At 41.7% G+C, this 72089-nt stretch overlaps 2 protein-coding genes, 1 long non-coding RNA gene, 1 other non-coding gene and 1 pseudogene across 11 annotated transcripts; 4 read left to right on the forward strand and 1 right to left on the reverse strand.

The window, feature by feature from the left end:
* Positions 1 to 7560: 7560 nt before the first annotated feature.
* LOC118381009 (nidogen-2-like) lies at positions 7561 to 37649 on the forward strand. Its single transcript, XM_035767976.1, has 7 exons — positions 7561 to 7612; positions 8218 to 8350; positions 8436 to 8509; positions 9059 to 9070; positions 32544 to 32675; positions 32781 to 32868; positions 37355 to 37649. The coding sequence occupies exons 1-7, from the start codon at positions 7561 to 7563 to the stop codon at positions 37647 to 37649; spliced, it is 786 nt and encodes a 261-aa protein (XP_035623869.1).
* On the forward strand, positions 19292 to 19400 carry LOC118382612 (uncharacterized; annotated as a pseudogene).
* LOC118381010 (5S ribosomal RNA) lies at positions 19661 to 19779 on the forward strand. The gene has a single exon (XR_004824984.1). It is a non-coding gene; the product is annotated as a 5S ribosomal RNA (ribosomal RNA).
* Positions 37650 to 52630: 14981 nt separating the features above from the next.
* On the reverse strand, positions 52631 to 72073 carry LOC127919255 (NLR family CARD domain-containing protein 3-like). The gene is given in 10 exon segments (XM_052502734.1): positions 52631 to 54653; positions 55074 to 55120; positions 55575 to 55748; positions 58020 to 58193; positions 58400 to 59666; positions 59669 to 60211; positions 64679 to 64907; positions 65036 to 65120; positions 67272 to 67388; positions 71903 to 72073. Coding segments are annotated over 10 exon segments (3201 nt in total). The 5' UTR covers positions 71941 to 72073; the 3' UTR covers positions 52631 to 54126.
* LOC127919256 (uncharacterized) lies at positions 65130 to 67118 on the forward strand. Of its 8 annotated transcripts, none has more exons than XR_008102366.1 (4): positions 65130 to 65897; positions 66087 to 66410; positions 66474 to 66662; positions 66726 to 67107. It is a non-coding gene; the product is annotated as an uncharacterized LOC127919256 (long non-coding RNA). The 8 variants fall into 8 exon arrangements; XR_008102363.1 differs by having other exon boundaries at positions 65130 to 65960; positions 66726 to 67106; XR_008102369.1 differs by lacking the exon at positions 65130 to 65897 and having other exon boundaries at positions 66048 to 66464; positions 66591 to 66662; positions 66726 to 67118.
* Positions 72074 to 72089: the final 16 nt, after the last annotated feature.

The following is a 72089-nucleotide window of genomic DNA, read 5'->3' on the forward strand; positions in this document are numbered from 1 at the left end:
AACAGTCCATTCCTTTAAGACATGAAGGTCAGTCAATGCGAAACATTTCAAGAACTTTGAAAGTTTTTTCAAGCATATTCTCAAAAACCAAGTGCTATGATAAAACTGGCTCTCATGAGGATCACGACAGGAAAGGAAGACCCATAGTTACCTCTGCTGCAGAGGATAAGTTCATTAGAGTTACCAGCCTCAGAAATTGCAGCTCAAATAAATGCTTCACGGAGTTCAAGTAAACATACCCATCTCAACATCAACTGTTCAATGGAGTCTGCGTGAATCAGGCCTTCATTTTTTTAAATTCTGTAGAGATAACACTAATAAAGGACAATAAGAAGAAGAAGAGACTTGCATGGGCCAAGAAACACGAGAAATGGACATTAGACTATTGGAAATCTGTCCTTTGGTCTGATGTATCCAAATGTGAGGTTTTTGGTTCCAACCGACGAGTCTTTGTGAGACGCAGAGTAGGTGAACGGATGATCTCCGCATGGGGTGTTCCCACCATGAAGCATGGAGGAGGAGGTGATGTGATGGTGCTTTGTTGGTGACATTGTCAGTGATTTATTTAGAATTCAAGGCACACTTAACCAGCATGGCTACCACAGCATTCTGCAGCGATACGCCATCCCCTCTGGTTTGCGCTTAGTGGGACAATCATTTGTTTTTCAAAAGAACAATGACCCAACACACCTCCAGGCTGTGTAAGGGCTATTTGACCAAGAAGGAGAGTGATGCATCAGATTACCTAGCCTCCACAATCACCCAATTTAGATGGTTTGGGATGAGTTGAACCGCAGAGCTAAGAAAAGCAGCCAACAAGTGCCCAGCATATGTGTGCGCTCCTTCCAGGTGAAGCTGGTTGAGAGAATGCCAAGAGTGTGCAAAGCTGTCATCAAGATAATGGGTGGCTTTTTTTAATTATCTCAAATATAAAATATATTTTGAGTTGTTAAACACTGTTTACTACATGATTTCATAGGTGATATTTCATAGTTTTGATGTGTTCTGTTATTCTACAATGTAGGAAATTGTATAAATGCAGAAAAACCCTTGAATGAGTAGCTGTGTCCAAACTTTTGACTGGTACTGTATTTCTCAACTATCCTAATATTAAGCACAATACTTATATTTACAACAGGTTTATAGCCTACCTTGCTGGCATGAAAATGAACCACTTTAAAAGTGTCCTCCATTCTCTATTTAAGTGTAAAGATGAAATGTATTTTTTCCCATGTCCGTTTCGAGTCAGGTGCATAAACACTTTATGACAAATCAAGAATAGTCTGATGGGTGACAATATTAGCCCATCACTTGTGAATTATGCCAAGTGTAATGCATAACTTTTACAAATCATAGTGCTATACTTCATGTAGCCTAGCCCATAGGCCTGTATGTTTTGATAAGGTTTGTGTAGCCTGGCGAAAGTCAACCCAGCACAGGAGAAAAAATGATTTGGGGTTGATTATACATTTAAAATACGATAGTGTAGAAGGGAAATCAACCACAAGAGGAAGTCACCATGAAGTAATATTCGGTCCAAATCACAATCAAGTGAAATAAATCCATTAGTAAAGTGCATAAAAACAATCTGGGCAGTGGCTCATCTTTAAACAAACTGTCCACGTGATACCCTAACCCCACACGGAACAGTAGATTGTCACCCATACAGCAGTTTTAAATAATGAAATGATTAACTCCACAACATGTTTCTGAGAGCAATGGTATTCAGCTAGCAAGAAGCTAACATCCCCATGTCAATCCAAAGTCGCTTTCCAGTGTAATTGCTTGCTCTTACTCTTACACGCTGCGCATGCACAATCCCACAACTGAATCTCTCAATGCCATCCAGTAGATATAAATGAATACAACTGTACCATTTAACCAGCTGGCTACATTTGTATTACAACTAAAGTGGCCAAATACCTCTTTACAATGGGTGTAGAGCCTAACTGGCATGCACATGCAGCACACGAGATTCACATTTGGGGAAGATATGTTTCACAATACATTTACATTTAAGTCATTTAGCAGACGCTCTTATCCAGAGCGACTTACAAATTGGTGCATTCACCTTATGACATCCAGTAGAATAGTCACTTTAAAATAGTGCATCTAAATCTTAAAGGGGGGTGAGAAGGATTACTTATCCTATCCTAGGTATTCCTTAAAGAGGTGGGGTTTCAGGTGTCTCCGGAAGGTGGTGATTGACTCCGCTGTCCTGGCGTCGTGAGGGAGTTTGTTCCACCATTGGGGGGCCAGAGCAGCGAGCAGTTTTGACTGGGCTGAGCGGGAACTGTACTTCCTCAGTGGTAGGGAGGCGAGCAGGCCAGAGGTGGATGAACGCAGTGCCCTTGTTTGGGTGTAGGGCCTGATCAGAGCCTGGAGGTACTGAGGTGCCGTTCCCCTCACAGCTCCGTAGGCAAGCACCATGGTCTTGTAGTGGATGCGAGCTTCAACTGGAAGCCAGTGGAGAGAGCGGAGGAGCGGGGTGACGTGAGAGAACTTGGGAAGGTTGAACACCAGACGGGCTGCGGCGTTCTGGATGAGTTGTAGGGGTTTAATGGCACAGGCAGGGAGCCCAGCCAACAGCGAGTTGCAGTAATCCAGACGGGAGATGACAAGTGCCTGGATTAGGACCTGCGCCGCTTCCTGTGTGAGGCAGGGTCGTACTCTGCGGATGTTGTAGAGCATGAACCTACAGGAACGGGCCACCGCCTTGATGTTAGTTGAGAACGACAGGGTGTTGTCCAGGATCACGCCAAGGTTCTTAGCGCTCTGGGAGGAGGACACAATGGAGTTGTCAACCGTGATGGCGAGATCATGGAACGGGCAGTCCTTCCCCGGGAGGAAGAGCAGCTCCGTCTTGCCGAGGTTCAGCTTGAGGTGGTGATCCGTCATCCACACTGATATGTCTGCCAGACATGCAGAGATGCGATTCGCCACCTGGTCATCAGAAGGGGGAAAGGAGAAGATTAATTGTGTGTCGTCTGCATAGCAATGATAGGAGAGACCATGTGAGGTTATGACAGAGCCAAGTGACTTGGTGTATAGCGAGAATAGGAGAGGGCCTAGAACAGAGCCCTGGGGGACACCAGTGGTGAGAGCGCGTGGTGAGGAGACAGATTCTCGCCACGCCACCTGGTAGGAGCGACCTGTCAGGTAGGACGCAATCCAAGCGTGGGCCGCGCGCCGGAGATGCCCAACTCGGAGAGGGTGGAGAGGAGGATCTGATGGTTCACAGTATCGAAGGCAGCCGATAGGTCTAGAAGGATGAGAGCAGAGGAGAGAGAGTTAGCTTTAGCGGTGCGGAGCGCCTCCGTGATACAGAGAAGAGCAGTCTCAGTTGAATGACTAGTCTTGAAACCTGACTGATTTGGATCAAGAAGGTCATTCAGAGAGAGATAGCGGGAGAGCTGGCCAAGGACGGCACGTTCAAGCGTTTTGGAGAGAAAAGAAAGAAGGGATACTGGTCTGTAGTTGTTGACATCGGAGGGATTGAGTGTAGGTTTTTTTCAGAAGGGGTGCAACTCTCGCTCTCTTGAGGACGGAAGGGACGTAGCCAGCGGTCAGGGATGAGTTGATGAGCGAGGTGAGGTAAGGGAGGAGGTCTCCGGAAATGGTCTGGAGAAGAGAGGAGGGGATAGGGTCAAGCGGGCAGGTTGTTGGGCGGCCGGCCGTCACAAGACGCGAGATTTCATCTGGAGAGAGAGGGGAGAAAGAGGTCAGAGCACAGGGTAGGGCAGTGTGAGCAGAACCAGCGGTGCCGTTTGACTTAGCAAACGAGGATCGGATTTCGTCGACCTTCTTTTCAAAATGGTTGACGAAGTCATCTGCAGAGAGGGAGGAGGGGGAGGGGGAGGAGGATTCAGGAGTGAGGAGAAGGTGGCAAAGAGCTTCCTAGGGTTAGAGGCAGATGCTTGGAATTTAGAGTGGTAGAAAATGGCTTTAGCAGCAGAGACAGAGGAGGAAAATGTAGAGAGGAGGGAGTGAAAGGATGCCAGGTCCGCAGGGAGGCGAGTTTTCCTCCATTTCCGCTCAGCTGCCCGGAGCCCTGTTCTGTGAGCTCGCAATGAGTCGTCGAGCCACGGGGCGGGAGGGGAGGACCGCGCCGGCCTGGAGGATAGGGGACATAGAGAGTCAAAGGATGCAGAAAGGGAGGAGAGGAGGGTTGAGGAGGCAGAATCAGGAGATAGGTTGGAGAAGGTATGAGCAGAGGGAAGAGATGATAGGATGGAAGAGGAGAGAGTAGCGGGGGAGAGGGAGCGAAGGTTGGGACGGCGCGATACCATCCGAGTAGGGGCAGTGTGGGAGGTGTTAGATGAGAGGGAAAAGGATACAAGGTAGTGGTCGGAGACTTGGAGGGGAGTTGCAATGAGGTTAGTGGAAGAACAGCATCTAGTAAAGATGAGGTCGAGCGTATTGCCTGCCTTGTGAGTAGGGGGGGAAGGTGTTAGGGTGAGGTCAAAAGAGGAGAGGAGTGGAAAGAAGGAGGCAGAGAGGAATGAGTCAAAGGTAGACGTGGGGAGGTTAAAGTCGCCCAGCACTGTGAGAGGTGAGCCGTCCTCAGGAAAGGAGCTTATCAAGGTATCAAGCTCATTGATGAACTCTCCGAGGGAACCTGGAGGGCGATAAATGATAAGGATGTTAAGCTTGAAAGGGCTGGTAACTGTGACAGCATGGAATTCAAAGGAGGCGATAGACAGATGGGTGAGGGAGAAAGAGAGAATGACCACTTGGGAGAGATGAGGATCCCGGTGCCACCACCCCGCTGACCAGAAGCTCTCGGGGTGTGCGAGAACACGTGGGCGGACGAAGAGAGAGCAGTAGGAGTAGCAGTGTTGTCTGTGGTAATCCATGTTTCCGTCAGTGCCAAGAAGTCAAGGGACTGGAGGGAGGCATAGGCTGAGATGACCTCTGCCTTGTTGGCCGCAGATCGGCAGTTCCAGAGGCTACCGGAGACCTGGAACTCCACGTGGGTCGTGCGCGCTGGGACCACCAGATTAGGGTGGCCGCGGCCACGCGGTGTGGAGCGTTTGTATGGTCTGTGCAGAGAGGAGAGAACAGGGATAGACAGACACATAGTTGACAGGCTACAGAAGAGGCTACGCTAATGCAAAGGAGATTGGAATGACAAGTGGACTACACGTCTCGAATGTTCAGAAAGTTAAGCTTACGTAGCAAGAATCTTATTGACTAAAATTATACAGTACTGCTGAAGTAGGCTAGCTGGCAGTAGCTGCGTTGTTGACACTACACTAATCAAGTCATTCCGTTGAGTGTAATAGTTTCTGCAGTGCTGCTATTCGGGGGCTAGCTGGCTAGCTAGCAGTGTTGTTTACGTTACGTTGCGTTAAGAGAACGACAATAGCTGGCTAGCTAACCTAGAAAATCGCTCTAGACTACACAATTATCTTTGATACAAGGACGGCTATGTAGCTAGCTACGATCAAACAAATCAAACCGTTGTACTGTAATGAAATGAAATGAAAATGTGATACTACCTGTGAATGCGACCGGGTTGTTGAGTACTATTCAGTAGACGTTGGCTAGCTGTTAGATGTTGGCTAGCTAGCAGAGTCTCCTACGTTAAGGACGACAAATAGCTGGCTAGCTAACCTCAGGAAATTAAGATGATCACTCCAAGACTACACACTCTAAACTACACAATTATCTTGGATACAAAGACACCTATGTAGCTGGCTAACACTAAACTAATCAAGTCGTTCAGTTGAGTGTAATAGTGTAATAGCACTACAGTGGTGCTAATCTGTGGGCCTTTGCTAGCGTTTGCTAGCTGCTGGGCGAATAGCAGTGAAGGCTACGTTAGGGCGACTAAATACGATAATTATGCAATTATCTCTGATACAAGGACGGCTATGTAGCTAGCTAAGAAGAAATTGCTAAGATTAGACAGTTCAACCGTTGTACTATAATGAAATGTAATGAAATGTAATGAAAAAGTTATACTACCTGCGGAGCGAAGTGCGATGCGACCGCTCGCTCCAACCCGGAAGTAGTCACAATAAATATATAACTTTATAACAAAAGCATTACATGCATAATTGTACTATGGGGTTGGCTGAGTTCTACTGCGTGGGCTTTGTCCTACAGCAGGCCGGCAGCCTGGGAGAACGGGACACTTCAGTCAATTCTCATAACCCAAGGAGTTCTCTGCAGCTACAACATCCATTTTCTGTGATTTATGTTCCATTTCTGAAACACATGTTATTCTTTTCACTCTCTATTGGCCTCGTCATACTCACAGGGAGCCTCTCACCTGGACTCATCTTCCTCTACTACTCTCTTCACTGCCTATGAAGATACATTCATAGAAAATGACTCAAGTAAAAGTGAAAGTCGCCCAGTGAAGTATGACTTGAGTAAAGGTCTGAAAGTTTCAACAAATATACCGAAGAATTAAAATTAATACCCGTGATTGATCAAATATACTTAAGTATCAAAAGTAAAATAATATATCATTTCAAATTCCTTATATAAAAAAAAACAGACGGCACCATTTTCGTGTTTTTGTTGTTGTTGTTGATATGATTACGGATAGCCAGTGTCACAGCAACTCTCAGACATAATTTGCAAAGGAAACATTTGTGTTTAGTGAGTCTTCCAGATCAAAGGCAGTAGGGTTGACCAAGGACGTTCTCTTGATAAGTGCGTGAATTGGAACATTTTTCTGTCCTGCGAAACATTCAAAATGTAACGAGTACTTTTGGCTGTCAGGGGAAATGTGTGGAGTAAAAAGTACAATATAATCTTTGGGAATGTAGTTCAGTGAAAGTTGTCAAACATATAAATAGTAAAGTAAAGATACCCCAAAAAACGACTTTAGTAGTACTTTCAAATATTTTTACTTTAGTACTTTACACCACTGGCTAATGGCCGACATCGGCAACTCTCGTTGGGTTAATGAGGCAACTAGTCACACCTGTGAAAGGTCCTTTAAAAGGAGAGGTGGAAGAAGTAGACCATAACTCACAGACACCCAGTGAATCCCTTGGAAGAGTGCAGATGTTGAGATTGTGTCATTATTTAATAGACTATCTGCATCTCAAATGGAAACTTAATTTGATGTGACCCTGGTCAAATGTAGTGCGCTATATAGGGTGCCATTTTGTGGAGTGACCCCCTGAATTTAAGAGCATAGACTAATAGTTAATAGTTACCTTTGCAGTAAAGAGGTAGTCTATGACTCGCTCTAGGATGCTTCCCCTTCCCTATCTAGTGCACTGTGGGCCTTTGTCCAAGCTGGTTCACTACAACAGGAATGAGGAGCCATTTGGGAAGGATAGATTTTCCTGTGTGCCAGGCTCTTCAACCACATACAATAGATTAGATGATACCTGAATTTTGGCGGAAGAATCGTAGCGCCGTGTTGCCAATACTCGGTTCTTGAGGTCCTCAGGACTGGGTTTAGCAATTGTTGCTTAAGTTTTGTACTTAACACAGGGTTTCCTTAACCTCTCCTCTAGTACCCACAGCCATTCCAAATGTTTTAAAATGCTCAACTAATCTCACTCTCGTTCTTTCTCTCAGGAGACTATCACCATGGCAACATTAACCATCATTCTGCTTGTCAGCACAGCTTTTGCTCTGGGAGGTAAGAGTGGTGTACCTCACACTTACTCTCAAAATGTTAATAGAACATTAGTGGGTGTTGATCTGTCCTCTACACACACACGTATGTATTAATGTTTCGTTTCATAACGAGTTGTCCCTTGGCCAGCCATTATCAACTGACACTGGAGAGAGGTTTGTCTTGCTCAAGGGCACGTGGACATATATTTTAACTTGTCATCTCAGGGATTAAAACTAGGAACCTTTTGTGTTACTGGCCAAATTCTCTAATCATCTAGTTCCAGAAATGTATATTGGTGTCTAGATGCTGGACTGCGGTATTCTGATATGAATGGTTTGATCATTCAACTGGCTGTATGATTGGATTGTCTGCCAACTATCAGAAAATAACACTGATACAATTTCCGTCTTGGTTTCATCAGCTGTTTTCAAATGACAGAAAGTGAATTGCACAGGACTTTTAAACAAGTAGCAGAATTTCAATATTTAGCCAGGAAGTACCTCGGTTACATCTGAAATGGAACCCTATTCCGTATAAACTACTTCTGACCAGGGCACATATGGGACGCAACAGAAAATTACGGCATGCATGTGCTGCAATGTTATGTCCATGTTACTTGTGTCCAGATGCTACGATACGACCCATGACCCCCTGTGAGCGTGCTAGATATGCTGCGACACATGGCCCAATTGGAGCCTACATCCCCACGTGCGACGCCGCTGGACGATACACCCCTAAGCAATGTTCGGGCTCTACAGGTTAACAAGGACGCACATACACATTTAATTCTCCAATTCAGTTGAATGTTACACATACAATATTTACACATTTTACTGTAACATGTCTATTTCTGGTGTGTGACCACTACTGGACAGAAGATCCAGGGTACGGACACTCCACCAGGCACTGCTATCAACTGTTCCAAGGTGTGTGTGTGTACATACTCATTCACTAAATGTTATTTCTTTGCAGCTGATTCTGGATTTTAATGTTTTTTGTCTAATTGTAGATGAAGGGTGTTGGAATGGAGAAGTTGAAAAGACGGACAGTTGTCTTTACTGTACTACAGGAACTGATTCACATCCCATTTAAATACATGAAGAAATCCAGAGATTAAACTGTTGATTTACTTACTTTATTGTTGGTGTGATATGCTGAACAATATATCTGAACCAGTCCATTTCTGGGAAATGGAGGAAGGAGTAGGACTGTATTACCGGCAGTTACAAGAATTGAAGGTAGTCAAATTCCACGTGACCATTTAGTAATTAGGCTTCTCCAAGCTCTGATGCTGGTGATGGTCATTAGTAGTCTACCGCACTTGCTAACTGCCTGGTACTCAGCACTCTATTGTCCCTCTAATCACTCTGTCATCAATGTAATTTGAAAATCAAAATCTCTTAATGAGCTCTATAACCTATGCAATTGCGTGAGAACAGCCTTGACTTTAAAAGAGGATCTCTACAGGCTCCAGGCAAAGTTTGAACACACCGACTCATTCCAGGGTGTCAGTAAAAATATGTTCTGCAGTGTATAATAGTGATGACATCGAGTATGAAATAACACGTATGTCTTAAACAAATCAAAATATTTTGAGATTCTTCAAATAAGCCACCCGTTGCACACTCTTGGCGTTCTGTCACGATGATTTTCAATCCCAATGACTAATCAATAGCTTTGACCAAGCCGAGGTTTGAAAGACAATGGGTTTAATAATGCGGCAAAGACTCAGATTATGCAAAAGATTAACACATTTTATTCAGAGAACGTTCTGAAGTCCATTATACAAAGACATCCATTTTATACTGGCTCCTTACTTACAGTTGAATTGTTCTTGGTATTTTCTTAGGCACACATTTTGCTCTCTCCCAGTCCAACCTAGTTGGAGTTGTTTAAGGCTGCTGTCCCCGTACAGGGACCAACATCAGGGGAAATTTCAGAGTTAAAAATAAAAATACAATTTCGTAACATTAAACATTCTTGAAAATGCAATTGTCTTACACCCTTCAAAAGATTAGAATCTTGGTAATCAAACTCAGTTTTCCAATTTAAAATAGCTATTACAGAGAACAAATACCATGCTTTTGTTTGAGAAGAGCAATCAAGAACAGAAACATTTTCCGCCATGACAGTTTTTAGACTTTCACATCTGAAGGTATAAAATTATGACTTACATTTTGATATCTTGCTCTTATTTCTCTTCCTGAGTATCCCATTAAATGAAGTGCTGTTTTCTTTGATAAAATCAATTTTTATAGCCTAAGTCTAAACATTTGGTAAACTATTTGTGCCGGGAATTCCATCTCTATCATTTTTTTACGGAGCAATTTTAGCGAAGCTTGACTATGTTTCTGCCCAATGATCTTCTTGAAATCTAGCTGGGTAGATAGCCAATGAGCTGAGGTAAACGCCAGTATGTAATGGTTTGGGGTTGGACCACCATTCCTTGGTTGTAATCGCACGCTCAGGGAACTCCATTTTCGCCTTGACGATCAGAGGGGTTGCTGTAAGGCTTTTTACGAGCAGCTGTATTTCGGAAATGTGTAGTTTCAACAATTTCATTGAAGATATCCTGGCGAATACTTCATGTAACGCAAAGTCAAACTCTAAAGTTGAAGTGAGATTTTTTTTGTTTGAGGAATCTTGGAGTGTTATGATTGAAACGAACTGAGGAGCTCTTTCTGCAAGAACAGGATGTACTTCTGGACGGGTAAGTGCTAATGCCGTTATGATATATATATATATATATTTTTTTTTTGCAATGAAATGTGTAGTGTTTATATATCACACACACTACAATGGCCGGAGTTGAATGGAACACCTTAGTGACTGTTCCCTCTGCTCTATACAATCAATACATATCTGTTTATTTTATGTGATAAAAGGCTCATAACAATACAATTTTCTTTAATGCTTTCTTTCACAGTGATAGCGACTCTGACTGGGAGGCCCCGGTGCCAAGCTGCCCGCTCTACCTGTGCCCCCAGTGGTGTTCATATGCCACAGTTCATTACTGCAGGCATGACTGTGCCTCAGGGCCAAAAGGGCACAGCATGGAGGCTTCGTTGTGTTCTGTGTCGCATGAAATGCACCACTTGTTCAGTTTGCCTCTGCTTTACATCAGAAAGAGACTGCTATGGGACATGGCACAGGCAGCAAAATATTATGACGAGGACTTCCAAGGGGTGTGTACTGTTTTTTTTATATATATTTTTTTTTAAACATTTTTTTGTGTGTTAGATTTGCTTTTTGATATGTTGTATTCAGTTATTTGCACTGCTGTATATAGTTATAGGTCATTTCACCAATTCGGCCACTTGGGTACATTTGGGCAACTTGTGTGGGACACCTGGGTGACTTCATGCTAAATGTCATGTAGCTCACCCATTCCTGAAGTTATCAGTCTCAAACTGTGCACACCTACAGATGCCCTCTTGTGTTATCCATCAAAACTATCTCCAGCATCCTATCTGACTGTGTGGCTATTCTAGTACATGTGAAAGATGATATTACAACAATAAAAAACATTAAACGTATCCTCTTTCTTTCTCTTTTCTTACATTTACATTTACATTTAAGTCATTTAGCAGACGCTCTTATCCAGAGCGACTTACAAATTGATGCAAACACCTATGACAACCAGTGGAACAGCCACTTGCATCTAACTCTTGTTGGGGGAGTGAGAAGGATTACTTACCCTTACTTACCCTATCCTAGGTATTCCTTGAAGAGGTGGGGTTTCAGGTGTCTCCGGAAGGTGGTGATTGACTCCGCTGTCCTGGCGTCGTGAGGGAGTTTGTTCCACCAGATCTACTGTGTTATATTGAATGAACATTTCCATAAACTTCAGCATGTTTCCATTCAAATTATACCAAGAATATGCATATCCTTGTCTCTGGGGCTGAGCTACAGGCAGTTAGATTTGGGTATGTCTTCAGGTGGAAATTGAGAACAAAGGGTTGCAGCCATAACATTAACAGCTGTTGCATTTTCACCATTTAGATAAGCATCTTTGTGCACTTAAAAAGTGGAAGAAATTGCATATACTGTAGCCATAATTTGTAGCACAGATTGTTGGATGAAATACAAACTTACCTTGCTTACTTATTTCAAAGCGAGGGCACATATTTCAGCCTTGTGGGAAAAAACGGACAAAGAGTTGAAATTCCACAAGGCAGTGACAAAAAGCTTACAGCACCTGGTATTCCCAGGCGGTCTCCCATCCAAGTACTAACCAGGCCCGACCACACCGGCCTGAGTACGCACCTGTTGATAGGTAATTGACGCAGGTGTGAGTAATTGCGCTGAGACTGAATGTTTGCTCTAGAGAGTTTGTGTTGGAGTTTGGAGCTATTTGAAGTACAATTTCTTTTTGTAAATTGATTAAGTTAGATTGATAGTTTGGGGTTGTTCCCCAGCAGCATATTGCTGTTTGGGGGACTTTCCTCCTGGCGTTATTCAGATGGATACAATGGCTTTGACCAACGCTGGAAAAAAGACTACGAACAAAGGAAACATGGATAATGGCGCTGCAGCAAGACAGGCGCAAAAATATGAAAAGATATTAACAGTGGCTGTTGAAATTATGGGAGAGGAGAAGATTACAATGATGGAGGTATTGAGAGGGATTAAAGAAGTTTGTGGACTGGTCTGCGGCTGTCGGGTCAAAGATGAAAAGCGATTTGAAGTGACGCTGTCAAGTGCGAGAGGGAAAGAAAAACTGATGGATGGATTTAAATCCGGAGCTGTCGAATCATGGCAAAGGATCTATCGCTGGATGAGATGGTGGTATCCTTCTTAAACCTCCCAGTATATATTACAGACGAGGACATCACAGAACGGCTAAGAGCATGGGGTGTGTCTGCTATATCGCCGGTGAAAAGGCGCTACTGGTCGGGGACGGACATTGCTGATGGGACGCGCTTCTGTGAAGTTAGGTTCACAGACACTGTGCGCTCGTTGCCATATTCGGCCAAATTTGAAACGTTGGAAGGGGCTGAGTATTTCAGAGTAATACACGATCGGCAGGTCAAGGTCTGTAGGCTGTGTATCCAGCCAGGGCCCTGATTTCACATGTCATAAGTGTGGTGAGCAGGGGCATTACGCACGAAAGTGCAATGGGAGGAGAGAGCGAGGTTGTGTTGGATGCGGGAGGGGTGCAGCGCAGTGCTCCTGTCCCCACAGTGAAGGTGCTCAGGAATTGGCATCACAGGGTTTCAGCGCAAATAGTGTCGTGGAGGAGAACGAGGTGGAGGAAGCCGGGGAGGAGATCGGCATGAGTGAGCAACCCCAGGGAGAGAAGGAGGGCGAAGAACAGAGGCAGCCGGAGGAGGAAGTGGAGACGGAGCCTTGTACTGAAGGAAGGGAGGCACCCAAGGATGGAGGTATAAGCTCAAGCCTAGACGATGTGGAGTTGGAGGGCGATCCTCGTGGAGAAGGGGGCTCCTCTAGGGAGGTGGATACTGCAAGGGATGACTCTCGCAAACGTAAAGAGTCTGAAGAAGAGCTGACGGAGGAAGAGAGGGAGAGCATACGTACTTGGAGGAGGGAGATTAAAAGGGATATAATAATTAAGAAGAAAAAGAAGATAAAATATCAATCATGATGGACTGGATTCATCCCCTCCTCTTTATAGTCATAATGGTGAGAGTTGTATCTATTAACACCAATGGACTTCGTAGCAAAGAAAAGCTAGAGCTGGTGTTGGAAGCCTTCTCTGCTGATATATTATGTCTTCAGGAGACCCATTGGACTGAGCCGTATATGGATAATGTAAGGCAGAGATGGAATGGACTAATGTACGTGAGTAATGGTACTGTGCGGGCATGTGGGGTAGCTATTTTGGTAAAACATAATGTTGTGTCTAATTTAAATTTGTTATGTGCTGACACTGTGGGTCGAATGGTGGGAGTGGGTTTCACTTATCAAGATATGGAGTACTCGTTGTACAATGTCTATGCTCCTAATAATGAAATTGAGAGGAGGGTTATGTTTATGTCTATGGGGGGATTATGTGCGAATAACTGTTTGCTTGTTGGGGATTTTAATGTATGGATGGATGCCTCAAGTAGCGCACATTTTAGCTCTGACTCATCTCGGGGAGCGCTATTAAGGCTAATGCGGGATGAAGATTGGGTGGATATATGGAGGGAGAGGAATCCAGATAAGCGGGTGTTCTCTCGAAGACAAGTGGTGAGGGGTGAGCTCAAGCAGTCACGTATAGATTTGTGTCTCGCTCATAGAGAGGTTGCGCACTTGGTTGTGGGGGTAAAGTATTCACACACATTTTTTAGTGACCATGATGCTCTGCTTTTCAGGCTGGGTGCATCAGGGGAGGGGAGGGGGGGTGGTTTGTGGTGTCTTAATGCCAGTATGCCGAAGGATGAGGTGTTTAGGGCAGCAGTGAAAGAGTGTGTGAATGACGCCGTGTCAGATCCTCTATTTGAGTCTGATGTGAGTGTGTGGTGGGAAGGATTAAAAGGGGAGTTCAAGCGGCTGGCAATATCTAGTGCAAGACGGGCAAATGTGATAAGGAGGAGGGGATGCTTAAATCTCGCCTGTTATTGGAGTTAGAAAATGTAGAAAACTGCCCAGGCTATGATGTGACAGAGCTCTCCTTAGTGCCTCCACCTGTTCCCATGGGAGGCGATCTCTTCCGGCCAATATCTCCTCCCAAGTGTAACAACCTTTTCCATCCAACACGTCTTCCCATGTCCATTCTCCAAATAATTCATCCTCCCTTTGCTGCTCCAGCTGTCGCTGCCTGTTAAAACCAGCGCCTCTCCGTTTTTTCCGGCGTGTCTTTTTCTTTGACTCGATTCGCCTGTAGCCCTCTTCGCACTGCTGAAGCGAATCCCAGGCGGGCTCCTGCACTCTCTCCGGGTCGGCCTGCGGGTCGGCCTGTCGATTTCTTCCCACAACGTATAATCCATGCTTCTGCTGTCCATAACGTCCTCCTTAGGCTCCTGCCAGTTTACACACTGCTCGGTCTGTGAGTGGTGGGTGTTTCTGTAACGTCGTTTGTCTATTGTAAGAAGAGAGTCAGACCGAAATGCAGCGTGTAGGTTACTCATGACTTTAATGAAAGTATCGCGGTACATGAAATAACTGATATAAGAAAACAACAACGAAACGTAAAACTAATTACAGCCTATCTGGTGACTACAACACAGAGATAGGAACAAACACCCACGAAATACAAAGCGAAACTGAGGCTGTCTAAATACGGTTCCCAATCAGAGACAACGACTCTGATTGGGAATCGCCTCAGGCAGCCAAACCTATACCACACCCCTAATCAGCCGCGATCCCAAATAATACAAACCCCAATACGAAACACAACATATGTCACACCCTGGCCTACCCAAACATATAACAAAAACACAAAATACAATGACCAAGGCGTGACATTAAGTTTCTTGGAAGAGATGGATTTAGAATCAATTTCAGATTCAGATGACATGGAACAGATTGACAGAAAATGGGGAGGCCACAGGAAGAGGAAAGCGGCGGCGAAAAAGGACAGAAAAGGAAGAAAACATGACAACAGATAGAGGTAAATGAGAAAATATTTATTAATTTTACTATTTATTGGAATGGTTAATTTTATGTCAATAAATGCGAATGGTTTAAGAACAATGGAACATTTTCAAAGAAAATGAAGAATTCTGATATTTTATGCCTTCAAGAAACACATTGGGACAATGTATGTATTTTAGAAGTAAAAAAAATATGGAGAGATTTTATTTTTGCTAACAATGGCAGGGGGAATTCATGTGGTGTTGCTATTTTATTGAAGAAGGATGTGGTAGAGAATGTGAAACATATATATAATGATAATAATGGGAGGATTTTAATTTTGGATTTTGAATATATGAGTATGGGTTTTGGAATTATAAATATTTACGCGCCTAATAATGAAATAGAGCGCAAATATTTATTTTTAGAATTATGGAAATGGTGTGAGGGGAATTGTATTGTAGTTGGGGATTTTAATGTTAAAATGGATAGACTGGATATGACAAGAGGAGCTACTTTTAGAAGTGATGTATCTAGGGGGGTTTTAAAGAAGATGATGTTAGAAAAAGGAATAATTGATATGTGGAGAGAGGAAAATCCAGACAAAAGAGAATTTTCTAGAAGCCAGGTGGTTTTAGGGGATTTGAAACAAACAAGGATAGATCTGGTTTTAGTAAAATAAGGTTTAAGGAATTTTATGAAAGATATTAAGTATGTTTTTACAACTTTTAGTGATCATGCAGGTTTAACATTTTCAGTGAGCTTAGATAAGGAAAGAACAGGGGGTGGAATATGGTGTATGAATGCAGGGTATTTAGAAGATGAGGAATATGGGAAACAAATTAAATCTTTGATAGCATGTGAAATGGAGGATAAGCGGAAAGAGAATGATAAGTGTTTATGGTGGGACAAGGTTAAGGAAAAAATAAGTGTTTAGTATAAGATATGCAAGGAAAAAGAGAGGAAAGATGAAAAGAGATGAAAATGAGTTGAGGGCTAGATTGGATGAAGAAATGGGGAAGTGTGACAGTGAACTTAATCATAATATAGAAACATTTTTAGATTTAAAATCAAAACTGAGTAAATATGAAATAGATAAGTGTAAGGGTGCAATTATAAGAAGTAAGGCAAAGCATGTTTTGGAGGGGGAGAAATGTACTTCATTTTTTATTGGTTTAGAGAAGAATAAACAGAGGAGAACATATATTAGAGAGATTGAAAATGTAAAGGGTGAAGTTGTCAATGATTATGTAGAGATATTAGAAACAGTGCAGAATTTTTATAAGGATTTATTTAAGAAAGGGGAGGTGGATGAGGGGTGCGTAAAGGAGATATTGGATAGTGTGGATGTGCAAATTGATGTTGAGGATAAACAAATGTGTGATGGGAAGGTAACAGTGAATGAAGTTAAAGATGCGATAAAGGGGTTACAAATAAAGAGTCCTGGAGTGGATGGAATAATTGCAGAATTTTATAAAATATATGAAAGTTTTTTAGCACCTATTTTATTGGAAGTTTATCAATATATGGAGGATAATAATAGTGTTTCAGAATCTATGATGACAGGGCTGATAACGATTTTATATAAAAATAAGGGGAGCAAATTGAAACTGGAGAATTATAGGCCAATTAGTTTATTAAATTTGGATTCTAAGATACTGGCAAATAGAATGAAGCAAGTTTTAAATGATATTATAGCACCTACACAGAATTATAGTGTGCCTGGTAGAGATATTGCTGATACAATTAATACGATTAGAGATGTGATAAATAAAATGAATCATGATAAGATAGGGGGAATAGTGTTAAGCATAGATTTAAATAAAGCCTTTGATAGGGTAGAACATGATTTTATGTTTAGGGTAATGGATAAATATGGTTTTGGTAATAGAATAATAGGATGGATAAAATTATTATATACGAAGGCAAAAAGTAGGGTGAAGTGTAATGGAGTTTTAGTTTGATTCATCAATACGCAGATGATACCACTATAACAGTTAGAGATGAGGGAAGTGTTAAAAGGGTGATGGAGTGTTTTAAAGTATATGGACAAGCATCAGGTGCAAAGGTTAACATGGAGAAGTCAGTTGTAATGTATATTGGGGAGATTAATGAGGGAAATTTTACTTTTAAGGTGGTAAACGATTATTTTAAGGTGTTAGGAGTGTTTTTAGGGGTGAAGGACAGGAAGCTAGGGATTTGACATGGAGTGGTGTAATAAATAAAGTTAGAAAGGTGGTAAATATGTGGAGGGGGAGGTATTTGAAGTTAAAAGGGAAAGTCATTGTGATAAATTCCTTGTTGATGTCAATTTTTATTTATGTAATGTATGTTTTGGATATGCCAGAATGGGTTTTATCTGAAATGAATAAGATTTTAGTTAATTTTTTATGGGATGGGAAGGGGGTGAAAATAGCTCTTAAAACTTTGATTGCAGGTTATGAGGAGGGGGGTTTGAAGTTGGTAGATTTAAGTGTAAGGAAAACAGCAATTAGAGTAAAAATGGTACGGAAATATTTATTTGGTGAATTGGATTATGGGTGGAAAAGGTTTTTTAAAGATTATTTGCAAGAGGTAGGGATGGTTTATTGATGAGTATGAAGAAGGAAATGTTAGGTAATATACCGTTGTTTTATAGAGAAGTGTTTGAGGCTTGGGGGCAATTTTTACCAAATATTTATTATGAATGTACCATTTTAGAAAATATTTTAAATCAACCAATGTTTTTAAATCCAAAGATAAAGTGTAATAATATGACGTTGTTTTGTAAATATGTTATGAGGGCTGGGATGAGGCAGATAGGTGACATAGCATATGAGGTAATTCCTGGGTTCCTTCCGTTTCAGGCAATATATGATAATGTGGTTGAAATAGATGAAGAGATTAGTAAAACTACTGCGGAGAATATGTATAAGAAAATATTAGGATGTATTCCTGGGGAGTGGGTGATTTTAATAAATAAAGAGGTGGCTAAAAGAGCGAGGGGTTTACCGGTTTTATATTATGAAAGTAATGGGGAGAAACATGATTTATCAGGCTGCCTGGGAATACTGGGTGCTGTAAGCTTTTTGTCAACTCTTTGTCCGTTTTTTCCCACAAGGCTGAAATATGTGCCCTCGCTTTGAAATAAGTAAGCAAGGTTAGTTTGTATTTCATCCAACAATCTGTGCTACAATTTATGGCTACAGTATATGCAATTTCTTCCACCTTGATACGGACACAATTAAAAGGGTTAGATAACAGACTGAAAGATTTTAATTGGCTTGTTTTACACAGACGTCTTCCGGTCCGTTCAACTTTACACGATCATAATTTGACTCTGTCCCAGGGACAATTGTTTCGCAATTGAAACAATTCCCCATGTTTTATGGGAATGTTCTTTTGCTCAATTAGTTTGGGGAAAAAGTAAACAATTTTTTGAGATATTAAAAAACATTGATTATGAAGGGGTTGCCAAACTTGAAATAAAAAATGTGGAAAGGGTACAATTATTAGCATTAGTGACTCTGGTGTCCCTTATCAAGACTAAACTTTGGGAGGCCAGATGTGGTGCAGTTAATGACACCCTCAAGTGGTCACCGACGGGATTGGATCAATTTATAAAACAGGAAGTTTGGAAAAGAATACAATTCGAAATAGATAAGGCGGGCATTGCATCAGTAAAACAGAGATGGAAAGGGATTTACCCGTCATTGTAAATGGTTTTATAACCAATATATAATTGTATTACATAGGTACATTTGGAATGTAAACTAAGCCTTTGTAGATATTTTATATACACCGAGGTCTATCCAGAGTGCATTTTGGCATATGTATATATTTTTATTTATAGAATTGTTTGTATTGTGTTTGGAGATTGTTAGAGGCATGTTAATCGTGAATATAGGCCAATAATACTGGTCAGGTTCTGCAGAACAGCACTTTTTTTTAGGAGTTTTGATATTCTTATATTGTTACGGTATTTTTTGATACTGTTTGTAAGTATCCATGTTATGTACAACGTTATGTACTAAATTTGTAATTGTATTTGAATGTGAAATTAAAATTTTAAAAAAATGTCCCCCCAAAAAAACACAAAAAAAATGTGCAATTTCTTCCACTTTTTGAGTAAATGGTGAAAATGCAACAGCTGTTAATCAGACTCACTTTGACTTTATATAGTGCACCAAGAGCTACTTTCTCTCTTACGACCACACCGGCCTGAGTACGCCTGATCTCGGAAGCTAAGCAGGGTCGGGCCTGGTTAGTACTTTGATGGGACACCGCCTGGGAATACCAGGTGCTGTAAGCTTTTTGTCACTGCCTTGTGGAATTTCAACTCTTTGTCCGTTTTTTCCCACAAGGCTGAAATATGTGCCCTCGCTTTGAAATAAGTAAGCAAGGTTAGTTTGTATTTCATCCAACAATCTGTGCTACAAATTATGGCTACAGTATATGCAATTTCTTCCACTTTTTGAGTGACACAAAGATGCTTATCTAAATGGTGAAAATGCAACAGCTGTTAATCAGACTCACTTTGACTTTATATAGTGCACCAAGAGCTACTTTCGCTCTTACGACCACACCGGCCTGAGTACACCTGATCTCGTCTGATCTCAGAAGCTAAGCAGGGTCGGGCCTGGTTAGTACTTGGATGGGAGACTGCCTGGGAATACCAGGTGATGTAAGTTCTCGGTTCATACTTATGACAACTTCATGGACTAGGGCCTTTTATTTATCACCCTAATAATGTTGTGTCTTTTTATTGGACTAAATGCAGTTTGTTAGTGCTTCCCTGCCCTGCCCAGATCAAATCAAATAATGGACAATGCGTTTACCTCAAAATCTTGGCAGTGCATTCAGCATTTGTTTTTAGGCGAGGAGACTGTCAATGTCTGTAGTCCATTAGGGCCCTGTAAAATCCCTTCATTGTTTTGCCTGATTGCCCCAGGTTTTCGCTCTCAAAAGTACACCTTTTTCATTAAAATATAACACGATTAGATGTTCTATGTCTGAGAGGATGTGATTGGTATAACAAACACGACTAAACTTCCACCTCCGGAGGGGTCAAAAATAAATATTTTTGTTGTCGGCAGGATTTGAACCTGCACAGGAACATCCTAATGGATTTCTAGTCCATCGCCTTAACCACAACAAAATTGGCAGAAGAAAACAGGCTTGTTAGGAGTGAATGGGCCACCAGGCATAGCCTACAGAAAGTGATAATTTTACAACTGAAAGATAATGCAGTAACTCATTATAATGCAATAACATGAAATGGTCCCATCATTCATTTGTTATTAAGTACAGCTGTTTTCTTATTTTCCTTGATCATTGCTCAGCTCCAGAAGGTTTGCATTTGAGAGTGTTTATTATAACAGGTGTGAAGTTGGATAGATGGCCTGCAGTCCTATCCCTATGTACTTGTGGAGATCTGAGAGGATGTGATTGGTATAAGACACAAATAAAGTACAGAAAGTTACATGTTTTCTGACTTCTTTACCTTGGTGAATGCTGCTTTGGACACAGGTCCCTCTACATCTGTGGAATACTTCCATATTCTTAGTGTACTTCTGATAGAGGAATTTTTAAATTCCCTTATGTTTTATTGCCAAAGCCAATCAAATTCGCACTCATTTCTAATTCATGATAAGTTGTAAGTTTATCATTTGCATGAATTAGCAAGAGACCAGTCTTAAAAAACAAGTTCAGCATTTATTCTTGATGAGTACTGACCCAAAATACAAAGAACATTACATTTTAAATCTGAAGAAGACATAAAATGACGTCATCAGTTACACCCCCTCTCCCAGCCGTACAATGGCGCAGTATTCAGTCCTGGAGACAGTTTCACTCCCCTCATAAACTACATTCCAACCTGCCTAAAGGATATACTTCTCTCTGCTAATGGAATCCAACCAAAACATTCGTATCTGTTTGAAGTACTATCTTATCCCTGCTTCAAAACTTTCCCAGGAGACACAGACACAATTCACTTCTGCTTACATTTTCAGTAACAGTACAATTAAGAACCCATACTTTTCAGATCATAACAAATATAGTATTAGCATGAATGGTTCTAATCATTAAAGTATACATTTGATCATCTAAACTATATTTTCCTCTATCAACTTCCTTTCTACTTCCTTTTTCATGGTTAACCAGGTTTCAATGCCATTAGGGGGAGTATTTCTAATCGTCTCTCTCCTTTTGATAAGCTAGTAACTCAGAGCCATTTTATATGGGGGTTCAATTTTATATGGGGGGTGCCACAGGGTTCAATCCTCGGGCCGACTCTTTTTTCTGTGTATATCAATGATGTTGCTCTTGCTGCGGGCGATTCCCTGATCCACCTCTACGCAGACGACACCATTCTATATACTTCCGGCCCGTCCTTGGACACTGTGCTATCTAACCTCCAAACGAGCTTCAATGCCATACAACACTCCTTCCGTGGCCTCCAACTGCTCTTAAACGCTAGTAAAACCAAATTCATGCTTTTCAACCGTTCGCTGCCTGCACCCGCACGCCTGACCAGCATCACCACCCTGGATGGTTCCAACCTTGAATATGTGGACATCTATAAGTACCTAGGTGTCTGGCTAGACTGTAAACTCTCATCAAACATCTCCAATCGAAAATCAAATCTAGAGTCGGCTTTATATTCCGCAACAAAGCCTCCTTCACTCACGCCACCAAACTTACCCTAGTAAAACTGACTATCCTACCGATCCTCGACTTCGGCGATGTCATCTACAAAATTGCTTCCAACACTCTACTCAGCTAACTGGATGCAGTTTATCACAGTGCCATCCGTTTTGTCACTAAAGCACCTTATACCACCCACCACTGCTCTAGTCGGCTGGCCCTCGCTACATATTCGTCGCCAGCCCCACGTCATCTACAAGTCCATGCTAGGTAAAGCTCCGCCTTATCTCAGTTCACTGGTCATGATGGCAACACCCATCCGTAGCACGCGCTCCAGCAGGTATGTATCTCACTGATCATCCCTAAAGCCAACACCTCATTTGGTCGCGTTTCGATCCAGTTCCGTGCTGCCTGTAACTGGAACGAATTGCAAAAATCGCTGAAGTTGGAGACTTTTATCTCCCTCACCAACTTCAAACATCTGCTATCTGAGCAGCTAACCGATCGCTGCAGCTGTACATAGTCTATCGGCAAATAGCCCACCCATTTTTACCTACCTCATCCCAATACTGTTTTTATTTATTTACTTTTCTGCTCTTTTGCACACCAATATCGCTACCTGTACATGACCATCTGATCATTTATCACTCCAGTGTTAATCTGCAAAATTGTAATTATTCGCCTACCTCATGCCTTTTGCACACAATGTATATAGACTCCCCTTCTTTTTTTTCCCCTACTGTGTTATTGACTTGTTAATTGTTTACTCCATGTGTAACTCTGTGTTGTCTGTTCACACTGCTATGCTTTATCTTGGCCAGGTCGCAGTTGCAAATGAGAACTTGTTCTCAACTAGCCTACCTGGTTAAATAAAGGTGAAATAAAAAAAATAAAAAAAATGTGTTGTGTGGTGGTCTCTTCAGGGCGGGCTGATGGCTCTGCTAGATGACATGTTTGACCAGCAGCTGGCCTGGTACTTTAACCCAGAGTCTCTGGTCATTGAGCTCTCCAACCTCCTGGAGTAACACTTGGAGAACATCATGGCCAGCATGTAGTCCTACTGCAGGGACCATACTCCTTTCTCCTTCTCTCCGTCGCCGACTGAGATGGCCGCCTCGCTTCGCGTTCCTATGAAACTATGCAGTTTTTTGTTTTTTTACGTGTTATTTCTTACATTAGTACCCCAGGTCATCTTAGGTTTCATTACATACAGTCGAGAAGAACTACTGAATATAAGATCAGCGTCAACTCACCATCAGTACGACCAAGAATATGTTTTCCGCGACGCGGATCCTGTTTTCTGCCTTACAAACAGGACAACGGAATGGATCGCAGGCAGCGACCCAAGGAAACGACTCCGAAAAAGAGGGAAACGAGGTGGTGTTCTGGTCAGACTCCGAAAAAGGGCACATCGCGCACCCCTCCCCAGCATTCTTCTTGCCAATGTCCAGTCTCTTGACAACAAGGTTGACGAAATCCGAGCAAGGGTGGCATTCCAGAGGGACATCAGAGACTGCAACGTTCTCTGCTTCACGGAAACATGGCTTACTGGGAAGACGCTATCCGATGCGGTGCAGCCAACGGGTTTCTCCACGCATCGCGCCGACAGAAATAGACATCTTTCTGGTAAGAAGAGTGGCGGGGGCGTATGCCTCATGACTAACGAGACATGGTGTGATGAAGGAAACATACAGGAACTCAAATCCTTCTGTTCACCTGATTTAGAATTCCTCACAATCAAATGTAGACCGCATTATCTTCCAAGAGAATTCTCTTCGATTATAATCACAGCCGTATATATCCCCCCCCCAAGCAGACACATCGATGGCTCTGAACAAACTTTATTTAACTCTTTGCAAACTGGAAACCATTTATCCGGAGGCTGCATTCATTGTAGCTGGGGATTTTAACAAAGCTAATCTGAAAACAAGACTCCCTAAATTTTATCAGCATATCGATTGCGCAACCAGGGGTGGTAAAACCTTGGATCATTGTTACTCTAACTTCCGCGACGCATATAAGGCCCTGCCCTGCCCCCCTTTCGGAAAAGCTGACCAGGACTCCATTTTGCTGATCCCTGCCTACAGGCAGAAGCTAAAACAAGAGGCTCCCACGCTGAGGTCTGTCCAACGCTGGTCAGACCAAGCTGACTCCACACTCCAAGACTGCTTCCATCACGTGGACTGGGACATGTTTCGTATTGCGTCATATGGAAATATTGACGAATACGCTGATTCGGTGTGCGAGTTCATTAGAACCTGCGTCGAAGATGTCGTTCCCATAGCAACGATAAAAACATTCCCAAACCAGAAACCGTGGATTGATTGCAGCATTCGCGTGAAACTGAAAGCGCGAACCACTGCTTTTAATCAGGGCAAGGTGTCTGGTAACATGTCCGAATATAAACAATGCAGCTATTCCTCCGCAAGGCTATTAAACAAGCTAAGCGTCAGTATAGAGACAAAGTAGAATCTCAATTCAATGGCTCAGACACAAGAGGCATGTGGCAGGGTCTACAGTCAATCACGGACTACAAGAAGAAACCCAGCCCAGTCACGGACCAGGATGTCTTGCTCCCAGGCAGACTAAATAACTTTTTTGCCCGCTTTGAGGACAATACAGTGCCACTGACACGGCCTGCAACGAAAACATGCATTCACTGCAGCCGAGGTGAGTAAGACATTTAAACGTGTTAACCCTCGCAAGGCTGCAGGCCCAGACGGCATCCCCAGCCGCGCCCTCAGAGCATGCGCAGACCAGCTGGCCGGTGTGTTTACGGACATATTCAATCAATCCATATACCAGTCTGCTGTTCCCACATGCTTCAAGAGGGCCACCATTGTTCCTGTTCCCAAGAAAGCTAAGGTAATTGAGCTAAACAACTACCGCCCCGTAGCACTCACTTCCGTCATCATGAAGTGCTTTGAGAGACTAGTCAAGGACCATATCACCTCCACCCTACCTGTCACCCTAGACCCACTCCAATTTGCTTACCGCCCAAATAGGTCCACAGACGATGCAATCTCAACCACACTGCACACTGCCCTAACCCACCTGGACAAGAGGAATACCTATGTGAGAATGCTGTTCATCGACTACAGCTCGGCATTCAACACCATAGTACCCTCCAAGCTCGTCATCAAGCTCGAGACCCTGGGTCTCAACCCCGCCCTGTGCAACTGGGTACTGGACTTCCTGACGGGCCGCCCCCAGGTGGTGAGGGTAGGCAACAACATCTCCTCCCCGCTGATCCTCAACACGGGGGCCCCACAAGGGTGCGTTCTGAGCCCTCTGCTGTACTCCCTGTTCACCCACTACTGCGTGGCCACGCACGCCTCCAACTCAATCATCAAGTTTGCGGACGACACAACAGTGGTAGGCTTGATTACCAACAACGACGAGACGGCCTACAGGGAGGAGGTGAGGGCCCTCGGAGTGTGGTGTCAGGAAAATAACCTCACACTCAACGTCAACAAAACTAAGGAGATGATTGTGGACTTCAGGAAACAGCAGAGGGAACACCCCTATCCACATCGATGGAACAGTAGTGGAGAGGGTAGCAAGTTTTAAGTTCCTCGGCATACACATCACAGACAAACTGAATTGGTCCACTCACACTGACAGCGTCGTGAAGAAGGCGCAGCAGCGCCTCTTCAACCTCAGGAGGCTGAAGAAATTCGGCTTGTCACCAAAAGCACTCACAAACTTCTACAGATGCACAATCGAGAGCATCCTGGCGGGCTGTATCACCGCCTGGTACGGCAACTGCTCCGCCCTCAACCGTAAGGCTCTCCAGAGGGTAGTGAGGTCTGCAAAACGCATCACCGGGGGCAAACTACCTGCCCTCCAGGACACCTACACCACACGATGTTACAGGAAGGCCATAAAGATCATCAAGGACATCAACCACCCGAACCACTGCCTGTTCACCCCGCTATCATCCAGAAGGCGAGGTCAGTACAGGTGCATCAAAGCTGGGACCGAGAGACTGAAAAACAGCTTCTATCTCAAGGCTATCAGACTGTTAAACAGCCACCACTAACATTGAGTGGCTGCTGCCAACACACTGTCATTGACAATGACCCAACTCCAGCCACTTTAATAATGGGAAATGATGTAAATATATCACTAGCCACTTTAAACAATGCTACCTTATATAATGTTACTTACCCTACATTATTCATCTCATATGCATATGTACATACTGTACTCTACATCATCGACTGCATCCTTATGTTATACATGTATCACTAGCCACTTTAACTATGCCACTTTGTTTACATTGTCTACATACTCATCTCATATGTATATACTGTACTCTATATCATCTACGGCATCCTTATGTAATACATGTATCACTAGCCACTTTAACTATGCCACTTTGTTTACTTTGTCTACATACTCATCTCATATGTATATACTGTACTCGATACCATCTACTGTATGCTGCTCTGTACCATCACTCATTCATATATCCTTATGTACATATTCCTTATCCCCTTACACTGTGTATAAGACAGTAGTTTTGGAATTGTTAGTTAGATTACTTGTTGGTTATCACTGCATTGTCGGAACTAGAAGCACAAGCATTTCGCTACACTCGCATTAACATCTGCTAACCATGTGTATGTGACAAATAAAATTTGATTTGATTTGATTTTTGAAGGAATTGAGGACTCGAAGTGCTTTGTTGAACCCTGATTAGTTAACACCCATTCATTTAATGTATTCTCTTGTTTTCTCTCTCCACAGGATTCTTTTGACACTTTGCCACCCAACAGGGATCTAGACACCAATGCACTACAATACTTTGCACTGAATTTGACATTTTTAAATAAAATAAGTTGTAGTTCAAAAACATTTATTTCCATCATTTCTTCTATTTGATTTTATGACCATTTCCTCTTCCTACAGTTATAATGCTAATATTAGAATATCACATTAACAATGATGCTTTATTATCTGCATATGGAAATAAAAAAAATAGATTTACAGATACTACAGGCCCACACTTTATATTTACATTTACATTTAAGTCATTTGGCAGACGCTCTTATCCAGAGCGACTTACAAATTGGTGCATTCACCTTATGACATCGAGTGGATTTGTACTGTGGTTTGTGATAGTGTACTATTTAAAAACATGTAGGACTACATACACTGAGTGCACAATGCACAATCCCCTCAGAACAGCCTAATTTCGTCTGGGCATGGACTCTACAAGCTGCCCTAAGCATTCCACAAGGATGCCGGCCCGTGTTGTGTCAAGTTGGCTGGACGTCCTTTGGGTGGTGGACCATTGTTGATACACATGGGAAACGGTTGAGCATGAAAAAAAAAACAGCAGTGTTGCAGTTCTTGACACACTGTTCCCGGTGCGCCTGGTGCCTACTATACCCTGTTCAAAGTCTGTTAAATCTTCTCTTGCCGAATCACCCTCTGAATGACACACACAATCAATGTCTCAATTCTCGGAAGGTTTTAAAATCTTTCTTTACTCCCCTTCATCTACACTGAATGAAGTGGATTCAACAAGTGACATCAATAAGGGGTCATAGCTTTCACTTCGTCAGTCTAATGGAAAGAGCAGGTGTCCTCAATGTTTTGTATTATCAGTGTGTGTAGTATCCTGGTACAGTATAAAGTATACCACTAGAGGGGATAATTGCTTCAGTCTTGAATGTTACTTCTCACTATCCCTACTCTACATTAACAGTCACCCAAGTTACCAGAGTCTACAATGGTAATCTTAGTTTTTTTATATTTGCCATTAATGTCTGAACCATTTACCATCTTTCCCACTGAAACCAGTAATGTTAGCGTTCATGTGAGAAGGTGTAGTAGTGCATACTGACCTAGTTGGATCATAGTGTGGGTGGTGGAGTTTATGCTGATTGTTCTAGCAGCAGTTTCTGTAGTGTTTTGGTTAGCACATTCACTTAAAATGCTAAAGGTCCCTGGTTCAAAATAGGGCAGAAACAACAGTAATTGACACATGCAAAAGTTACCATATTTGTAATAGAGAAATATTTCTAATGAATGGCATATTTTGGAAATTTGACTTTATGCAATGAATATCTGTAAAATTTGGTTTACTCCTTGATGACAATTCAAGCAGCAGTTTTGGTAAGGTAGTGGTTATCATGTTCGCTTAACAGGCGAAAGGTCCCCGGTTCGAAACCGGCCGTAAACAGTGATAATTTATTTGTAAAAGATAATTATTTTTCATAAATGCCTAATTTTGGAAATTTGACTTTATGCAATGAATATCTGTAATATTTGGTTTACTCCTTGATGACAATTCAAGCAGCAGTTTCTGTAGTGTTGTGGTTTGCACTGTTAATTTAAATGCTAAAGGTCCCTGGTTTGAAACTGGGCAGAAACAAAGGTAATTGACACATGCCAAAGTTATTGTATTTATAATAGAGAAATATTTTTCATAAATGCCTTACTTGGGAAATTTGACTTTATGCAATGAATATCTGTAATATTTGGTGTACTCCTTGATGACAATTCAAGCAGCAGTTTCTGTAGTGTCTTGGTTTGCACTGTCACTTAAAATGCTAAAGGTCCCAGGTTTGAAACTGGGCAGAAACAGAGGTAAATGACACATGCCAAAGTTATCGTATCTGTAATAGAGAAATATTTTTCATAAATGCCTTATTTTGGAAATTTGACTTCATGCAATGAATATCTGTAAAATTTGGTTTACTCCTTGATGACAATTCAAGCAGCAGTTTTGGTAGGGTAGTGGTTATCATGTTCGCTTAACAGGCGAAAGGTCCCCAGTTTCAAGCTGGGTGGAAACAACGCTCATTGACACAAGCAATATTTATTATATTTTCAACAGAGAAATATTGTTGTCATAAATGCCTGACTTTGAACATTTGAATTTATGCAATGAATATCTGTAAAATTTGGTTTACTCCTTGCTCATTTTTCAAGCGGGAGTTTCTGTAGTGTAGTGGTCATCACATTTGTTTCACACGTGAAAGGTCCCCGGTTTGGAACTGGGCGGAAACAGTGATAATTTATTTATGGAATAATTAATGTATTTTTAAAAGAGAATTATTTTTCATAAATGCCTTACTTTGGAAATTTGACTTTATTCAATGAATATCTGTAATATTTTGTTTACTCCTTGATGACAATTCAAGCAGCAGATTCTGTAGTGTTGTGGTTTGCACGTTCACTTAAAATGCTAAAGGTCCCTGGTTTGAAACTGGGCAGAAACAACGGTAATTGACATATGCAAAACTTATCATATTTGTAATAGAGAAATATTTTTCAGAAATGCCATATTTTGGAAATTTGACTTTATGCAATGAATATCTGTAAAATTAGTTTTACTCATTGATGACAATTCAAGCAGCAGTTTCTGTAGTGTCGTGGTTTACACTGTCACTTAAAATGCTAAATGTCCCTGGTTCGAAACTGGGCAGAAACAGAGGTAAATGACACATGCCAAAGTTATCGTATTTGTAATAGAGAAATATTTTTAATAAATGCCTTATTTTGGAAATTTGACTTTACGCAATTAATATCTATCAAATTTGGTTTACTCCTTGATGACAATTCAAGCAGCAGTTTGGTAGGGTAGTGGTTATCATGTTCGCTTAACAGGCGAAAGGTCGCCGGTTTCAAGCTGGGTGGAAACAGTGCTCATTGACACAAGCAATATTCATTATATTTGCAACAGAGAAATATTTTTGAAATAAATGCCTGACTTTGAATATTTGAATTTATGCAATGAATATCTGTAATATATGGTTTACTCCTTGATGACAATGCAAGCAGCAGTTTCTGTAGTGTCGTGGTTTGCACTGTCACTTAAAATGCTAAATGGCACACATTTTGCTCTCTCCCAGTCCAACCTAGTTGGAGTTGTTGACGCACCCCATCCCGGTAGCGGGATAATTGTCATCAGCAACGCTGAATAGCATAGCGCCACAGTCAAATAATATTAATATTACTACAAAATATTCATGAAATCACAAGTGCAAAACACAGCTCAGCCTTTTGTTAATCCACCTGTCGTCACAGATTTTGAAATTATGCTTTACAGTGAAAGCAATCCAAGCTTTTGTGTATGTTTATCGATCGCATGACAAAGCATTATGAACATAGCATCAAAGTAGCTTGGTCACGAAAAGCAATCAAATGAATCGCTTAACTTTGATCTTCGGATGTATTCACTCACGAGACTCCCAGTTACACAACAAATGTTCCATAAAGATTATTTTTAGATCCAAAATACCTCGTTTGTTGCGTTATGTTCAGAAATCCACAGGAAAGAGCGGTCATGACAAATAGTTTCCAAAATGTCCCCAGAAACATGTCCAACGTTTTTTATAATCAATCATCAGGTTGTTTTTAAAATATATAATCAATAATATCAACCGCAAATGTATTTCACAGTAGGAGAGGGAAAAGCAATACCTATCCGAATTCTGTTGCGTGAGCAAAACTGATGTTATCGTTCTGGCTCATTTTTGAAAATAGAAGCCACTTCCTGTTTTGATTTTCCTCAGGGTTTCGCCTGCAATATCAGTTCTGTAATACTCACAGACAATATTTTGACAGTTTTGGAAACTTTAGTGTTTTCTATCCAATAATATTATGCATATATTAGCAACTGAGACTGGGGAGCTGGCCATTTACAATGGGCACCTTTTCATCCAAGCTACTCAATACTGCCCCTGCAGCCATAAATAAAGTGTTGCAATTCTAACTAAACAGCATTTCTTTATGCTTTCGTTAATCTTCTTGATATTCTTCCTTTTATATTTGAGCAAATTGCTCAAGGGCCACGGTTGATTCATCTGTGAAGACGACGTTATTGAATGTCTCGCCAATTTTGATCCATGCCTGGGCCTGCTGGACGGAAAGTTCTTTGTTTGTCAGACGAATCATTGGGTTGAAACTACAGAACAGTATAAATACAAGTGAACACACATGGTTAATACTTTGGGAATAAATATAACTGATTTACAGAAATATTGGAACAAAGATGTCTAATGAAAGGCAAACTATTTAGAATCCTCCAAGCCAACTCCTGACCGTCACAATGTACAGCGCCATATTCTCCATTCCATCCTAACGGAAGCTCTGAATAGAAACACCATAATAGTCATCAAATTTCTTCAACTCAATCCCATATACTAAGTTGTTTTAAATTCTCTGGTAATGCCAATACGGAATACTATCAAATGCTTCTCAAACTAGCAGTAACAGAAAGAATGGCTGAGAATTAAATGACATGCCCAATTTTTCAGTTTTTGATTTGTTAAAAAAGTTTGAAATATCCAATAAATGTCTTTCCACTTCATGATTGTGTCCCACTTGTTGTTGATTCTTCACAAAAAAATACAGTTTTATATCTTTATGTTTGAAGCCTGAAATATGGCAAAAGGTCGCAAAGTTCAAGAGTGCCGAATACTTTCGCAAGGCACTGTATTTACAACAGGTGTACAGCCTACCTGGCTGTCATGAAAATTAACGAGTAAGTGTGATTCACGATTAATAGCGTCCTCCATTCGCTATTTAAGTGCATAGATTAAATTCATTTTTTACCCCTGCATGTTTCAAGTCAGGTGCATGATAATTGTCCATTCTAAATCAAAACAAATGTCACATATTATTTAGTACATGTTAAGAAAAGATGAAATCAAGAATAGTCTGATGGGTGACAATATCAGCCCATCACTTGTGAATGATGCCCAGTCGAAGGCAAGAAACAATGCAGACCTTTTTTTTGGCAACTTTTTCAAATTATAGTGTGACACCTTATTATGTAGCCTAGCCCATAGGCCTATATGTTTTGATAAGGTTTGTGTAGACTGGCGAAAGTCAACCCAGCACAGGACACAAAAATTATTTGGGGTTGTTCATACTGTCAAAGCTTACAGTTAAAATCGGATAATGTCGGAGGGAAATCACCGCAAGAGGAAGTCACCATGAAGTTAAATTCAGGCCAAATCACATTCAATTGAAATGAATCTGTATTAAAGTGCATAAAATCAATCTGAGTAGTGTCTCTGCTTTAAACACACTGCCCACGTGACACCCTAACCCCACATGGAACAGTAGATCGTCACCCACACAGCAGCTTTAAATAATGTAATGATTAACTCCACAACATGTCTCTGAGAGCACTGGTATTCAGCTAGCAAGAAGCTAACATCCCCATGTCAATCCAAAGGAACATTGGACCCACGATGGATTTCAGTAGCTCTCCAGTGTAATTGCTTACTCTTCCACACAATCCCATAACTGCTTGCACACCTTATTCATGAATCTCTTAAAGGGACAGTGCCATCTAGTGGATATAAATGAATACAACTATGCCATTGAACCACCTGGCTGCATTTGAATTACAACTGAAGTGGCCAAATAACCTTTTTACAATGGGTGTAGAGCCTGGCATGAACATGCAGCGCATGCAGCGCATGAGTTTCAAGTTTGGGGAAGATAATTTTCAAAATAAAAATATAATTTCATAACAAAAGCATTACATGAATAATCTCTCAGTTCTCTCTTAGGAGACGATCACCATGGCGAGATTGACCATCATTCTGCTTTTCAGCATGGCTTTTGCTCTGGGAGGTAAGAGTGATGTACCTCACACTTACTCACCAACCCAGCAAGTACCTAGGTTACATCTGAAATGGAACCCTATTCCGTATAAACTACTTCTGGAGTTGGTTCCCATATGGGACGGCTCTTGGATGTCCAGTCATGTATATTCTGTCCATATATTGTCCTGGGATGTTATGTCCACATTACAATCCATGTTACCTATGTCCAGATGCTACGATACAACCCAAGACCCCCTGTGAGCGTGCTAGTGATGCTGCGATAAATGGCCCAATTGGAGCTTACATCCCAAAGTGTGACGTCGCTGGACAATACACCCCTAAGCAATGTTCGGGCTCTACAGGTTAACATGGTGGCACATACACACACAAAATTCTCCAATTCAGTTGAGTGTGACAATTCGATGTGATAGGGTAATATGTGTATGCAACATGTCTATTTCTGGTAGGTTACTGTTGGTGTGTGACCAGTACTGGACAGAAGATTCCGGGCACTGAGACTCTTCCAGGCACTGCTCCAATCAAATGTCCATGCAGGTACACACTCGTTCACTACATGTTTAATCTTTACAGTTAGTTCTGAATGTTAATATTTGTTTGTCTCATTGTAGTGGTCCTCGCAGATGAAAGATGTTGGAACGAAGACGTTGAGAAGACTTTGCAAATACTTTGACAGTTGTCTTTACTGTACTGAGGGAGATGCCTCTCGCTATACACATAAATGAAGAAATGTATTTACTTTGTTGGTTTTACATGCTGAACAATGTATCTGAACTGTCCATTTCTGGGAACTGGAGGAAGGGATTTTACTGTATTACCTCCACACGGGTGTTCATAAAGGCAGTCAAATGGTAATTAGGCTATCCAAGCTATGATGCTGCTGATGGTCATTAGTAGCCTACTACACTTGCTAACTGCCTGGTACCCAGCTCTTTATTGCCCTGTAATCACTATCAATGTAATTGCAAATAAACTATTGGTCACAAATGTGCTTAGCAGAGGATATTGCGGGTGTAGTGAAATGCTTGTGCTTCTAGCTCCGACAGCGCAGTAATATTGAACAAATCCACAACGTCTGTGTACACACACTCAGTACGCATTAATTAACTATATACATATGGAAGACCGACGTCAGAACAGACTAGGATACAGACTGTGTGTGCAGATGCACTCCCACCTGCCTGCTGCCATTCCTGAGCAAACTTTGTACTGGTGGTGCCCTGATCTCGCAGATGAATCAACTTTAGGAGAAGGTCCTGGTGCTTGCTGGACTTTGCAATTCAACTGATCACTCTCCATAACATTCTGGGAGTATATGCAAATTGCCATCATACAAACTGAGGCATGAGACTTGGTGAAAATTTGTGTCATTCTCAACTTTTGGCGAAAACTGTACATATGAGATGAGTAATGAAAAAAAAGTGACTGGTTTTCAATTCTGGTGGCCAATGATTCCTATTATATGCCTGTAGGCAGCAGCCTCCATGCTCTTGATGGCTGTTCAACAGTCTGATGGCCTTGAGTGAGAGAAGCTGTTTTCAGTCTCTCTGTCCCAGCTTTGATGCGCCTGTACTGACCTTGCCTTTTGGATGATAGCGGGGTGAACAGGCAGTGGCTCGGGTGGTTGTCCTTGATCTTTTTTTGCCTTCCTGTGACATTGGGTGCTGTAGGTGTCCTGGAGGGAGGTAGTTTGCCCTCAGTAATGCGTTGGGCAGACCGCACCACCATCTGGAGAGTGTTGCGGGAGGCGTAGTTGCAGTGCCAGGCGGTGATACAGGATGCTATCAACCCCCACCCGGGGGTGGCCCGCCTGGTGCGGCAACTACGCCGCCCGTGTAAGCACAGTGCTGGGTTCAGAGCCTCGAGCTTAATGATGAGCTTGGAGGGTACTATGGTGTTGAATGTTTAGCTAGAGTCAATAAACAGCATTTTTACATTCAGTTGCAACTCCTTTAATAAACGTTAATAATCGATAAAATTGATCACGGGGCGATCTGTATTCGATAGCAAGTCTTGAAATCATCGTCCATATTCTCCCTTTCATAACTTCCTTCGGTGTACCCCAAGACAGGAAGTGCCTATTCGTCATCCCACCAAGGATAAACCAGAACTGAATTGACAGTACTTGCGACATCGTGTGGAAGCTGTAGGCAATGTAAACTATTTTCCCTGGCCATAGACAATACAGAGACTGGCGGATGGATATTTTTTTGTGGTTTTTGTGAACAGTTTTCCTTGGGATTTTGACTCCTAAACACGTTCTGTTATAGCCACAGACATGAGTTAACTAGTTTTAGAGACTTCAGAGTGTTTTCTATCCACACATACTAATCATATTCATTTACTATATTCCTTGCATGAGTAGCAGGACGTTGAAATTGTGCGCGATTTCTAACAAAAAGCTGCGAAAATTCGCAGCCTCCCTAATTAATGGAGCAATTCGACCATGAAGGCCTGATTCACGCAGTCTCCTATGAACAGTGCATGTTGAGATGTGTGTTTCTTGAACTCTGTGGAGCATTTATTTGGGCTCCAATCTGAGGTGCAGTTCACTCTACTGAACTTATCCTCTGCAGCAGAGGTAACTCTGGGTCTTCCTCATGAGAGCCAGGTGCATCATAGCGCTTCATGGTTTTTGCGACTGCACTAGAAGAAACTTTCAAAGTTCTTGAAATGTTCCGTATTGACTCACCTTCATGTCTTAAGTAACGATGGACTGTTGTTTCTCTTTGCTTATTTGAGATGTTCTTGGCATAAAATGGACTTGGTCTTTTACCAAATAGGGCTATCTTCTGTAAACCATCCCTACCTTGTCACAACACAACCTATTGGCTCAAACGCTTTAAGAAGGAAAGAAATTCCACAAGTTAACTTTTAAGAAGGTACACCTGTTAATTGAAATGCATTCCAGATGTCTACCTCATGAAAAGGTTTGAGAGAATGCCAAGAGTGTGCAAGAGTGTGGTCAAGGAAAAGGATGGCTACTTTTTTGCTTATTCCATGATTACAATTGTGCTATGTCATAGTTTATTAAAAAAATAAGAAAAACCATTAAATGAGTAGGTGTGTCCAGACTTTTCACTGGTACTGTAGATATTATAAATATGGTACAATCCAGGAGTGCAAAGCTCTTGGAGACTTACCCAGAAAGACTCACAGCTTTTAATCGCTACTAAAGGTGATTCTAACATGTATTGTGAATACTTATGTAAATTAGATATCTGTATTTCATTTTCAATACATTTGATGTTAAATGTGAAAAAAATGTTAAACATATTTTCACTTTGTCAATATGGGGTATTGTCTGTTGCTGGGGGAGATGACAAAACTATAATTTAACCCAATTGGAATTCAGGCTGTAAGAAAACAAAATGAGGAATAAGTTAAGGGGTATGAACACTTTCTAAAGGCACTGTATATCTGCTCCTTTAGAGCAGTGATGTTTTGGGGCTGTTGCTGGGCAACACGGACTTTCAACTCCCTCCAAAGATTTTCTATGCAGTTGAGATCTGGAGACTGGCTCGGCCACTCCAGGACCTTGAAATGCTTCTTACGAAGCCACTCCTTCGTTGCCCTGGCGGTGTGTTTGGGATCATTGTCATGCTGAAAGACCCAGCCACGTTTCATCTTCAATGCCCTTGCTGATGGAAGGAGGTTTTCACTCAAAATCTCATGATACATGGCCCCATTCTTTCCTTTACACGGATCAGTCGTCCTGGTTCCTTTGCAGAAAAACAGCCCCAAAGCATGATGTTTCCACCCCCATGCTTCACAGTAGGTATGGTGTTCTTTGGATGCAACTCAGCACTCTTTGTCCTCCAAACACGACAAGTTGAGTTTTTACCAAGAAGTTAGATTTTGGTTTTCTCCCAATCTTATTCTGGATCATCCAAATGCTCTCTAGCAAACTTCAGACGGGCCTGGACATGTCCTGGCTTAAGCAGGGGGACACGTCTGGCACTGCAGGATTTGAGTCCCTGGCGGCATAGTGTGTTACTGATGGTATGGCATTGTTACTTTGGTCCCAGCTCTCTGCAGGTCATTCACTTGGTCCCCCCGTGCGGTTCTGGGATTTTTGCTCACCATTCTTGTGATCATTTTGACCCCACGGGGTGAGATCTTGCGTGGAGCCCCAGATCGAGGGAGATTATCAGTGGTCTTGTATGTCTTCCATTTCCTAATAATTGCTCCCACAGTTGATTTATTCAAACCAAGCTGCTTACCTATTGCATATTCAGTCTTCCCAGCCTGGTGCAGGTTTACAATTTTGTTGCTGGTGTCCTTTGACAGCTCTTTGGTCTTGGCCATAGTGGAGTTTGGAGTGTGACTGTTTGAGGTTGTGGACAGGTGTCTTTTATACTGATAACAAGTTCAAACAGGTGCCATTAATACAGGTAACGAGTGGAGGACAGCTCTAGCGATGAGCAATCCCGTATCCGGGAGAGTAATCATAGCCTCAAGCGCATTACCATAATGCAACGTTTCCTATTCATGAAAATCGCAAATTAAATTAAATAAATATATTGAAACACAAGCTTAGCCTTTTGTTAACAACACTGTCATCTCAGATTTTCAAAATATGCGTTACAGCCAACGCTAGACAAGCATTTGTGTAAGTTGAGCATGGCATAATGCTATGCTAGGCTGTGCTGGCAGCAGGCAACATTTTCACAAAAATAAGAAAAGCAACCAAATTAAATAATTTACCTTTGAAGAACTTCAGATGCTTTCACTCAGGAGACTCCCAGTTAGATAGCAAATGTTCCTTTTTTCCCAAAAAATATTTTTGTAGGCGAAAAACGTCACGTAAACACTTGCCTAAAAATGATGGACATAGAGCACGAGGCTTTCTGCAAGCTCCACCCCACCTCGCCAGCTGACATGAGTTCCATGTACTGCCCTGCATATGACATTATCCATTCATCTACACATCTGGAACTATGCTGAAAAATACTAAGACAGTGTTCTATGTGAGCACATTGCACATCGTTTAGCTTTGTCTTCTCCTTTTTGTTGATTTCAGCGATCCTAAGATCCACAACATCGTGGAGAGAGCTGTGAGGAGCATTCTGGGCGAGCAGTCCAATGAGCCCCGTAGCAACCTGCTCAGCCCATCTCAGGTGGTGGTGGAGGTGGTGCCCAGGCTCCTCCTAGCCCTGTGGCTTCAGCCAGAGGAAAGCAATTCAGAGCACCCAATCCTTATAAGCTGGATGGCCGTGGGCATGGTGGCGGCCATAGTCGAGAAGCTCTCCTGCATGTTAAAGGACCCTTCCCCTCACATCCCTTTCTCCCGGGCTGCTGCTTTTGACTCTGTGTGATCGATCCTCGGGAGAATCAGTCAGTCCTTCTCCACGGATGATCTCCAGAGCCCTTTTCATATGAGCTCTGTCTGTGTCTTTGTGGCGGACGAGGTGCAGTGCTGCTTCCAGCCCCTTGTAGCCACACTACCAGTCCCCCTGTCCTTGCTGTGGCCGTCTCCACCACACTACCAGCTGACATCCAAACAGGTGAGTAGCAATGATAGAGAACACTCTGACAGATGCCTGTTCTGATGACATCTTGGTGCCTTGTAGTAGTAGAGCTCATCAGGATTGTTGTTGTCACCCATAACACAGACCCGGGTTCTTCCCATCTGGAGGTTGTGGACATCCCTTCTAAGACAGAGGCAGATCAGGTTTCTTCCCACCTGGAGGTTGTAGACATCACCACTAACACAGAGGCAGATCCGGCATCTTCCCACCTGGAGGTTCAAGACATCACCACTAACATACCTTAAGGGAAGATTTCGGCAGTACCTGTATGGTTAGTGAGAAAGTCCATATTGCAAATGTACGGTCCCTTACTAGACGTCCGAAATCGTTTGTAAAATTTGCGGACGGCGTCGGGCCGAGCGGCAGGGCCGGACCTACCAGGAAGTCATCAAATGAACTTTGTCGGACATTCGGTTTCCGTTTTACAAAAATAATAAGATTTATGTCATTTTTCCGATGTCCCGGAAATTCCCACAAGAGGGCATAAGCAATCATATTGCTATTGCTACAAAACATCACGATTCACGACGGGGCCTTATCTCGAAAACTGAAAATATTTAGAAGCCGAAACTCGGTGAGCGTAGGGGCGGCATAATGGGCAGTTGGCCCCGAACAAGATGGCGTCTAGGCCTCAACGGTTTTTGAGTTATGGCCATTTATCTGGGATTAAAGGTCCAAAATGAAAATAGAGAAATTATTTTTCCACTTCACGTCAAAGTCAAGGAGCCTCCGGTGTCAATAAAAAAGAACCAGCCATTTATCTATCGTCATTTAAGAGAAATCGTACAACGACACCTTGGTGATGTTCACGGATAGGTGTTTTTTTTTTCAACGGTTACAGATCCAGTTGCAGGTTGTTCTTACGAATCTTTTTAAAGTGTGCTGCGGAGCTCTCTGAGATTTCTGTGATTTTCTATGATTTTCTGAAATAACACACACTCACTAAACCCTCCGTAAATAACTCAGTTCTTAACGTAAAGACTTAAAACTCATGATTCTGTAAAGGCATACCCCAATCATGATATGAGTTTATTTATAGCTTCCTGTGCCAACCGGAAGTGCCTTTAATGGTGTCACAGTGGCAGTTTCCATGGGTTAAAAAGGTCAGATCTTTTCAAAACTTCATATGTGTGACTAGGTAACCCCCATGAACTGTAAATCAGTCATTTCTCCCAACAGATGTCAAAGAAAATCTCTCACACGCACACACAGCAAGGATGGAGTGAAAAGTGCGGTTCTCAAAGACACAGAGAGCAGGCAATGGCATAAACATAATAATCTCTAGGCCGTGCCGAGTTCAACGAGATATCCCGCTTGACCGTAGCTCGCTCGGTCTAAGCGCAGCGACCATTAGAAAATTAGGCCCAAAATGAAGCCTGCCCCACAACGTCATTTGCTTTTGGGTGACAGTGAGAGAACCGTTAGGGTGAGAAGCACAATTCGACCTCAGGTACGTTCCTAAGGTCCCTCCGATCCGTGCAAGCCTAACGTTGACCGTGTGGCATTAACCCTTAATAGTTCAAAGAAGGTGTTTACTTCAAAGAGTTTGCATTGACTTCTCTCCACATAGGAATACATTGCCTTTACCCCTAAATTCAACCTGAAGTCTATATGGGTTATGAATGCCGTATGAACCTGTCTTTGGTAACAGTCCATCAGGCCAGTATGAGGTCTACCTGTGTTGATTCTAAGCTTCCTGGACCAAACGGAAGTGGTTAAAATCACCCTAAAAGTGTTTTTCCATTACCTGCCTGCAGTTTGATAGACATAGTGCATTCAACCCTGTGTAAATCAGTCAATTCTTAACGTAAGGACTTAAAACTCAGGATTCTGTAAAAGCATAGCCCAGTGAGGATATGTTTTGACTTATAGCTTCCTGTGACAACCGGAAGTGCCTTAATTGGTGTCTCAGGGGCTGTTTCGAGGGGTTAAAAAGTCAGATCTGTCCAAAACTTCATATGTGTGATTAGGCAACCCCCATGAACTGTAAATCAGTCATTTTTCCCATAAAATTTCAAAGGAAAACTAAATCACACAGACACACAACTTGGAAGGAGGGACGTATTGGGGTTTGTAGAGACAGACAGTTCCTCCAATAGTTAGCTTTGTTCGAGCTAAAAAAGAACTGTCAGACCTAGAGTTCGAAACTTTAGAAACCTGTTCTAGACCTCGGGTCGATAGTGCGTGGTGAGTTAGGTGGCTCTAGAAGGTTCTCGGACCGAGAAATAGCCTCGTACATTTGCAATGACTTCAATTCATTTTGACCATTACAAAAATGGCGACATTTAGAAAAGTCTCAGAGACACAAGACTAGGTGCATTGAAACCGGCTCGGGCCATAGAGACGGACCCCAACGTTTCGGTCCGATAGCTCATTCAAGGACCCCATAGCAAGGCATGAAAAAATTGGATTTTCAGCACCAATTAGGGTTTTACTCGGGCACCGAAGGACCTATTGAGCCGAAACTCGGGATTCGGGGTCGCCTCACATAGGCCTTCACATAATGTCTGACCTGGACCCGCAGCTAGAACGTAACTATGTGTTTTACGTTTTTATTATGTTTTAAACTAATGGCGCTGTGAATTATGGGCCTGCTCTGACATATGTGATAGTTGGCTTCTAAATGAGTTGGAAAAAGTGGGTTTGGTGTCAATTGGTATCAGTTTGGTGTCAGAATGACATCTAATTGACTGGTGGACACTGACTTGCTAGTTGACTTTTGTACATTAGCAATATGTTTAAACGGAGAGGGACCATCACCAAAATGGCATTCTGAAATCAACACAAAAAATGGCATCACCATAGTCTCCAGGCTGTGCAGAGTTCAACGAGACGCCCCGCTTGACCGTAGCTCGCTCTGAGTGCAGCGACCTTGAAAAAAAAGAAGGCGCAAAAGGAAGGCTGGCCCTCAATGTCATTTGCTTTTGGGTGACAGTGAGAGAACCGTTAGGGTGAGAAGCACAATTCGACCTCAGGTACGTTCCTGAGGTCCTCCCGATCCGTGCAAGCCTAACCTTGACCATGTGGCATTAACCCTTAACAGTTAAAATAAGGTGTTTACTTCAAACAGTTTGCATTGACTTCTCTCCCCATAGGAATACATTGCCTGCACCTCTAAATTCAACCTGAGGCCTATGTGGGTTATGAATGCCTTATGAACCTGTCTTCTATGACAGTCCATCAGCTCACTATGAGGTCTACCTGTGCCGATTCTAAGCTTCCTGAAGCAACCGGAAGTGGTTAAATTGACCCAAAAGGTGTTTTGATGTACATAACCTTCAAAGGTGAAAATGACTACATTCAACCCTGTGTAGATCGTGGATCAGTCAATTCTTAACTTAAAGACTTAAAACTCAGGATTCTGTAAGTTTCTATGTCAATCAAGACATGGGTTTACTTATAGCTTCCTGTGCCAACCGGAAGTGCCTTTAATGATGTCACAGTGGCAGTTTCCAAGGGTTAAAAAGGTCAGATCTTTTCAAAACTTCATATGTGTGACTAGGTAACCCTCATGAACTGTAAATCAGTCATTTCTCCCAACAGATGTCAAAGAAAAGCTCTCACACGCACACACAGCAAGGATGGAGTGAAAAAGTGTGGTTCTCAAAGACACAGAGAGCAGGCAATGGCATAAACATAATCTCTAGGCCGTGCCGAGTTCAACGAGATATCCCGCTTGACCGTAGCTCGCTCGGTCTGAGCGCAGCGACCATTAGAAAAGTAGGCCCAAAATGAAGCCTGCCCCACAACGTCATTTGCTTTTGGGTGACAGTGAGAGAACCGTTAGGGTGAGAAGCACAATTCGACCTCAGGTACGTTCCTAAGGTCCTTCCGATCCGTGCAAGCCTAACGTTGACCGTGTGGCATTAACCCTTAATAGTTAAAAGAAGGTGTTTACTTCAAAGAGTTTGCATTGACTTCTCTCCCCATAGGAATACATTGCCTTTACCCCTAAATTCAACCTGAAGTCTATATGGGTTATGAATGCCGTATGAACCCGTCTTTGGTAACAGTCCATCAGGCCAGTATGAGGTCTACCTGTGTTGATTCTAAGCTTCCTGGACCAACCGGAAGTGGTTAAAATCACCCTAAAAGTGTTTTTCCATTACCTGCCTGCAGTTTGATAGACATAGTGCATTCAACCCTGTGTAAATCAGTCAATTCTTAACGTAAGGACTTAAAACTCAGGATTCTGTAAAAGCATAGCCCAGTGAGGATATGTGTTGACTTATAGCTTCCTGTGACAACCGGAAGTGCCTTAATTGGTGTCTCAGGGGCTGTTTCGAGGGGTTAAAAAAGTCAGATCAGTCTAAAACTTCATATGTGTGATTAGGCAACCCCCATGAACTGTAAATCAGTCATTTTTCCCATAAAATTTCAAAGGAAAACTAAATCACACAGACACACAACTTGGAAGGAGGGACGTATTGGGGTTTGTAGAGACAGACAGTGCCTCCAATAGTTAGCTTTGTTCGAGCTAAAAAGAACCGTCAGACCTAGAGTTCCGAAACTTTAGAAACCTGTTCTAGACCTCGGGTCGATAGTGCGTGGTGAGTTAGGTGGCTCTAGAAGGTTCTCGGACCGAGAAATAGCCTCGTACATTTGCAATGACTTCAATTCATTTTGACCATTACGAAAATGGCGACATTTAGAAAAGTCTCAGAGACACAAGACTAGGTGCATTGAAACCGGCTCGGCCCATAGAGACGGACCCCAACGTTTCGGTCCGATAGCTCATTCAAGGACCCCATAGCAAGGCATGGAAAAAGTGGATTTTCAGCACCAATTAGGGTTTTACTCGGGCACCGAAGGACCTATTGAGCCGAAACTCGGGATTCGGGGTCGCCTCACATAGGCCTTCACATAATGTCTGACCTGGACCCGCAGCTAGAACGTAACTATGTGTTTTACGTTTTTATTATGTTTTAAACTAATAGCGCTGTGAATTATGGGCCTGCTCTGACATATGTGATAGTTGGCTTCTAAATGAGTTGGAAAAAGTGGGTTTGGTGTCAATTGGTATCAGTTTGGTGTCAGAATGACATCTAATTGACTGGTGGACACTGACTTGCTAGTTGACTTTGTACATTAGCAATATGTTTAAACGGAGAGGGACCATCACCAAAATGGCATTCTGAAATCAACACAAAAAATGGCATCACCATAGTCTGCCCAGGCTGTGCAGAGTTCAACGGGACGCCAATTTGACCATTCGCTCTGATTTGCAGCGACCTTGAAAAAAAGAATGGCGCAAAAGGAAGCCTGGCCCTCAATGTCATTTGCTTTTGGGTGACAGTGAGAAACCGTTAGGGTGATGAAATCAATTCGACCTCGAGTGATGGTTCCTATCAGGTCCTCCCGATCCGTGCAAGCCTAATTTTGACCCTGTGGCATTAAATTTAACAGTTAAAAGAAGGTGTTTACATCAAAGAGTTTGCATTGACTTCTCTCCCCATAGGAATACATTGCCTGCACCTCTAAATTCAACCTGAAGCCTATGTGGGTTATGAATGCCTTATGAACCTGTCTTCTATGACAGTCCATCAGCATTTTTGAGGTCTACCTGTGTCGATTCTAAGCTTCCTGGAACAACCGGAAGTGGTTAGATTGACCCAAAAGGATTTTGATGTACATAACCTTCAAAGGTGAAAATGACTGCATTCAACACTGTGTAGATCATAGATCAGTCAATTCTTAACTTAAAGACTTAAAACTCAGGATTCCTAAGTGTTTATGTCAATCAAGACATGTGTTTACTTATAGCTTCCTGTGCCAACCGGAAGTGCCTTTAATTGGGTCACACTGTCTGTTTTGAAGGGTTAGAAAAGTCACATCTCTCCAAAACTTCATATGTGTGACCAGGTAACCCTCCTAAACTGTAAATCAGTCATTTCTCCCAGCAGATGTCAAATAAAAGCTCTCATACGCACACACAGCAAGGATGGAGTGAAAAAGTGTGGTTCTCAAAGACACAGAGAGCAGGCAATGGCATAAACATAATGTCTAGGCCGTGCCGAGTTCAACGAGATATCCCGCTTGACCGTAGCTCGCTCGGTCTGAGCGCAGCGACCATTAGAAAAGTAGGCCCAAAATGAAGCCTTTACAACGTCATTTGCTTTTGGGTGACAGTGAGAGAACCGTTAGGGTGAGAAGCACAATTGACCTCAGGTATGTTCCTAAGGTCCTTCCGATCCGTGCAAGCCTAACGTTGACCGTGTGGCATTAACCCTTAATAGTTAAAAGAAGGTGTTTACTTCAAAGAGTTTGCATTGACTTCTCTCCCCATAGGAATACATTGCCTGCACCCCTAAATTCAACCTGAAGTCTATATGGGTTATGAATGCCGTATGAACCTGTCTTTGGTAACAGTCCATCAGGCCAGTATGAATGTCTCAGAGACACAAGACTAGGTTTGCGACCGTCTCGGCCCATATAGACAGACCCCAACGTTTCTGTCCGATAGCTCATTCAAGGACCCCGTAGCAAGTCATGGAAAAAGTGGATTTTCAGCACCAATTAGGGTTTTGCTGACACCAAATGACATCACCGAAACTTGGACATGATGAGGCCTACACGTAACATAAGAAATGGAAAGCTAGAACGTAACTACATGTTTTATGCCATTTTTTTATGGTTTGAACCAAAGGCGTTGTGAATTTTTGGGCCAGCTCTGAAGTGTGTGATAGTTGGCTACTAAACAGGTTGGAAAAAGTGGGTTTAGTGTCAATTTGTATCAGTTTGGTGTCAGAATGACATCTAATTGACTGGTGGACACTGACTTGCTAGTTGACTTTTGTACATTAGCAATATGTTTAATAGTGAGGTACCATCACCAAAAGTGACATTCTGAAATCAACCCTAACGAGCCATTGAGATGAACCAGAATCACTGCCCAGCCATCCCGAGTTCATCGGGCCAGTCAATTTCACATTCCTGCAGGATTTTTATAGCATGACAAATTCGTGATGGTACCTGCCCATTGAACCATATTGCAAATGCACAGTGACTTTGCAAAAGTGAGAAAACATAAACAAATGGACATGATGAAATCAACACAACGAGTGATGGAAATGTACAACTATCACTGCCCGGCCATCCTGTGTTCCCATAGCGAGCATTAATATCAGAATGACCGGTAAATGCATTCACAACCATATTTTCATTTTTGGGTTACCAGGTGCCTATTTTCAATCACCAGTTGCACAACAATGCGTATCCATCAGAATATTTTAAACAGTCCATAAAGCACTCAGGACTGCCCCCATAGATAGAGGGCCGTAGTAGGGTACTCCCATAGCGGGCATGGACAATAGGCGTCCCGGTAAATGCATTTACAACCATATTTTTATTTTTGGGTTACCAGTTGCACAACAATGCACGTGCATTTGCAATATGATTCTATAGTGAAAAAACATCACCTAATGTTCATGATGAAATCAACACAACGAGTGATGGAAATGTACAACTATCACTGCTCGGCCATCCTGTGTTCATCAGACCAGTCAATTAGCATTTTTGAGCAAGGTCAAATTTCATATGGTAAATGCACATTGAAACATATTGCAAATGCACGTGCACTTACAATATGATTCTATAGTGAAAAAACATCACCTAATGGACATGATGAAATCAACACAACGAGTGATGGAAATGTACAACTATCACTGCTCGACCATCCTGTGTTCATCAGACCAGTCAATTTTGCATTTTTGAGCATGTCAAATTTCATATGGTAAATGCACATTGAAACATATTGCAAATGCACGTGCATTTGCAATATGATTCTATAGTGAAAAAAAATCACCTAACGGAGATAATGAAATCAACACAACGAGTGATGGAAATGTACAACTATCACTGCTCGGCCATCCTGTGTTCATCAGACCAGTCAATTTAGCATTTTTGAGCATGTCAAATTTCATATGGTAAATGCACATGGAAACATATTGCAAATGCGCGTGCACTTGCAATATGATTCTATAGTGTAAAAACATCACCTAATGGACATGATGAAATCAACACAACGAGTGATGGAAATGTACAACTATCACTGCCCGGCCATCCTGTGTTCCCATAGCGAGCATTAATATCAGAATGACCGGTAAATGCATTTACAAGCATATTTTTTGGGGGGTTACCAGGTGCCTATTTTCAATCACCAGTTGCACAACATGCGTATCCATCAGAATATTTTAAACAGTCCATAAAGCACTCAGGACGGACTCCATAGATAGAGGGCCGTAGTAGGGTACTCCCATAGCGGGCATGGACAATAGGCGTCCCGGTAAATGCATTTACAACCATATTTTTATTTTTGGGTTACCAGTTGCACAACAATGCACGTGCATTTGCAATATGATTCTATAGTGAAAAAACATCACCTAATGGACATGATGAAATCAACACAACGAGTGATGGAAAGGAACAACTATCACTGCCAGGCCATCCTGTGTTCATCAGGCCAGTCAATTTCACATTCCTGCAGGATTTTTATAGCATGACAAATTCGTGATGGTACCTGCCCATTGAACCATATTGCAAATGCACAGTGACTTTGCAAAAGTGAGAAAACATAAACAAATGGACATGATGAAATCAACACAACGAGTGATGGAAATGTACAACTATCACTGCTCGGCCATCCTGTGTTCATCAGACCAGTCAATTTTGCATTTTTGAGCATGTCAAATTTCATATGGTAAATGCACATTGAAACATATTGCAAATGCACGTGCACTTACAATATGATTCTATAGTGAAAAAAAATCACCTAACGGAGATAATGAAATCAACACAACGAGTGATGGAAATGTACAACTATCACTGCTCAGCCATCCTGTGTTCATCAGACCAGTCAATTTTGCATTTTTGAGCATGTCAAATTTCATATGGTAAATGCACATTGAAACATATTGCAAATGCACGTGCACTTACAATATGATTCTATAGTGAAAAAAATCACCTAACGGAGATAATGAAATCAACACAACGAGTGATGGAAATGTACAACTATCACTGCTCAGCCATCCTGTGTTCATCAGACCAGTCAATTTTGCATTTTTGAGCATGTCAAATTTCATATGGTAAATGCACATTGAAACATATTGCAAATGCACGTGCACTTACAATATGATTCTATAGTGAAAAAAATCACCTAACGGAGATAATGAAATCAACACAACGAGTGATGGAAATGTACAACTATCACTGCTCAGCCATCCTGTGTTCATCAGACCAGTCAATTTTGCATTTTTGATCATGTCAAATTTCATATGGTAAATGCACATTGAAACATATTGCAAATGCACGTGCACTTACAATATGATTCTATAGTGAAAAACATCACCTAATGTTCACGATGAAATCAACACAACGAGTGATGGAAAGGAACAACTATCACTGCCCGGCCATCCTGTGTTCCCATAGCGGGCATTAATATCAGAATGACCGGTAAATGCATTCACAACCATATTTTCATTTTTGGGTTACCAGGTGCCTATTTTCAATCACCAGTTGCACAACAATGCGTATCCATCAGAATATTTTAAACAGTCCATAAAGCACTCAGGACGGACTCCATAGATAGAGGGCCGTAGTAGGGTACTCCCATAGCGGGCATGGATAATAGGAGTCCCGGTAAATGCATTTACAACCATATTTTTATTTTTGGGTTACCAGTTGCACAACAATGCACGTGCATTTGCAATATGATTCTATAGTGAAAAAAAATCACCTAACGGACATGATGAAATCAACACAACGAGTGATGGAAATGTACAACTATCACTGCTCAGCCATCCTGTGTTCATCAGACCAGTCAATTTAGCATTTTTGAGCATGTCAAATTTCATATGGTAAATGCACATTGAAACATATTGCAAATGCACGTGCACTTACAATATGATTCTATAGTGAAAAACATCACCTAATGGACATGATGAAATCAACACAACGAGTGATGGAAATGTACAACTATCACTGCTCAGCCATCCTGTGTTCATCAGACCAGTCAATTTTGCATTTTTGAGCATGTCAAATTTCATATGGTAAATGCACATTGAAACATATTGTAAATGCACGTGCACTTACAATATGATTCTATAGTGAAAAAACATCACCTAATGGACATGATGAAATCAACACAACGAGTGATGGAAATGTACAACTATCACTGCCCGGCCATCCTGTGTTCCCATAGCGAGCATTAATATCAGAATGACCGGTAAATGCATTTACAAGCATATTTTTTGGGGGTTACCAGGTGCCTATTTTCAATCACCAGTTGCACAACATGCGTATCCATCAGAATATTTTAAACAGTCCATAAAGCACTCAGGACGGACTCCATAGATAGAGGGCCGTAGTAGGGTACTCCCATAGCGGGCATGGACAATAGGCGTCCCGGTAAATGCATTTACAACCATATTTTTATTTTTGGGTTACCAGTTGCACAACAATGCACGTGCATTTGCAATATGATTCTATAGTGAAAAACATCACCTAATGGACATGATGAAATCAACACAACGAGTGATGGAAAGGAACAACTATCACTGCCAGGCCATCCTGTGTTCATCAGGCCAGTCAATTTCACATTCCTGCAGGATTTTTATAGCATGACAAATTCGTGATGGTACCTGCCCATTGAACCATATTGCAAATGCACAGTGACTTTGCAAAAGTGAGAAAACATAAACAAATGGACATGATGAAATCAACACAACGAGTGATGGAAAGGTACAACTCTCACTGCTCGGCCATCCTGTGTTCATCAGACCAGTCAATTTTGCATTTTTGAGCAAGGTCAAATTTCATATGGTAAATGCACATTGAAACATATTGCAAATGCACGTGCACTTGCAATATGATTATATAGTGAAAAACATCACAAAATGGACATGATGAAGTCAACACAACGAGTGATGGAAAGGAACAACTATCACTGCCCGGCCATCCCGAGTTCATCAGGCCAGTCAATTTTGCATTTCTGCAGGATTTTTGAGCATGTCAAATTTCTTACGTCATTTGGCCCACAAAAAATTCCTTTTAAAAAAATATATAAAAAAATATGATAATAAAATTGGACAAAAGTATATTCATACAGTTCTTACACATGTGTAATTGACAAAAAAATTGAAAGAATTTCAAAAAACGGTCCAGAAAGCACTTTTTTAAGGGTGTGTGAAGTTTTTTACAAAATTTTGACATTTTTGACTTTTGACTTCCTATGAAATCATATTGAAATTGGACAAAACATATTCCTTATGCGCATGTAAAAAATAAAAAAAATTACGATAATAAAATTGGACAAAAGTATATTCATACAGTTCTTACACATGTGTAATTGACAAAAAAATCGAAAGAATTTCGAAAAACGGTCCAGAAAGCACTTTTAAGGGTGTGTGAAGTTTTTTACAAAATTTTGACATTTTTGACTTTTGACTTTTGACTTCCTATGAAATCATATTGGAATTGGACAAAACATATTCCTTATGCGCATGTAAAAAAAAAAAAAAAATTATGATAATAAAATTGGACAAAAGTATATTCATACAGTTCTTACACATGTGTAATTGACAAAAAATCGAAAGAATTTCGAAAAACGGTCCAGAAAGCACTTTTTTAAGGGGTGATGATGGAATGACTTAGTGTTACTACCATTTAGTGAAAGGATGGAATGACTTCAGAGTGTTACTACCATTTAGTGAAAGGATGGAATGACTTCAGAGTGTTACTACCATTTAGTGGAGGGATGGAATGACTTAGTGGTACTACCATTTAGTGAAAGGATGGAATGACTTAGTGTTACTACCATTTAGTGAAAGGATGGAATGACTTAGTGTTACTACCATTTAGTGAAAGGATGGAATGACTTAGTGTTACTACCATTTAGTGAAAGGATGGAATGACTTAGTGTTACTACCATTTAGTGAAAGGATGGAATGACTTAGTGTTACTACCATTTAGTGAAAGGATGGAATGACTTAGTGTTACTACCATTTAGTGAAAGGATGGAATGACTTAGTGTTACTACCATTTAGTGAAAGGATGGAATGACTTCAGAGTGTTACTACCATTTAGTGAAAGGATGGAATGACTTAGTGTTACTACCATTTAGTGAAAGGATGGAATGACTTAGTGTCACTACCATTTAGTGAAAGGATGGAATGACTTCAGAGTGTTACTACCATTTAGTGAAAGGATGGAATGACTTAGTGTTACTACCATTTAGTGAAAGGATGGAATGACTTAGTGTTACTACCATTTAGTGAAAGGATGGAATGACTTAGTCTTACTACCATTTAGTGAAAGGATGGAATGACTTAGTGTTACTACCATTTAGTGAAAGGATGGAATGACTTAGTGTTACTACCATTTAGTGAAATGATGGAATGACTTAGTGTTACTACCATTTAGTGAAAGGATGGAATGACTTAGTGTTACTACCATTTAGTGAAAGGATGGAATGACTTAGTGTTACTACCATTTAGTGAAAGGATGGAATGACTTAGTGTTACTACCATTTAGTGAAAGGATGGAATGACTTAGTGTTACTACCATTTAGTGAAAGGATGGAATGACTTAGTGTTACGACCATTTAGTGAAAGGATGGAATGACTTAGTGTTACTACCATTTAGTGAAAGGATGGAATGACTTAGTGTTACTACCATTTAGTGAAAGGATGGAATGAGTTCAGAGTGTTACTACCATTTAGTGAAAGGATGGAATGACTTAGTGTTACTACCATTTAGTGAAAGGATGGAATGACTTAGTGGTACTACCATTTAGTGAAAGGATGGAATGACTTCAGAGTGTTACTACCATTTAGTGAAAGGATGGAATGACTTAGTGTTACTACCATTTAGTGAAAGGATGGAATGACTTAGTGGTACTACCATTTAGTGAAAGGATGGAATGACTTCAGAGTGTTACTACCATTTAGTGAAAGGATGGAATGACTTAGTGTTACTACCATTTAGTGAAAGGATGGAATGACTTAGTGTCACTACCATTTAGTGAAAGGATGGAATGACTTCAGAGTGTTACTACCATTTAGTGAAAGGATGGAATGACTTAGTGTTACTACCATTTAGTGAAAGGATGGAATAACTTAGTGTTACTACCATTTAGTGAAAGGATGGAATGACTTAGTCTTACTACCATTTAGTGAAAGGATGGAATGACTTAGTGTTACTACCATTTAGTGAAAGGATGGAATGACTTAGTGTTACGACCATTTAGTGAAAAGGATGGAATGACTTAGTGTTACTACCATTTAGTGAAAGGATGGAATGACTTAGTGTTACTACCATTTAGTGAAAGGATGGAATGAGTTCAGAGTGTTACTACCATTTAGTGAAAGGATGGAATGACTTAGTGTTACTACCATTTAGTGAAAGGATGGAATGACTTAGTGGTACTACCATTTAGTGAAAGGATGGAATGACTTCAGAGTGTTACTACCATTTAGTGAAAGGATGGAATGACTTAGTGTTACTACCATTTAGTGAAAGGATGGAATGACTTAGTGTTACTACCATTTAGTGAAAGGATGGAATGACTTCAGAGTGTTACTACCATTTAGTGAAAGGATGGAATGACTTAGTGTTACTACCATTTAGTGAAAGGATGGAATGACTTAGTGTTACTACCATTTAGTGAAAGGATGGAATGACTTAGTGTTACTACCATTTAGTGAAAGGATGGAATGACTTAGTGTTACTACCATTTAGTGAAAGGATGGAATGACTTAGTGTTACTACCATTTAGTGAAAGGATGGAATGACTTAGTGTTACTACCATTTAGTGAAAGGATGGAATGACTTCAGAGTGTTACTACCATTTAGTGAAAGGAAGGAACTACTTAGTGTTACTACCATTTAGTGAAAGGATGGAATGACTTAGTGTTACTACCATTTAGTGAAAGGATGGAATGACTTAGTGTTACTACCATTTAGTGAAAGGATGGAATGACTTAGTGTTACTACCATTTAGTGAAAGGATGGAATGACTTAGTGTTACTACCATTTAGTGAAAGGATGGAATGACTTAGTGTTACTACCATTTAGTGAAAGGATGGAATGACTTAGTGTTACTACCATTTAGTGAAAGGATGGAATGACTTAGTGTTACTACCATTTAGTGAAAGGATGGAATGACTTCAGAGTGTTACTACCATTTAGTGAAAGGATGGAATGACTTAGTGTTACTACCATTTAGTGAAAGGATGGAATGACTTTGTGGTACTACCATTTAGTGAAAGGATGGAATGACTTAGTGTTACTACCATTTAGTGAAAGGATGGAATGACTTAGTGTTACTACCATTTAGTGAAAGGATGGAATGACTTAGTGTTACTACCATTTAGTGAAAGGATGGAATGACTTCAGAGTGTTACTACCATTTAGTGAAAGGAAGGAACTACTTAGTGTTACTACCATTTAGTGAAAGGATGGAATGACTTAGTGTTACTACCATTTAGTGAAAGGATGGAATGACTTAGTGTTACTACCATTTAGTGAAAGGATGGAATGACTTAGTGTTACTACCATTTAGTGAAAGGATGGAATGACTTAGTGTTACTACCATTTAGTGAAATGATGGAATGACTTCAGAGTGTTACTACCATTTAGTGAAAGGATGGAATGACTTCAGATTGTTACTACCATTTAGTGAAATGATGGAATGACTTCAGAGTGTTACTACCATTTAGTGAAAGGATGGAATGACTTCAGATTGTTACTAACATCATATCAAACATAAAACATTGAATACTGATCTTTTTTATTACACTGAACAATAAAATAAACCCAACATGCAACAATTTCAAAGATCTGACTGAGTTACAGTTCATATAAGGAAATCAGTCAGTTGAAATACATCCAATACAGTCAGTATCTGGCGTGACCATTTGCCTCATGCAGCACGACACATCTCCTTCACCTAGAGATGATCAGGCTGTTGATTGTGGCCGGTGGAATGTTGTTCCCACTCCTCTTCAATGGCAAAGTTGGTGGCCTGAACGCTGTCATACATGTCAAAGACATGTCTGGTGACAAAGGAAGAACCATTTTTTCAGCTCCCAGGAATTGTGTCTCTGCGACTGTGAAACATGAGGTGATGGCGGCAGATGAATGGCACGACAATGGAATCTCATCACGGTTCAAATTGACAAAATGATAAAATGCACTTGTGTTCGTTGTCCGTAGCTTATGCCCATAACATCACCACCACTATGGGGAACTCTGTTCACAACGTTGACATCAGCAAACACACCAGTGTGTGTGTGTTTATGTGTGTGTGTGTCAGTATCCAGTATGTGTGTGTTTATGTGTGTGTGTGTTTGTCTTGTGTGTGTCCAGTGTGTGTGTGTTTATGTGTGTGTGTTTATGTGTGTGTGTGTGTGTCAGTATCCAGTGTGTGTGTGTCTCAGGTTATTATTTCAGGGACACTGAGGAGTCATAATAAACCCTAAACCCTGGATAGAGGGGCTCAGTGAATTTGGAGGTGAATGTGATCAGGTGGGTCAGTGTGTCAGAGGAGGCTCTATAGAAGGACAGAGTGCCGGCTGGTCAGTCCAAATACACTCTGTTGGAGCTGGAGGAGGGACTTCTATGAGAGTGGGTTTATTATTGTGCCTGGCATAGTAACCCACCCTACACCCTGTGTGTGTCCAGTGTGTGTGTGTCCAGTGTGTATGTGTCCAGTGTGTATGTGTGTGTGTCACTGAGTCGCACCAAACCCTAAACAATGTGTGTGTGTGTGTGTGTGTGTGTGTGTGTGTGTGTGTGTGTGTGTGTGTGTGTGTGTGTGTGTGTGTGTGTGTGTGTGTGTGTGTGTGTGTGTGTGTGTGTGTGTGTGTGTGTGTGTGTGTGTGTGTGTGTGTGTGTGCGTCCAATGTTTTGTGTGTGTGTGTATCACTGTGGTAATTATTTACAGGGACACTGAGGCACCAGTGTGTGAGTGTGTGTGAGGTGAGTGTGAGTGTGAGTGTGTGTGTGTGTGTGTGTGAGTCCAGTGTGTGTGTGCCCAGTTTGTGTGTATAAATGTGCGTATGTCTAGTGTGTGTGTGTGCGTGTTCTTTGTATCATGTATTTGTGTCAGTGTGTGTGTGTGTGTTTAGTGTGTGTGAGTGTGTGTGTTTAGTGTGTGTGTGTGTCCGGTTGTGTGTGAGTGTGTGTGTTTAGTGTGTGTGTGTCCGGTTGTGTGTGTTTGTCCAGTGTGTGTGTGTGTGTGTGTCCAGCGTGTGTGTGTGTCAGGTTATTATTTTAGGGACACTGAGGAGGCATAATAAACCCCAAACCCTGGATAGAGGGGTTCAGTGAATGTGGAGGTGAATGTGATCAGGTGGGTCAGTGTGTCAGAGGAGGCTCTATAGAAGGACAGAGTGCCGGCTGGCCAGTCCAGATACACTCCTACTCTGTGGGAGCTGGAGGAGGGGACGTCTATGGTAGTGGGTTTATTATTGTGCCAGGCAGCGTAACTGTTGTCAGAGCAGTACAGACTCCAGGACTTGTCATTGTATCCAAGACAACAGTCGTTAACCCCTCCTCTCCTGCTGATTCCTTTATATGTCACTCCTATATCAGCCTCTCTCCCACTCCACTCTACCTCCCAGTAACAGCACCCAGTCAGACCCTCTCTACACAGAACCTGTCTCCAGTCCTCAAATCTCTCTGGGTGATCAGGATACGGCTGCTTCTCTCTCCTACATGTCACCTTTCTGTTCTCCTCAGACAGAGAGAGGAGTCTGTTTACTGTGTTTAGGTCCAGTGTGAGATCACAGACATCTGAAGGATGAAACCAGACACAATATTAGAAATCATCATCATTCACATTAGAATGTTAACTAACTTTTCACTAATTCATTTAATGTAGATGTTTCTAGGTATCAAAAGGAGAAGTTAAGGTAACTTGAGACGTGTTGAATTATCATATGTTATACTGTATGTTAATATAAAACACTTATTCCCATTAATTGCACACACACACACACACACACTATTTACACACACACACAGACACACAGACACACACACACATTGTCAAAGCAACTCTTTGTAAACTTTGGTGTCCCTGATTTCTGCTTCTGTAGAACTACAGCTGATATTTAATATGACCAAGTAAGTAATGATGGTGGTCTTTGACTTTGACTTAACTTGAATTAAGACTTATTCTTAGTCATATTCTTCACTTCAGTCAACACTCACATTTTCTGAGCCCAGGTTCCATTCTGTTCTCTCCACCGTGTTCCACACTGTAGCGGTAAGCAGAAGAACAGACAGTCATTGAGGGATACACCTGAACTCACACACACACACACACACACACACACACACACACACACACACACACACACACACACACACACACACACACACACACACACACACACACACACACACACACACACACACACACACACACACACACACACACACTCAATCATTGGTAAGAATGTTTTGTATGTGTGTGTCCTGTGTGTGTGTGTGTATGTGTGTCCTGTGTGCGTGTGTTTGTGTCCAGTGTGTGTGTGTGTGTGTGTCTAGTGTGTGTTTCCTTTGTGTGTGTGTCCAGTGTCACTCTCACACAATCAGCATATAAAACAGTCAGCAAATCATTTGTCCAAAAAGTGGTAAGAATGTTTGTCTTAACTAGCCTGATAAGTCAAACATGTCTGATATGAACATTGACATAAACCCTCTACATACTTGAGTTTCTCCAGTCTGCAGTGTGGATCCTCCAGTCCAGCAGAGAGCAGTCTGACACCTGAGTCTCCTGGGTGATTGTAGCTCAGGTCCAGCTCTCTCAGGTGTGAGGGGTTTGACTCCAGAGCTGAGACCAGAGAAGCACAGCCTTCCTCTGTGACTAGACAGCCTGACAGCCTGCAAAGAGTCAAATCATATTAAAACCACACTGATATTCTTTGGTGGTGAAAATAGTGACAGTATATGTTTTTATTCAGATGTATCAGTGTCCTGAAACCTTCCATATTCGTAAATTAAAGACTGACTCTATACTAGACCGACTCTATACTAGACCGACTCTATACTAGACCGACTCTATATTAGACTGACTCTATATCGAAAATCAAATCAAGAGTCGGCTTTCTATTCCGCAACAAAGCCTCCTTCACTCACGCTGCCAAGCTTACCTAGTAAAACTGACTATCCTACCGATCCTCGACTTCGGCGATGTCATCTACAAAATTGCTTCCAACACTCTACTCAGCAAACTGGATGCAGTTTATCACAGTGCCATCCGTTTTGACACTAAAGCACCTTATACTACCCACCACTGCGACTTGTATGCGCTAGTCGGCTGGCCCTCGCTACATATTCGTCGCCAGACCCACTGGCTCCAGGTCATCTACAAGGTCATGCTAGGTAAAGCTCCGCCTTATCTCAGTTCACTGGTCACGATGGCAACACCCATCCGTAGCACGCGCTCCAGCAGGTGTATTTTACTGATCATCCCTAAAGCCAACACCTCATTCGGCCGCCTTTCGTTCCAGTTCTCTGCTGCCTGTGACTGGAACGAATTGCAAAAATCGCTGAAGTTGGAGACTTTTATCTCCCTCACCAACTTCAAACATCTGCTATCTGAGCAGCTAACCGATCGCTGCAGCTGTACATAATCTATTGGTAAACAGCCCACCCATTTTCACCTACCTCATCCCCACAGTTTTTATTTATTTACTTTTCTGCTCTTTTGCACACCAATATCTCTACCTGTACATGATTATCTGATCATTTATCACTCCAGTGTTAATCTGCAATATTGTAATTATTTGCCTACCTCCTCATGCCTTTTGCACACATTGTATATAGACTCCCTTTTTTTCTACTGTGTTATTGACTTGTTAATTGTTTACTCCATGTGTAACTCTGTGTTGTCTGTTCACACTGCTATGCTTTATCTTGGCCAGGTCGCAGTTGCAAATGAGAACTTCTCAACTAGCCTACCTGGTTAAATAAAGGTGAAAAAAAAAATATATATATATTAGACTGACTCTATATTAGACTGACTCTATACTAGACTGACTCTATATTAGACTGACTCTATATTAGACTGACTCTATACTAGACTGACTCTATACTAGACTGACTCTATACTAGACTGACTCTATACTAGACTGACTCTATATTAGACTGACTCTATACTAGACTTACTCTATACTACAACATTTTGGATTTCAGATCAAATGTTTCAGATGAGGTGACAGTTTATAATGCCACCTTTTATTTGAGGATATTTTAATACATATTTGTTTCACAATTTAGAAATGAAAACAATTTATGTATCTAGTCCCCCATTAAAAGAAGACATAACTATTCTGACCAATTAGTTATAGTGTATTAAAGTAGTCAACAGTATTTGGTCCCATATTCTTTGAACACAATGACTACATCAACCCTGTGACTGCCATGATATAGAAAGATCATGAATAAATCATTAATAATAATGAGTGAGAGAGTTACAGAGGCTACAACAAAACATGCTAACCTCTCACCATTACCAATAACAGAGGCTACAACAAAACATGCTAACCTCTCACCATTACCAATAACAGAGGCTACAACAAAACATGCTAACCTCTCACCATTACCAATAACAGAGGCTACAACAAAACATGCTAACCTCTCACCATTACCAATAACAGAGGCTACAACAAAACATGCTAACCTCTCACCATTACCAGTAACAGACGCTACAACAAAACATACTAACCTCTCACCATTACCAATAACAGAGGATACAACAAAACATGCTAACCTCTCACCATTACCAATAACAGAGACTACAACAAAACATGCTAACCTCTCACCATTACCAATAACAGAGGCTACAACAAAACATGCTAACCTCTCACCATTACCAGTAACAGACGCTACAACAAATTATGCTAACCTCTCACCATTAATAATAATAATAATGACTTGTCTTCCAACGTCTGGTAACGGATTAATAATAATGACTTGTCTCCTATTATGAAACATTCTATCTCAAATCCAAAATGCTGGAGCAGAGCACCAAATGTAAAACTGTGAGCTTCACTGTCCAAACACATATGGTGTGGACTATGTGTGTCTGGTAAACACATGTGGATCTGGTGAACAGTTATCACTTGTTGACAAACTACAGGAATTACTGACCTCAGAGTCTCCAGTTTACAGTGGGGATTCCCCAGTCCAGCAGAGAGCAGCTTCACTCCTGAATCCTTCAGGTCATTATTACTCAGATCCAGCTCTCTCAGGTGTGAGGGGTTTGACCTCAGAACTGAGACCAGAGAAGCACAGCCTTCCTCTGTGACTCCACAGCCGGACAGCCTGCAAAGAGATCATCATGACTTGGTTTATTCTCTGAAACAATATATATTTTCATCTTCTGTCTCCTAGAATTGTATGGTCATGTTGTTATACTAATGTGATCACAAATGTACTGATTCGATATGTTTTTCATTAATAAATATTCTACTCCAAATTGAATATTTATTCCTGATGATTAGTTCTTATATGTCATTTTATTTACTCACAGAGCAGCTCTGGAGGCTTTGACCACTGGCAGCAGCCTCAGAAGACCTTCCTCTGATCTGGAGTATTTCTTCAGGTCAAACACATCCAGCTCCTTTTCTGATGTCAGCAACACAAAGACCAGAGCTGACCACTGTGCAGGTGACAGTTTGGCTCTAGAGAGACTTCCTGATCTCAGGAAGCTTTGGATCTCCTCCACTAGAGAATGGTCATTCAGTTCATTCAGACAGTGGAACAGATTGATGCACCTCTCTGGGGAGAGATCCTCCCTGATCTTCTCCTTGATGTACTTAACTGTTTCTTCATGGCTTTGTGAGCTGCTTCTTGTCTTTGTCAGTAGACCTCGTAAGTGCTTCTGATTGGACTCCAGTGAGAGGCCCAGAAGGAAGCGGAGGAAAAGGTCCAGGTTTCCCGTCTCACTTTGTAAAGCTTTATCCACAGCACTCTTGTAGACAGTAACTTCAGGCTTGTAGACAGTAACTTTACGCCTTTGTTTGATCCTCAAAGAAAAGTTCCTGGACGTTGATTGTGTTTTGGCCATTAGATTCTCATTGTTGTTGATGAATGAGAGGAACACATATACAGCAGCCAGAAACTCCTGAATGCTCAGATGAACAAAGCAGTACACCTTGTCCTGGTACAGCCCACATTCCTCTTTAAAGAGCTGTGTGCACAATCCTGAGTACACTGAGGCTTCATTGACATCAATGCCAGCCTCGTTCAGGTCTTCTTCATAGAAAATCAGATTGCCCTTCACAAGCTGTTGAAAAGCCAGCTTTCCCAGTGACAGAATGCTCTCTTTATTCCAGTGTGGACCTGTCTCTTCTTTCCCAAGATACTTTTCATTCTTCTGTTTGGTATGAAACACCACAAGGTGTGTGTACATCTCAGTCAGAGTCTTGGGCATCTCTTCTCTCTTATGTTTCAGCATCTGTTCAAGGACTGTTGCAGAAATCCAACAGAAGACTGGAATGTGGCACATGATGTGGAGGCTCCTTGATGTCTTTATGTGTGAGATGATTCTGCTGGCCATGTCCTCATCACTGAATCTCTTCCTGAAGTACTCCTCCTTCTGTGGGTCATTGAAACCTCGTACCTCTGTCACCTGGTCAACACACCCTGAAGGGATCTTATTGGCTGCTGCAGGTCGGGTAGTTATCCAGAGGAGAGCAGAGGGAAGCAGATTTCCCTTGATGAGATTTGTCAGCAGAACATCCACTGAGGTTGACTCTGTGACGTCACAACAGATCTTGTTCTTCTGGAAGTCTAGGGCAGTCGGCACTCATCCAGACCATCAAAGATGAACAGAACTTTGTACTTGTTGTAGTTGGAGATTCTTGAAACTTTGCTTTCCATTGAGAAGTGATTAAGAAGTTCAATTAAAGTGTGTTTGTCCTCTTTCATCAAATTCAGCTCCCGAAAAGGGAATGAAAATACAAATTGGACATCCTGATTTGCTTTTCCTTCAGCCCAGTCCAGAATGAACTTCTGCACAGAGACTGTTTTTCCAATGCCAGCGACTCCCTTTGTCAGCACAGTTCTGATAGGTTTATCTTGTCCAGTTAAGGGTTTGAAGATGTCGTTACATTTGATTGCAGTTTCTGGTCTTGCTTGTTTCCTGGTTGTTGTCTCAATCTGTCTCAGCTCATGTTCATTATTGACCTCTCCTGTTCCACCCTCTGTGATGTAGAGCTCTGTGTAGATCTTATTGAGAAGTGTTGGGTTTCCTTGTTTCGCGATCCCCTCAAATACACATTGAAACTTCTTCTTTAGATTAGATTTGAGTTCACGTTGGCAAATCACAGCAAGATCATCTGAATGAAGAAATACCACAGAGGATATTAATATTACGTCTGTTTTAATGTCTACAGTATTGTAGGACAGTTATAAAGTTTTTGTTAAGGGATTTTTCTAATCAATAATGACTAATTATGTATACATTTCAATCAGGACTGACTAATCAGAATACTATTATGTTACTGAATAGATGTATGCCTTTTCTTTTAATCCTAGTACTGAATATAATGTGTGTAAATATAATCAAGAATTAGAACAATGACTGTCTGTTCCTTGGTAAAAACTAATGAACTTATCGTCAGACTGGCTAGAATGCTTATCTGCACAGGAAGACCTTGGCTCGGTCATAAATTATCTAAAGTCGTGGGAGAACTATACTGCCATTGTACCGGGTGGAGAAGAGACGGGACAGTTCGAAAACTAATGATGTCATTTTCAGTTTATAACCTGTTGTAAATAGTTTCATGTTCAGTACTCTCGAGAATAAACGCTGTTGATTGGTTTTGGTCTCTGTCCATTTTATGCAAATAAGAGTCTTACAAATTCTTAGGAGTGGACAGAGTGTTTAATTTAATTGGGTATTAAAACATATAGGAATTTAATTCCCGTAACAGATTTTAATTATGATAATTTATTCTCTTAACTGACTGTATAAATGTGTAAATGTTGTCATAATGCATTACAAACATCATATTATTAATGTTCTCTCTCTAAATTAATCACCACAACACATCCCTGCTGCTACTTGATGAGGTCACTAGGTGTTGTGTTAAGGCTAGGTCGACCGATTAATCGGAATGGTCGATTAATTAGGGACAATTTCAAGTTTTCATAACAATCGGAAATCGGAATGTTTGGACACCGATTTTGCCTTTTTTTTACACCTTCATTTAACTAACTGGTCTAGGAACAGTGGGTTAACTGGCCTAGGAACAGTGGGTTAACTGGTCTAGGAACAGTGGGTTAACTGGTCTAGGAACAGTGGGTTAACTGGTCTAGGAACAGTGGGTTAACTGGTCTAGGAACAGTGGGTTAACTGGCCTAAGAACAGTGGGTTAACTGGTCTAGGAACAGTGGGTTAACTGGTCTAGGAACAGTGGGTTAACTGGTCTAGGAACAGTGGGTTAACTGGCCTAAGAACAGTGGGTTAACTGGTCTAGGAACAGTGGGTTAACTGGTCTAGGAACAGTGGGTTAACTGGCCTAGGAACGGTGGGTTAACTGCCTCGTTCAGGGCAGAACACAGAACACTGGGACACTGTAAAGTCCATGGAGAATAAGAACACCTCCTCCCAGCTGCCCACTGCACTGAAGATAGGAAACACTGTCACCACTGATAAATCCACCATAATTGAGAATTTCAATAAGCATTTTTCTACGGCTGGCCATGCTTTCCACCTGGCTACTCCTACCCCGGTCAACAGCACTGCACCCCCAACAGCAACTCGCCCAAGCCTTCCCCATTTCTCCTTCTCCCAAATCCATTCAGCTGAAGTTCTGAAAGAGCTGAAAATCTGGACCCCTACAAATCAGCCGGGCTAGACAATCTGGACTCTTTCTTTCTAAAATTATCTGCCGAAATTGTTGCCACCCCTATTACTAGCCTGTTCAACCTCTCTTTCGTGTCGTCTGAGATTCCCAAAGATTGGAAAGCAGCTGCGGTCATCCCCGTCTTCAAAGGGGGACACTCTTGACCCAAACTGCTACAGACCTATATCTATCCTACCATGCCTCCTTTCTAAGGTCTTCGAAAGCCAAGTCAACAAACAGATTACCGACCATTTCGAATCTCACCATACCTTCTCTGCTATGCAATCTGGTTTCAGAGCTGGTCATGGGTGCACCTCAGCCACGCTCAAGGTCCTAAACAATATCTTAACCGCCATCGATAAGAAACATTACTGTGCAGCCGTATTCATTGATCTGGCCAAGGCTTTCGACTCTGTCAACCACCACATCCTCATCGGCAGACTCGACAGCCTTGGTTTCTCAAATGATTCCCTCGCCTGGTTCACCAACTACTTCTCTGATAGAGTTCAGTGTGTCAAATCGGAGGGTCTGCTGTCCGGACCTCTGGCAGTCTCTATGGGGGTGCCACAGGGTTCAATTCTTGGACAGACTCTCTTCTCTGTATACATCAATGAGGTCGCTCTTGCTGCTGGTGAGTCTCTGATCCACCTCTTTACGCAGATGACACCATTCTGTATACTTCCGGCCCTTCTTTGGACACTGTGTTAACAACCCTCCAGGCAAGCTTCAATGCCATACAACTCTCCTTCCGTGGCCTCCAATTGCTCTTACATACAAGTAAAACTAAATGCATGCTCTTCAACCGATCGCTACCTGCACCTACCCGCCTGTCCAACATCACAACTCTGGACGGCTCTGACTTAGAATACGTGGACAACTACAAATACTTAGGTGTCTGGTTAGACTGTAAACTCTCCTTCCACCCATATCAAACATCTCCAATCCAAAGTTAAATCTAGAATTGGCTTCCTATTTCGCAACAAAGCATCCTTCACTCATGCTGCCAAACATACCCTTGCAAAACTGACCATCCTACCAATCCTCGACTTTGGCGATGTCATTTACAAAATAGCCTCCAATACCCTACTCAACAAATTGGATGCAGTCTATCACAGTGCAATCCGTTTTGTCACCAAAGCCCCATATACTACCCACCATTGCGACCTGTACGCTCTCGTTGGCTGGCCCTCGCTTCATACTCGTCGCCAAACCCACTGGCTCCATGTCATCTACAAGACCCTGCTAGGTAAAGTCCCCCTTATCTCAGCTCGCTGGTCACCATAGCATCTCCCACCTGTAGCACACGCTCCAGCAGGTATATCTCTCTAGTCACCCCCAAAACCAATTCTTTCTTTGGCCGCCTCTCCTTCCAGTTCTCTGCTGCCAATGACTGGAACGAACTACAAAAATCTCTGAAACTGGAAACACTTATCTCCTCACTAGCTTTAAGCACCAACTGTCAGAGCATCTTACAGATTACTGCACCTGTACATAGCCCACCTATAATTTAGCCCAAACAACTACCTCTTTCCCAACTGTATTTAATTTATTTATTTATTTTGCTCCTTTGCACCCCATTATTTTTATTTCTACTTTGCACATTCTTCCATTGCAAAACTACCATTCCAGTGTTTTACTTGCTATATTGTATTTACTTTGCCACCATGGCCTTTTTTGCCTTTACCTCCCTTCTCACCTAATTTGCTCACATTTTTGTTTTACTCCATGTGTAACTCTGTGTCGTTGTATGTGTCGAACTGCTTTGCTTTATCTTGGCCAGGTCGCAATTGTAAATGAGAACTTGTTCTCAACTTGCCTACCTGGTTAAATAAAGGTGAAATAAAAAAATAAAAAAATAAAAATGACAGATTTTCCTTGTCAGCTCGGGGGATCCAATCTTGCAACCTCCAGGTTAACTAGTCCAAAGCAATAACGACCTGCCTGCCTCTCGTTGCACCTCCACAAGGTGACTCCCTCATACGCAAATGCAGTAAGCCAAGATAAGTTGCTAGCTAGCATTAAACTTATCTTAAAAAACAATCAATCATAATCACTATTTAACTACACATGGTTGATGATATTACTAGATATTATCTAGCGTGTCCTGCTAGATAATATATATAATCTGACTGATCATACAAGCATCAAGCATTGCGCTGTTTATGACTTCAAGCCAATCAACTCCCAAGATGAGGCTGGTGTAACCGAAGTGAAATGGCTAGCTAGTTAGCGCACGCTAATAGCGTTTCAAACGTAACTCGCTTTGAGCCTTGGAGTGGTTGTTTCCCTTGCTCTGCATGGGAAACACTGCTTCGGGGGTGGCTGTTGTCGTTGTGTTCCTGGTTCGAGCCCAGGGAGGAGCGAGGAAAGGGACGGAAGCTATACTGTTACACTGGCAATACTAAAGTGCCTATAAGAACATTCAATAGTCAAAGGTTAATGAAATACAAATGGTATAGAGGGAAATAGTCCTATAATTCCTATAATAACTACAACCTAAAACTTTTTACCTGGGAATATTGAAGACTCATGTTAAAAGGAACCACCAGCTTTCATATGTTCTCATGTTCTGAGCAAGAAACTGAAACTTTAGCTTTCTTACATAGCACATATTGCACTTTTACTTTCTTCTCCAACACTTTGTTTTTGCATTATTTAAACCAAATTGAACATGTTTCATTATTTATTTCAGGCTAAATTGATTTTATTGATGTATTATATTAAGTTAAAATAAGTGTTCATTCAGTTGTAATTGTCATTATTACAAACACAGTTTTATTTATTTAAATTGGCCGATTAATCGGTATCGGTATCTGCGTTGAAAAATCATAATCGGTCGACCTCTAGTTAAGGCTGCTACAATATCATTGAGTTACACAGCTACTTTAGCTGTACTTTAGCTACAGCTTTTAAATGTTATAAAACAGCATTCAACATGAGGCAGACAGCTCTTACTTTTCTCCAGTGTGTCAGCAAGCTCCATCTGGTTCATTTTCCTCAGGACGTGCAGTGTGATCTTCAGAGCCCCCTCTCTGGCACTGCTCTCCTGCTTCTCATCTTCAGCATCCACCACTTCCTTATCCTGCTTCTGACTCTCAAAGCCTTCTGGGAGTTCTGGACTAAGAATCCTCTTGAATATCTTCAGCTCGTTCTTCACAAATGTCATAATTTTCTCTTCAAGCATCTGGAATAAATTAAGTAAATGAGTTAAGCAAGAGACAAATGCTTTCTCATTAACACATTAATGAATGATTGACAGATCAACTTTACTTGAGGTCAACAAAAACAAATGTACATAACAGGACCACATACACTGAATATGGAGGCCAGGTCTGTTTGATGACTCTGGGAAGACTGACCACTGAGAATCTCTGACTCTGATCTCTCCTGTTGGTTTCTGTGGACAAAACATGAGATTACATCTCCTCATCCAGGGAGTACACACACACACACACACACACACACACACACACACACACACACACACACACACACACACACACACACACACACACACACACACACACACACACACACATACACACACACACACACACACACACACACACACACACACACACACACACACACACACACACACACACACACACACACACACACACACACACACACACACACAGGGAGGGAATGTTGTGTTTGTTTAATTTTGTTTTAGGACTATGAAAATGGACAAAATGATTAGCCTTAGATGGGGAAACAAGAGTTTCATTCCAAAAAGCTATTCATCCATTTTCAGAAATGTTCGTAAATTAGCTTTTATTGTTTAAAGAAGTTATGTTTTTGTTAAGTTATGTTGTTTTGCTAAATGAGGAGATGACACGTGGGTACCTGCTTCTATTAACCAATGAGGAGATGGGACGTGGGTACCTGCTTCTATAAACCAATGAGGAGATGGCACGTGGGTACCTGCTTCTATAAACCAATGAGGAGATGGCACGTGGTACCTGCTTCTATAAACCAATGAGGAGATGGGACGTGGGTACCTGCTTCTATAAACCAATGAGGAGATGGCACGTGGGTACCTGCTTCTATAAACCAATGAGGAGATGCAGCGCGATATGCGTCACAAATAGAACTGACTTCTAGACGCTCGTTGACGCGAATAATGAGACTATAAGGAGTACCAGTACTGAGTCAATGTGCAGGGTACCAGGTAGTTGAGGTAATAATGAGACTATAAGGAGTACCAGTACTGAGTCAATGTGCAGGGTACCAGGTAGTTGAGGTAATAATGAGACTATAAGGAGTACCAGTACAGAGTCAATGTGCAGGGTACCAGGTAGTTGAGGTAATAATGAGACTATAAGGAGTACCAGTACAGAGTCAATGTGCAGGGTACCAGGTAGTTGAGGTAATAATGAGACTATAAGGAGAACCAGTACTGAGTCAATGTGCAGGGTACCAGGTAGTTGAGGTAATAATGAGACTATAAGGAGTACCAGTACTGAGTCAATGTGCAGGGTACCAGGTAGTTGAGGTAATAATGAGACTATAAGGAGTACCAGTACTGAGTCAATGTGCAGGGTACCAGGTAGTTGAGGTAATAATGAGACTATAAGGAGAACCAGTACTGAGTCAATGTGCAGGGTACCAGGTAGTTGAGGTAATAATGAGACTATAAGGAGTACCAGTACTGAGTCAATGTGCAGGGTACCAGGTAGTTGAGGTTATAATGAGACTATAAGGAGTACCAGTACTGAGTCAATGTGCAGGGTACCAGGTAGCTGAGGTAATAATGAGACTATAAGGAGAACCAGTACTGAGTCAATGTGCAGGGTACCAGGTAGTTGAGGTAATAATGAGACTATAAGGAGAACCAGTACTGAGTCAATGTGCAGGGTACCAGGTAGTTGAGGTAATAATGAGACTATAAGGAGTACCAGTACTGAGTCAATGTGCAGGGTACCAGGTAGTTGAGGTTATAATGAGATTATAAGGAGTACCAGTACTGAGTCAATGTGCAGGGTACCAGGTAGCTGAGGTAATAATGAGACTATAAGGAGAACCAGTACTGAGTCAATGTGCAGGGTACCAGGTAGTTGAGGTAATAATGAGACTATAGGGAGAACCAGTACTGAGTCAATGTGCAGGGTACCAGGTAGTTGAGGTAATTGTGGTAATATCCACATGTAGGTAGGGGTATAAGTGACTAGGCAACCAGATTAGAGATTACATCTCCTCATCCAGAGAGTTCACACACACAAACACACACACACACACACACACACACACACACACACACACACACACACACACACACACACACACACACACACACACACACACACACACACACACACACACACACACACACACACACACACACACACACACACACACACACACACACACACACACGGAGGGAATGTTGTGTTTGTTTAATATTGTTTTAGGAATATGAAAATGGACAAAATGATTAGCCTATGGATTATGAAAACAACAAAAAATAAATGGGAAAATGGGAGAAAGAAATGACTAGAGACAGTGTTGTTTAACTCACTGACCAGGACCCATGAGTTCTTCTTACCTTTGTTCAGTAGAAAAGTCTCCCTCTCTAAACTCTATAGGAGGATTCATAGACTTGTCACTCTTCATGGACACACAGCTGGGAACAGGGGAGGCTGGTCTCTCCTGCTTGATTGGTCTTCAACACAACAGAGACAAACATTACATCTCTCATCTACTCTGAGCTCAGATGGGGAAACAGAAGAAGAGTTTCACAAATAGAACTGACTTCCAGACGTTAGTTAATGGCGCGAGCAGTGTGTCATTTTTAATAACGAAATTAATTTATCGTCGCGAGCGTTGTAGTCAGTCTGTCAGCCCCGCTAAAAGGCTGGTGTCGTTACTCTGCCTTCTCCGGGGATGTTGAGGTAAATTTACTAACCGGGAGGGTTGAATGATGTAATTTATTGGAGGGCTGGAAGACGCACTCTCGAGGTTGTTTACTCACAATATCAGATATTAAGATGATTGTTATAATGAATGTTTACTGAGGTTGAGGTTCTGACTAGTGATTATTTACCCGGGGTTCAATACCTGCTATTGAGGCGCCCTGAAAATAATATTCAAAAGTTCGGTCCTTGGACACAGAGGGGTTAAACACTAAAGTTACCGTCCATCTAGTGAAGAGAGGAGAACCGGACAGAGGTAGCCAGCATCCGTCAACGAGAGAGGGAGAAGCCTCACCGGGATTTAACAGGTGGAAGAAACAACCGGGGAGCTCCATCGGTCCACAAGAAATGCAGACAGCCGGTGAAGATGTAGTGGTATTTATGTTAACTAGGATGCTGCTGGTAGAGTAGCTAGCTAGCTTACCGAGCTGTACCGACTAGCTAGGATAACTAGGATGCTGCTGGTAGAGTAGCTAGCTAGCTTACCGAGCTGTACCGACGAGCTAGGATAACTAGGATGCTGCTGGTAGAGTAGCTAGCTAGCTTACCGAGCTGTACCGACTAGCTAGGATAACTAGGATGCTGCTGGTAGAGTAGCTAGCTAGCTTACCGAGCTGTACCGACTAGATAGGATAACTAGGATGCTGCTGGTAGAGTGGCTAGCTAGCTTACCGAGCTGTACCGACTAGCTAGGATAACTAGGATGCTGCTGGCAGAGTAGCTAGCTCGCTTACCGAGCTGTACCAACTAGCTAGTGTAACAGTACTCTTCTTGCGTTGTGTACAATCAGTCATCGACACGGAACTCCAATATGTAGCACCAGTCATGTAGATTTATTCTGATAGGAACGGCTCAAAATTGCACGTCATGCAATGCACGTCTCACCATCCAACTCTGCACTCACGCACTGTACAAAATATATGAACCCCCACCAGACACAGTAAGTTGTTACCGACTAGCTAGGATAACTAGGATGCTGCTGGTAGAGTAGCTAGCTAGCTTACCGAGCTGTACCAACTAGCTAGCAGGTCGTTAGTCTGAAATGAAACAAGGATGTGAAAAGGATCTGGCTACACTCATACTGTCCCTGGCCGTAAAGAAAAAAGCAAATGGAACAATAAACGTCGGTATCTCAACACTGTAACAAACTCAGTCCTTATTCCCCAAGATCACCTCAGTCCACTCTGCGCGTAACCGGCTTGGCGCCACACCGAATGTGGACGCGGACAGTTCTGTACGGGGACGCGGACAGTTCTGTACGGGGACGCGGACAGTTCTGTACGGGGACGCGGACAGTTCTGTACGGGGAAAGTTCTGTACGGGGACGCGGACAGTTCTGTACGGGGACGCGGACAGTTCTGTACGGGGACGCGGACAGTTCTGTACGGGGGAAAGTTCTGTACGGGGACGCGGACAGTTCTGTACGGGGATGAGGACAGTTCTGTACGGGGACGCGGACAGTTCTGTACGGGACGCGGACAGTTCCAGAACGCGGACATGATCAGTGCAACACAATCAACTTAACCCAGTCTTTACAGTGGGTTACATTAGTAATATTCATGTTTTATTATTATGTTAAACAAACATTCTACGTTTTTTTTTTTATAACAACGTGTTGAGATCTGGGACCATATCCACAAAGCGTCTCAGAGTACAACATTGGTCGTATAAGTGCTGAGAATAAAGACAGTTTACACTTATGGGTATAAATTAAAGCTATGCATGAAGTCTCTCGTCCCACCTAGTCGGCAGATATTTAGGACACCTCGTGAGCTGTCCTAAGTAGTTAAGAGTTAACAGCAGGTGTCCTAAGTAGTTAAGAGTTAACAGCAGGTGTCTTGATAATACTATAGAATAATGCAGTGAGTCAGTGGTTCCTGCTCCACATGTAATTGCGTTGAGTAGTTAAAATGTAGGTTTTATATTTCTATATGATCAATCCATAAATAATAATATAGACCTACATGCAACAGTATGTCTTGTGCTTTTGGCAGTGATTTATGTATAATAATTATAGTAAGTCATACCATGTATGTCTGCACAGCATTTTGTCTACATTTTGGCAGATGAACTCAGGTTTTCACCCAGCGGCTAAGGAGTTGGTGCTGTGGCCAAAAGGTGGCTGGTTCAAATCCCGGGCCGAGAAAAAAACCACCAGAAGTGATCTGATGACTGGAAGGCTGCTTGATTCACATCCTCTAAACATTAACCTTCCGTTGATCAGAACTCGTTGAGGTTCTTCTTCACTGAACCAAAAAATAAATATAATGTTTTAGTGGTTCCATATATTAAACTTACTCCTCCTACCTGACACGCAGGCGTCCCATCTAGACATCTGGAAATGCAAATGCGCTATGCTAAATGCTAATAGCACTCGTTAAAACTCAAACGTTCATTAAAATACACATGCAGGGTACTGAATTAAAGCTACACTCGTTGTGAATCCAGAAAACAAGTCAGATTTTTAAAATGCTTTTCGGCGAAAGCATGAGAAGCTATTATCTGATAGCAAGTAACACCCCAAAAGACCCGCAGGGGACGTAAACAAAATAATTAGCATAGTCGGCGCTACACAAAACGCACAAATAAAATATAAAACATTCATTACCTTTGACCATCTTCTTTGTTGGCACTCCTAGATGTCCCATAAACATCACTATTGGGACTTTTTTCTCGATTAAATCGGTCCATATATAGCCTAGATATCGATCTATGAAGACTGTGTGATCAAGGAAAAAAATATTGTTTTATAACGTAACGTCATTTTTTTTTATTAAAAAGTCGACGATATACTTTCACAAAACACTTCAAAATACTTTTGTAATGCAACTTTACGTATTAGTAAACGTTAATAATCGATCAAATTGATCACGAGGCGATGTATATTCTATAGCTGTACGTCTGGAAATAATGTCCGGGTAAATCTCAACCAAAATATCCGGTCGGAGACCGGAAGAAATGCGCTGCCTCGTGTCCGTTTGACCAAGAAACAAATCCTAGGCAAATGACAAGACTGTTGACATCGTGTGGAAGCTGTAGGTATTGCAACCTCGGCCCCATTTAATGTGGTTCACATTCAACAATGGGTTCAAGTGGCGCATGGATATATTTTCCCATTTTCAGTGATCAGATTGTCCTGCGCTTTTCGATGAAACGCACGTTCTGTTATATTCACAGCCGTGATTTAACCAGTTTTATAAACGTCTGAGTGTTTTCTATCCACACATACTAATCATATGCATATACTATATTCCTGGCATGAGTAGCAGGGCGCTGAAATGTTGCGTGATTTTTAACAGAATGTTCGAAAAAGTAGGGGTCGACTTAAGAGGTTTTAAGGAAGTGATAGAAGCCTTTATGGTTCTAGAAGGAACCTTCTGTTCTAAGAGTGTATAATAATAAACACGTTGTTCTTCTGATGATTTAATTATCTACATCATGTTATTTCAAGTTCTCCCTTTGGAGCACAACATCATGTTGTTAAATAATAATCCTGAAATGGGGCATGGATATAAATTGGACATGGATATAAATTGGACATGGATATAAATGGGGCAATTGAAGGCATCTAGGGTGTTATATGTGTTGGATGAATATGAACATTGTATACAATGTTGTAGAAAACATTATTGGCAAGGGACTTGATACCTACTATGCCAAAGATATTTTGAGTTGTTAAACGGGTGTGAAGAGAGTGTTGATATAACGGAAGTGTTGATATAACGGTTATATTGTCAAAAAGACGCATTTCATTATATTAGGTAATAATTAAGAGTAGGCAAGTGATCGTGTAATGTGAAAAATCTATCAAATGTCTTACATGGTAACGAGTACAGTCAGGGTGCCGTGGAACCCCTGCAGTACCTCCCCAGACCCCGGATTGAGAACCCCTGCAGTACCTCCACAGACCCCAGATTGAGAACCCCTGCAGTACCTCCACAGACCCCGGATTGAGAACCCCTGCAGTACCTCCACAGACCCCGAATTGAGAACCCCTGCAGTACCTCCACAGACCCCGGATTGAGAACCCCTGATTTAGCAGATGCTCTTATCCAGAGTGATTTACAGTAAGTGCATTCATCTTAATTAAGATAGCTACGTGAATATATATATATATATATATACCCATCTAAAATCTATTAGTTAAAAATCTGAGAACAGTAATATTGAAGGTACCCATAAGCAACCATTTCTGATTAAAAAAACAATGTGAACATTTTGGAAATAAACTCATAATAATGATATAAAAAAATTGTCATCTCACCTCTTAGCTTTGGTGCCATGTTCACCAGAGAGACTCATTTTAGAGGCAGGACCCCCTTCTTTCTTGCTCCAAAGAGACTCATTTTAGAGGCAGGACCCCCTTCTTTCTCGCTCCAAAGAGACTCATTTTAGAGGCAGGGCCCCCTCCTTTCTCTCTCCAGAGAGACTCATTTTAGAGGCACGGCCCC

The sequence above is a fragment of the Oncorhynchus keta genome, unplaced genomic scaffold (assembly GCF_023373465.1).
Source record: "Oncorhynchus keta strain PuntledgeMale-10-30-2019 unplaced genomic scaffold, Oket_V2 Un_contig_1612_pilon_pilon, whole genome shotgun sequence".
Taxonomy (NCBI): domain Eukaryota; kingdom Metazoa; phylum Chordata; class Actinopteri; order Salmoniformes; family Salmonidae; genus Oncorhynchus; species Oncorhynchus keta.

Bases quoted from the DNA above. Each gene is read 5' to 3' on its own strand.
- LOC118381009 (XM_035767976.1), top strand. From the start codon at position 7,561: ATGGCAACATTAACCATCATTCTGCTTGTCAGCACAGCTTTTGCTCTG. The intron at 7,613-8,217 runs GTAAGAGTGGTG...ACTTGTGTCCAG, and splicing joins CACAGCTTTTGCTCTGGGAG to ATGCTACGATACGACCCATG. The intron at 32,869-37,354 runs GTACACACTCGT...TGTTGATTTCAG, and splicing joins CCAATCAAATGTCCATGCAG to CGATCCTAAGATCCACAACA.